Source organism: Lepidochelys kempii, chromosome 14, assembly GCF_965140265.1.
Source record: "Lepidochelys kempii isolate rLepKem1 chromosome 14, rLepKem1.hap2, whole genome shotgun sequence".
Classification (NCBI taxonomy): domain Eukaryota; kingdom Metazoa; phylum Chordata; order Testudines; family Cheloniidae; genus Lepidochelys; species Lepidochelys kempii.
The window spans coordinates 37,163,116-37,233,288 of record NC_133269.1 but is presented as its reverse complement, the minus strand read 5'-3'; the positions used below and the strand labels follow the sequence as shown (position 1 = coordinate 37,233,288).

General features: G+C 48.6%; 3 protein-coding genes across 3 annotated transcripts; 1 reads left to right on the top strand and 2 right to left on the bottom strand.

The window, feature by feature from the left end:
* Positions 1-15,088: 15,088 nt before the first annotated feature.
* On the bottom strand, positions 15,089-24,898 carry LOC140898403 (zinc finger protein RFP-like). Its single transcript, XM_073312208.1, has 7 exons — positions 24,491-24,898; positions 23,196-23,291; positions 20,182-20,412; positions 19,842-19,864; positions 19,076-19,191; positions 17,066-17,125; positions 15,089-15,603 (listed from the first exon to the last, which is right to left on the bottom strand). Exons 1-7 carry the CDS (start codon positions 24,896-24,898, stop codon positions 15,089-15,091), a joined length of 1,449 nt encoding a protein of 482 aa, XP_073168309.1.
* A 7,072-nt stretch (positions 24,899-31,970) lies between these two features.
* Positions 31,971-40,358, bottom strand: LOC140897506 (zinc finger protein RFP-like). The gene is made up of 7 exons (XM_073310227.1): positions 39,927-40,358; positions 37,984-38,079; positions 36,250-36,480; positions 35,918-35,940; positions 35,085-35,200; positions 33,404-33,463; positions 31,971-32,488 (listed from the first exon to the last, which is right to left on the bottom strand). The coding sequence occupies exons 1-7, from the start codon at positions 40,341-40,343 to the stop codon at positions 31,971-31,973; spliced, it is 1,461 nt and encodes a 486-aa protein (XP_073166328.1). The 5' UTR covers positions 40,344-40,358.
* Positions 40,359-53,078: 12,720 nt separating this feature from the next.
* LOC140898398 (zinc finger protein RFP-like) lies at positions 53,079-69,433 on the top strand. Its single transcript, XM_073312198.1, has 7 exons — positions 53,079-53,508; positions 57,996-58,091; positions 61,002-61,232; positions 63,933-63,955; positions 64,515-64,630; positions 66,882-66,932; positions 68,875-69,433. The coding sequence occupies exons 1-7, from the start codon at positions 53,092-53,094 to the stop codon at positions 69,420-69,422; spliced, it is 1,482 nt and encodes a 493-aa protein (XP_073168299.1). The 5' UTR covers positions 53,079-53,091; the 3' UTR covers positions 69,423-69,433.
* The last annotated feature ends 740 nt before the right edge of the window (positions 69,434-70,173 follow it).

Sequence of the window (70,173 nt, the reverse complement as noted above, 5' to 3'; positions counted from 1 at the left end):
GGGCGCCTGCAGATGTCCCCAGCACGGTGGACATGGGGGAGAATGAGCCCTGTACAGAGAGCAGAGTGACTGGGCAAAGTCACTTTGCAGACACTGCTGTGGGGAAGTGTCTCTTTAAAGGGCCTGGCACGAGCTGAGTGGAACCAGTTCTCAGACTGTGCAGAGCTGATCCGTAGAAGGTCATGGTCACTGAATAAAGCCAAAACAACGAGGAGTACTTGTGGCAACCTGATGAAGTGGGTTTTAGCCCACGAAAGCTTATGCTCAAATAAATGTGTTAGTCTCTAAGGTGCCATGAGGACTCCTTGTTGTTTTTGCTGATACAGACTAACACGGCGACCACTCTGAAACCTGCATAAAGCCAGTGTCCCGCAAGTGCTGGCTGAGTGTTTACTGAACACCACGGCTGCCCTCCAAATTGCTGCAGGGGGAGAAGGGGGTGTAACCTTCAGCAGGAAGGACACCTGGAACTCACTGGAGGAAGAGAGGGGAGAAGTGGGGTAAATACATCCTGCATTTTCTTCTCTCCAGACACCCTGTGTAACCCGCTGCTCAGCCCCTCCAGCTGAGCCCAGCCGCAGAGTACTGAAGAGTATTACAGGTAGTGACCCATAAGCCTGACTCTAGCTCAAGGAGCGGTGGGTCATACCTTTTAGCTCTGGAAGTACCCAGTTCAATCCCCGGCGTGTCAGCCAATCTGGGGCGGTCACACCTGTTTGCAGCGCTGGGGAATACTGTCCCCAGAGCCAGTGCAAGCAAAGGGGCCAGTAACACACCTCCTGTGTCAGTCTACACATGTACATGGGTCGCTCCTGCTGGGGAAGGACGGTTTTGTGTTCAATACACAGGACTGGCCTGTGGGAAACCTAGATTCAATCCCCAGCTCTGTCACAGATTACCTGGGTGATCGTGGGCTAGTCACTGCATCTCTTTGGGCCTCAAGTATCCATCTGTAAGGAATAATAATCCTTCCTGTTCGTTAGCTCTTCAGGGCAGGGACGGTCACTCGCTGTGTGTCTGTGCACAACTGGGGCCTCTAGGTGCTAAAGGAACACACACAAACACTAAGCCTGGTTTCCACACAAACAACCCTAATGATGTTCAGGAAGCGAGCGCCTGTATTTTGCAACACGTGACCGACAGTGGTGTGTGCACTGAATGAACCCAGCCCTGCCAGTCATCACGGTTTGCTGCACAGCTGTAAGCTACAAGGTGGCAGCCAGCCTAGGAGAAACAGGCGATTCTGACATCGCAACCGTTCCAGCGGGTCTCACCGGTGGCTCTGCTGAGCGAGGGAGCAGTGGCCATGTGGAAGCTCAGTCTCTCCACTTGACAGCCATGGACCTGAATGCTGCAGCCCTTGGGAAACCTGAGAAACCAGCCTGTGCAGCGATGGTCCTCCCAGCCCCGCATAACTAAGCAAACCCCAGACATTAACAATCACATTTTTCTGGTGAGTTTTTTCCACCTCTCCCTGCCTCCCTTATCGTTGGCTAGCCCTGGGACCAGCATAGGTGCGGATGGGGGAAGAGAGCACCCTATGCCGGACTCACCCTGGGCTCAGCGCAGGGACGGAGGAGTTGGAGGAGGGTGGGCACTGGACTTCCCTTCACTTCCCTCTGTTGGAGCAAAATCTTAATGCCCCACCCCCCTCACCACCCCACCCCTGCTATTGTGCAGAAGACCCAGGTCTTACCGGTGCAGAGGGAGACCTGGTGGGGCAGGAGGGAATTTCAGTGGCTGCTGCACTCAGAGAGAACCACCCGTGATGCCTGAGGCCCGGCAGAGCCTGCACTGAGGGCTCCTTGTCCACGACATGCTGGGACAGCTGCCCTGGAGTGAACAGGTTTAGGTTCCTCCCAATGCAGGAAAGTGAAGATTGGGGCCTTGTCACCAGCATTGATAAATGTCACCTGTCCCCAGTCACAGTCCAGACAAACCCGGATCCTGCTGGGGGCCCAGCTCAGGGGAGGTGGGAGCTCGGAACTGACCCCACCACTACCCAACAGCCCAGATCCCCCCCTCAGGGCTATGACCGATCCCTCCCCATAGACTCTCTGGCCACCCCCACAGCCTAGAATTGCCCATCCCCCACCTCCACCTCCCAGCAATGTCTCCCTGAGGTGAATCCCTCACAGCCCAGCATGCAGGTGTAAGCAGTGCCAGGATGAGCTCTACTCTGACATCTGGTGGTGAGGTGTGGCAAGTTGTGGAAAAGAATTTCAGGGGCTGATCTCATTTGCATAGGCACACCCACCCCGCCTAGAATGAGGCCATAGCTGCCCAAATGGTCACTTTGGCTGCTGTGGGATCCCCAATGTCTCTGTTATTGGGGCAGGAAGAATAAATTGTTATTACCCTGATTATGGGAACTGTGCTTGGAACTGTACGTGGCCTTTTGTTATGATGGAGGGACTCACCATCAACTAAGTGGCACTCGCTAGGCAAGGGTCATGGGTTCCAAAACTCTGTGAATTGAGAGAGGTTGGGGACAAGTGTTAATGCTTGGTGGCATGGGCCCCCTTGGTGAGGGCCTTGCATGCTAATTGCACTTCCTCTTCTCTCCACTGTGGAATATCAGAGCTAGTTTTGATTTCATTAGGAGTCTAGTTACAGGCTGCTGAGCTCACTTTTTTGGGCTAACAGTGCACCAGCACTGGGGCTCCCCTACTACAAGCTGAGTTCACCAAAGATCTGAACTGACTAAGAGCTGAAATCACTGAGCGTTGTGTTAAGTAGTGGGGGAGCCTGAAGATATATTGTGGAGCAGTTTGCGGGATGGCTGGAGTGCCTTGTGGACAGGCTGGTAGAGCAGTTCGTAGGACGGTGGGAGCTGCTGGTGGGACGCGGCGCGAAGGAGTTTGTGGGGTGGCTGGCGGAGTGGAGCGAAGGCCTATGGAGCTGTGGGGCGGTCAGCTTCAGATCACGCAAGGTGCCTCTTACCCCTGTCCCATCTCCACCCAGGTTGGGAGGTAAAGCTCCGCAGATAAACTTTCGAACTCTGGGGCTGCCCTGACCAGGGACAGAGACTTTTGGGTCATTGGACTTTTGGGACTTTGGGTGATTTGGGGTTGCTGGACTCAAGAACCAAAGGGAAAGATCTGTGCTTGCAAGAGGGGAAGTATTGCCTCTTGGAGGCGCCCAGCGGGGGTGGTATATATTTGTCCCAGGTCACTGGGTGGGGGTTCGAGCCGGTTTGCATTGTGTTATTGGAATGGATTCCCTAGATATTGAACCCGGCCCTTGTTGCTGCCACCTCTGACGGGCAGAAGGGTTACACAGGGATCAGAGCTGCCTCTGTCCTGGGCACCTGAGACTGAGCAGAGATGTCACTGCAGTTCTTCAGTCTGTGTAATAGGAGCCACTTCACTGGTTTCTCATTTTGTTGCAGAGGCTTCAGCTCCCCATGCTGGGGCTGCTCCATTCCCAGTGTCAGAGACACAGCAAGGAAGGTATTAGATGTTTTCGTGAGAAAGGAGCAGAGGAGACAGGTACCAGCTTTAAAACCCAGAGCTGAGATAAGCTTCCTCTGCTAAATGCATCCTCCACTCCTAGGCCAGGTAACAGCGAGGAAGATGCAACATTGGGGAAGAGCCAGTTAAGACCAGAGTAGGAGGTGGCATTGGGTGGGGTAGCTCCATCCTCAACCCAGAGAGAAGGAAGGAGCTGCCAGCATCAGAGGAAGAGCATCTCCCCAGTCCAGGAAGCAGTGAGCAGCTCCAATGGGAGGGCCCAGCCCTGCCCAGAGGAAAGGCAGGATGTTGGAGAAGAGCGATGGGGAGACCCCCTGCCCTGGGGTGAAGCAGAGGAATGTGTCAGCCCTCAGGGCAGAGAGCTCTTTTCTCGCCCTGCTTGGTGGGAGTGTTTCTGTTCATCAGTGTGGGCATGAACTCAGCACCAAGGTAACTGTCAGGAGTGTTTGTGTGACTTCAGCTTGGGATCTCCTCACTTTGCAATAGGTTTATTTGTTGGGCTGTGTGTCATGGCTGCTGTCGCTTCGGTTGGTAACTTTAGCTACAATCTCATGAAGCTGTTTTTACTGGAATTTTCTCATAATTTAAAGACCATCTCCACCTGCAACCTCACCCTGTCTGAATGTTCCTAGGGATTCCCTTCTTTGTGTCACCAGTGCAGACGGCAGAGTGTCTGAAGGGGAAAGAATGAAAGAGACGCAGTTTCAGGCTTTCATATTTATAACAGCTTTCCCACTCTGAACTCCTAGAATTGTGTTTCCATCATGACAGACAAACAGACAGAGAGGCCCAGAGACACACAGAGGTATTTAATATAAACTAATCTGAAACCTTCTCTTTCCTCCCTCATTCAGGCACCTCCCAGCAAAGGAACCAACATCCTTGCAGCCTCACAACAATCCCAGGACCCACAATCTGTAAGTGAGATCTACTTTTCCCTCATCAACCCCTCCTGCCCTTCAGACTCCAGTTGGTTTGTCTCATTCACTTACAGCCTTTTGTCGTAACCTAGATTCAGATCATGCAAAGACTTTGACATAAAAGTAACTTTACCCACTTTGGACCCTTTGACACTAACGGGATATTGAGAGTGTGTGAAATCCTGGCTCTAATTGTGGGCTGTTGGGTCTGTTTACTCAGCGTCTCTACAGAGAGCAGCACGATGGGGCCCTCGTCCTCCATAGACAGAAATAGGAATAATAATAAAATCATTTTATTCGTGTGAAAATTGAGGCAGGGGGAAGGTTGACTCCATGAGCCAGATTCACCCCTGTACTGGCAAAAGAAGAGAGGGGAGAGGCCATTTGTGACTCTGCTATTCAGCGGCTGCAGGGGCCGGTGCAGACCTTGGCCCAGGCTGAGGAAGTTCTGAAGCCAGCCAGAGCTACCTCCCTCTGACAATGGCCCCCGTGTGTCTTGCCCAGGTGCAGAGTGTGCGAGGCCCAGCTTTACACTGTCCATGTCCCTCTGTCCCTGCTCCACTCCCCTGCCTCTTCCACCCGCCCTCACCACCCCGACCCCATTCCCAGCCCTCTCAGGAACCCGCCTTCTGCCTGCAGCTGCTGGGGAGGAGGCACCAGAGGCTGCTGTGCTGGAGGGAATCTCTCACGTGGGGGGGGGAAGGGGCTTTCTCCCTCCCTATGGCCCCTTTGGCCCAGACTAGCTGTCGTGCGGCACCAGAGCCCAGTGATGGGCTGGGGCCAGCTCTAACAAGTGTCTTTTCATGTAGAGTCTAGATTTTGAGTGTCAGCCTTTATATCCCTGGGCCTGATTCTCAGAGGGGTTGGACACCTGCAGCTCCCACTGACTCCCCCTGCAGCTGTTGAGGCTACACAGCTCTGGAGCACCTGCCCTGCAGCTCTCTAGTGAGGAGAGAGAAACTCAGGTGTCCCAAATTAGGCCATTTTGTTAAATTGGGGCCTTAATACTGTAAACTTTGGTAGGTCACGAATTAATGTGAGCCATCCTGATGCCTGGGCTCCTGCTACATCTGCTCCGTTTGTCTGCTTTCCATCCACTAGTTATTATGCTCAGTGTCACTGGTACAAGGGTCATTTCTTATGCATAAGTTTGGAGAGACTGAGATTGTGAGTTTATACTGAGTGACTTGGCTTTGGCCTGGTGATCAGTTTGCTTGACATAAGGGACATGTCGCTTTAAGTGACCTTGTTATTAAGTGATGGGTTGTTATGTTGAACAGAGAGATGTTTTGACCACACAATGTGCTTAAGGACAACAGACACCCAAATTGTACTGCCCGGGAGCAGTTAGCGAAGTCCAAAAATCCCTATGAGGAGAAAAGAGTCAAAGTGAGCTATGCATAATTAGCAGTAACAAACCAATCAGAAAAGAGAATAACATGAAAATATCTTGGACAGCAAAAGACCTGACAATAAAAAAGTTCATGAACGTGAATTGTATGAGTTATATAAGATACAAATATTAAATAACACTCAAAGGTGATTGGAAAAGAACTAACAAATATGTAATTTGGATGTGTATAATATGTCAGACATTGTAAGGGGTAATAAGAGCTTCATAGTAGAAATCCCCCATGACCTGCCTATGCCCCAGGAGAAGGGAACTGGCCAGCATTTCTTTCTATATGCAATGGCAAGTATCAAATGTCCCCATGGTTGGTGATGGGGCACTAGATAGGGAGGCTCTGAGTTACAGAGAATTCTTTGCTGAGTGTCTGGCTGTTGGGTCTTGCCAAAATGCCCAGCATCCAACTGATCACCATATTTGGGGTCGGGAAGGAATTTTCCTCATGTCAGATTGGCAGAGAGACTGCAGTTTTCCTGCTTTCCTCTGTGGTATGGGGCACAGATCACTTGCAGATTTAAGCTAGAGTAAATTGTGGATTCTCTGTAAATTGAAATCTTTATATCATGATTTGAGGACTTCGGTAACTCCGCCAGAGTTTAGGGGTGAATTGCAGGAGTGGGTGGGTGAGGTTCTGTGGCCTGCAATATGCAGGAGGTCAGACTAGATGATCATGATGGTCCCTTCTGTCCTTAAAGTCTATGAGTCTAAATTGTTTAAATAAGGAGCGGAGTCTTTCTAAAAGATTTGCTGTAGCTCAACAAGACTGTATGGCCTCAATGCAGGAATTATGAGGGGAAATTCTCTAATCTGTTATCCAGGTCAGACTAGACGGTCCACATGGTCCCTTCTGGCTTTCGTAGCCAATTAGTTCATTTCATTATCCATCTAGTGTTGTGCTGTGTGATGTTATGATTAACTCACATGCTATGTTACATATAATTAATGTAGGCTAAACAGATTTCAGTTGTAGGATAATAGAAGTATAAGGTTGATAAGTATTTAGGTGTGATAAGTATGCATTAGGTATATAAGTAAAGCACAGCGGAAATGCTTTCATACAGTGAAGGCTACACACAGATGAACGACACAGTGAAACCTGTGTCGGGCAACTTGTGATGCCATTAATCTGGAATTAAAATCCAAAGTTATTACCCATTCGACTGGACACCAACTCGGTACCTTGTACTCCTGGGTGGCTTCCTGTATGGGAACCACCGTGTGAGCACAGTGAGCCCAGGACTCTCTGCAGATCACACAGATGGGGGTTTGATCCTCTTCACAGAACAGTTTCAGAGCCTCCTGGTGTGTCTCACACACCCCGTCCCCTCCTGCTCCCTTTGCTGCCTGGAAACTCAGCTGCTTAGCGATTTCTACGACATTTGCCAGCTGCCTGGTTTCTCTGTTGCACAGTTTCTCTGCACTGAGGGCTTGGCAAAAATTGTGCCCACACTCCAGAGTGACAGATTCTGTGAAATACTTCAGACAGATGGGATGGCACATGTAGACAGGGGCGGCCCTAGACTAGCTGCCAGCGACTGGCGCCCTAGGTGAACCATGCAATCGGCGTTCCTACCCCCAAACCCCAAGGGCAGATCTAGGCTGAGGTTTTTGGTAAACTGGGAAACATTTTGCCCCTTTTTTCCTTTTAATGTTTTTAAGCATTTTTTTTTTTAAACAGAGGCTTAATTATTTGGTTTGTCTGTTCCTCCATCCGTCCAACCAATGTTTCTGAGATCAAATAAAATAGAGACACAAAATTTTCAGAATAGATTTGTACACAACAGCTAGATGATATTTCAGTCCGATTTCAAATAAAAATGCATTAAAATGTTAATTATAATTTTTATTATTACAAATCCAAAAACATCCATTTACGCTATTCTCCTTTAACTGCCATTGCCACCACATCCAATATAGAAAGAAATAAGAAAACTCTTCAATGAACTTTAACCTGTATTTACAAAACACTCCGAATAAAAAACACTCTGTGCTCTTAAAACGTGACTTTTCTTGCTTTTAGTTTTGAAAATTCAGTCACTAGTTCTTTTAGATCCAGTTTTCCAGCTATTTCATGCTCTATTGACATTGTGGCAAGTCCAAGAAGTCTCTCTTGCACCATTGTTGAATGCAGATATGTTTTTATCAATTTTAACTTTGAGAAGCTACGTTCTCCACTAGCTATGGAAATTGGCAAAGGTAAAAGAATGCGTAGAGCTATAAAAATGTTTGGAAAACTGTTATACCAATAAAATAAAAACCAGCAGGATCTTATTAAAGGGGAAAAGGCAAAATACCACATTTATTGTGAATACAGAAAGAATCATAGTAAGCAGTTAGTTATAGCTATAACATTCCATTCAATCTCATATTTATTCACACATTCATTCATACACACACACACACAGGTTCTGCAAGGTTGTTATCATAGTTACCAGCCTTAGAGTTGCTCATGCCAAGCCACTGGCCAGGTGGCCTGGACATGAGGAGGGAGCAGGGCCTTGTCAGATGCTCATCTGATGCTCCTGGAAGTTGGTTTGCAGAATCAGGCCCCAAAGTTCTCACTTTCTAGAGTCCATTTTTATAGGAATTTCTTCCTATGCCAGTCTATGGGAATTGTTTCATCATGCTGTTGCTGAATCAATCAGCAGATGTCACATTCCTAACAGCTCCGTGCTGCCAGATGTTATCTTGTTCTTTGGTTCTCCCATTCTTGAGGCTGTTGGGTGGATTCCAGTCTGCCCTCCGGGGGTCCTCTGGTTATTTCCACTTGACGCCTTCTTCAGCCGATGGACACTGGATTCTCAGGCTGGCACCTCCCTGATCATTCAGTTATTATCCACACCAAGCATCCATCCACATACATCCTCTATCTCTATTTTAATCACAATTGTTAACAAAGCAAGATGAATACAACAAAAGGGCAGGGAGTCTCTGGGTGCTGTTTCTGTTGTTACAGAGTATTGCTTTGAGTCTCTCTCTGTGTGAGTGGTTGTTGTTACAAAGAATTGCTTTGAGAACAGACTCTGTCTTAGAATGTACTAACACAATTAGCAGCTTGCAAGTTTCACACAGAGGGGGAGAGAAACAGTAACAAAAACCAAGAGATCTCTTAATTAGTAATACCCTGGAATTTAAACTATGGGGAATCAAACTCATTTGTGATTTTAATACAGAACTTCTTTAATATGATCCAACTTAATCCCCCTTTTGACACTAAGATTTATAATCGTCAGTGTCACTTTCTGTGTAGTCTATTGAAGAGAAGGTACTGTGAGGCAATTTGAGTTTGTGATTCCAATTCATCCCACATACATGATCCTAGTGATGTATCTTTACTACAAAGTTCTGGGGCAACAGGCAAGGTGAGGCACACCCACTTTTGAGGAGTCCATTCGGTACAACCTCTAGTGTCCAATAGCTTCCCTCCCTCCCCAGCCCACTGGCTTGAGGTCCAGGGTAGCCAGAAGGATCCCATGTGTAATATGGGAAGTGGGCTAACCTTCAATACCTTTGCTTCCAGGGACTGTAGGTGTGCAATTTTGACAACAATTTCCCCTGTTAACAAGTCTGGTTTACAATACTGGAAACGTATTGCATCCATTCATATTGATAAGTGTCAAACAATGATCTCTTTCTTTGTTTTAACAAATGCATCAATCCCTTAATATTTCCCAATATGACCCATAACATTTTGTGTTCCAAAGTAGCTAGGGCAAGTATCTGCATTTCAGTGCATCCCATGGCTATGGCTATGTAGTTTCCTATTTCTAAATTTTTTTCTTATGCATAAGCCATGTGGTAGTATTAAGCCATTGCCAAAGATTCCATCGGGCTTTTAAGTTACCCAGACCAATTTGGACCAAGTCTACATCGGCATGTACTTGTTTTTGTATCAGGCTGTCCTGTAGCTGGGACAGAGAGCTTAATTTATTTTTAAGTACCTGCAGGTCTTCAGTATTTTTTTTTTAAACACACAACAGTGCTAGCAACAAGACAAGACAAAACATCGAACACAAAACACAATTTCTATTGTGACAGTAGATTCATGGTATTGGGTTGCTCTTCCACTGGCATCAGCTTTTCCTGATTTTCTGAAAGACAAAAGAACATGTTTCTACCTCTTTTGGGGTAGCAGATTATTGCTTAAAATATTTCTTTTACAAATACCCTTGCTGATTGCTGGCAAAACAGGGGAATTACCCCCATATTTTCCTGTTTTTTTCTATAGGCAGGCCAGGTTTCAATGGCTTTAATCTTTTAAGGGTTATGGGGAAATTATCCCACTGTTTAGTCATGAAATCCCTGAGGTGGGGTACCTCAGTTTCCCTTCTTATGCAGCAGACCAAGTTTATAATGTATTTCCTGCTGTGTTAAGATTTAAGTTTATTTACAGGTAATAGCTGAGAAGCATCATTACCATATGACCTTAAAGGGTTTTTCAAAAAATCATACACACTATACGTTGTTACAGGGGTTCTTATTATCATTAAATTTATTAAAATTATCTTGTTATCCCATGCCTTTTATTTAGACATTTTGTTTGCTGACCAGGTGTGTCCTTTATCTGCAGCTCCTTTGTGCTGCTAGTTCTTTCCTTCCTTTATCATTTAGGACATTTGCATTTTCACAGACGCTTCCTGCTTTTGGATTTAAAGCCCTCAGCAGCTCAGAGACTCTATCTTAAAAGAGACACAATCAACTTTCACCAGAGTTTTGATCACTTTTAACTTCTGCTTCCAAAACACACAGCAACCTGAAAAAGAAAACCCAACCTATTATGGCTCCCTTTGGAGCCCGAATAGCATTTTAATTAAGTAGCATGGTATGTTTGCATTTCTTTTGCCCCTTCTACAATATACATGTTCTGGGGCAAATGCACATTCCTTCCATAGTTTAACTTCTATAACATGATCCAGATGCATTTTTACATAAGGTGTAACTATTTCTTTTTTTTTTTTTTTGCTTACAGAGTTTTCATGTACCTTTATCAAAGTGACAGTCTGATTACTCAGAGCCATTTTAAGGCTCACTGTTTCTAACATTGCTTCTTTTTGTTTTGTGCACCTCACCCCTGCTGTTGCTTCAGAGGGGCACTGTCTTTTTTTAATTTCTTATTTATTTATTTTTTTTACTACAGCTCTCATCTGCTATTTTCTTACAAAACAAAAACCAACCAACCAAACAAAAAGAATCCAATTTTTTTTTCTATTCTCCTGATTTTGACTGCCCTGCTGCAGCCACAACTTAAAAACATTTTAAATTTTGTAAAGCATTGAGTTACCTTGTAATGGTTAAATGCCAAATCCCAAAGCCAAACAACGCTAATTACCTGTGTCCAGCAAAAAGGTCTGTCAGTTTTGCAACTTTGAATTAAGAAAAGGAGTACTTGTGGCACCTTAGAGACTAACCAATTTATTTGAGCATAAGCTTTCGTGAGCTACAGCTCACTTCATCGGATGCATACTGTGGAAAATACAGAAGATGTTTTTATACACACAGACCATGAAAAAAAAGGGTGTTTATCGCTACAAAAGGTTTTCTCTCCCCCGACCCCACTTTCCTGCTGGTAATAGCTTATCTAAAGTGATCACTCTCCTTACAATGTGTATGATAATCAAGGTGGGCCATTTCCAGCACAAATCCAGGTTCTCTCCCCACTCGCCCCAAAACCCACTCTCCTGCTGGTAATAGCTTATCTAAAGTGATCACTCTCCTTACAATGTTTATGATAATCAAGGTGAGCCATTTCCAGCACAAATCCAGGTTTTCTCCCCCCCCCCCACTCTCCCCCTCCCACAGGTAACAGGAGAGTCTGGTCTGGTTAACCTGTTTTTCCCTGCTACCTTCTCGGAGGCCAGCAGCCGTAATAGAAATGCCTAGATCAACAGAGCTGGCGGTGTGCACACCAATATTTACAATAACTGAGGTTTTTTTACAAGTATTCCCCCTTTCACAATTCTCCACGAAAATGTTATACCAATAAAATAAAAACCAGCAGGATCTTATTAAAGGGGAAAAGGCAAAATACCACATTTATTGTGAATACAGAAAGAATCATAGTAAGCAGTTAGTTATCGCTATAACATTCCATTCAATCTCATATTTATTCACACATTCATTCATACACACACACACAGGTTCTGCAAGGTTGTTATCATAGTTACCAGCCTTAGAGTTGCTCATGCCAAGCCACTGGCCAGGTGGCCTGGATATGAGAAGGGAACAGGGCCTCGTCAGATGCACATCTGATGCTCCTGGAAGTTGGTTTGCAGAATCAGACCCCGAAGTTCTCACTTTCTAGAGTCCATTTTTATAGGAGTTTCTTCCTATGCCAGTCTATGGGAATTGTTTCATCATGCTGTTGCTGAATCAATCAGCAAATGTCACGTTCCTGACAGCTCCGTGCTGCCGGATGTTATCTTGTTCTTTGGTTCTCCCATCCTTGAGGCTGTTGGGTGGATTCCAGTCTGCCGTCCGGGGGTCCTCTGGTTATTTCCACTTGACGCCTTCTTCAGCCGATGGACACTGCATTCTTAGGCTGGCACTTCCCTGATCATTCAGTTATTATCCACACCAAGCAACCATCCACATACATCCTCTATCTCTATTTTAATCACAGTTGTTAACAAAGCGAGATGAATACAACAAAAGGGCGGGGAGTCTCTGGGTGCTGTTTCTATTGTTACAGAGTATTGCTTTGAGTCTCTCTCTGTGTGAGTGGTTGTTGATACAAAGAATTGCTTTGAGAACAGACTCTGTCTTAGAATGTACTAACACAATTAGCAGCTTGCAAGTTTCACACAGAGAGGGAGAGAAACAGTACCAAAAACCAAGAGACCTCTTAATTAGTAATACCCTGAAATTTAAACTATGGGGAACCAAACTCATTTGTGATTTGAATACAGAACTTCTTTAATATTGTTGAACGCAGATATGTTTTTATCAATTTTAACTTTGAGAAGCTACGTTCTCCACTAGCTATGGAAATTGGCAAAGTTAAAAGAATGTGTAGAGCTATAAAAATGTTTGAAAACTATCTGTGAGTTTATTTTAACAGTCAAACTTCACTACTTCTTCAGGAGCGGAATGTTTCTTAAGTTGTCTTGAAAAAGCCTGAAGCTCACTACACAAATCTGTAGCATCAATGTCTTTTGAATTTTCATGAGTCAATGCCAGCTCCAGTTTTATGCAAAATTCTCTTATCTGTTTTGCTATTTTCTTTTGCAAGCTGAGGATATCATAAAGAAAGCCAAATACTGACTCTAGCTGCTGCATCTGTTGAAATCTTTCATCAACCGAGTGAACAGCAGTATCAAGGACTGTGAAGCAGAAATTCACTTTGAACCTTTGTTTTGGGTTCTGAATGGGTGTGTCTCGTCCTTCATATGAAAACTGCTGTTTCTTTTGCTGAATGTGAACTGGCTCTGGTTCAAATTCTGTTGGAAAGTCTATTTCTGCAGCAAGCTCGAGAGAATCTACCAGTGTTCTTTCAAACCCTTCATCACTTCTGAATTCCACCAGAATATTTTTAGTTTGCTGCAGTTTTTGAATAGCAAAATGTATGTTCAAGTTCTTTTCCTGAAGCTGCTTACTAGTGAGGTTAATCTTGAAAAGGATATTATACCACAAAATGAGTGAAGTCACAAATTTGAACTTGGAAAGGCCATTTGCAAGAGCTTTTGCATCTGAACGTGCCGTATTGCCAGATGATCCAGTAAAAGTAAGTATCATCAGAAATTTCAATTAGGGCATCATAAATGTTTCCGAGTTCATAGTGAAGAGGCTTCAAAGCATCAGTGCGACTCTCCCATCTTGTCTGTGCTCTCCCCTTTTACAAGATTATGATAAATGTTGTGCAAAGTCCGCCCTGTGAGATATCATTTGAAATGAAGGTCTTGTCTACACCCCAGAGTTAGGTCAACAAAAGGCAGCTCCAGGTGCCCAGCTCTCTCTGCTGAATTTATCCCCTACCCTCTCAGTGCCCAATGAGCGTTTCCCTTCTGAGAATGGTTTTGCTTTCACTCGTCTCATTTCAGCTTCCCTACTTTCCCCAGGCTTCTCTCCTTACTCTTGTATTACTTTATTTTCACTTTTTCCCATTGCATTTCTTCTCTCCCTTCTGGTTAAACCTGCCCTGTACCTGACTCTCCCCTCCACACAGCCACCTCTTCTTCATCCAGTGACATCTCCCCACCCACAACTCCTTCCCTCCGCAGCATCCCTTCCCTGGTGGCCTGTAGGTCACACTCCCCAGTCCCTGGGGCTCCCTCTCCCAGGCTCCCTGCTGCTGTGGAACCTCCAGTTTCTCCCCAAACCCCCAAATCGTAATTAATTTAGTCTGTGTCCCTGCCACCCCCACCTCTGCCTGTCCCCAGCCTGGCTGTTAATTCTTCCCCCAACCCCACATAACTTCTGCCGTCAGCCCCTCCCTCAGTTCTGACCTTGCAACCAACACATCTGCCCCTCAAGGCCCCTCTGCAGCTCCAGGGGTTCTTCCCCCTCCTCCCCCACATCCCTGGTTCTGCACAGAGGAAGGAGGAGAAGCTTCCAGGGGCCAAAGAGATGAGGTATGGCGGGGGTGGGGGGGGGAGTTGTGTAGACAGGGGTCCACCAGGGGCATAGGGATGAGCTAGAGCGCTGGGTAGATGGCCTGGGGGATTCCCATAGGGGGGCTAGGATAACTGTGGCTAGAGAAGCTCATTTTTTCATCCCATGTTTTATTCCCAGTGGGCTGTTCCCCCCATGTCTCAGTGCCACTGTCTGATCCAGGATCCCCAGAGTCCTCCTGGATCATAGAGGACAGTGGCAAAGAGGCTGCACAGACCCTGGGGCAGTGATGACATTGGCTTCTCTACCTTGCTCACTCAATGCGCTCTATGGTTTGACAGGCCAGGGGCTGCACAGAGATGTAGGGTGACCAGATGAAACGGACAAAAGATCGGGACACATGGGGGAAGCAAGCCGGGGTGGAGTTGCCAAAGCAAAAAAAAAAAAGAAAAGAAACGGCCGGGGGGGGCCAAAGCCGCAATATCAGGACAAATGGTGTCCCAACCGTGCATGGGTCGGGACGCGGGACAAAGAACTAAAAATCGGGACAGTCCCGATTTTATCGGGACATCTGGTCACCCTACAGAGATGAGACCAGAAGCAACCTCCAGGGACAGAGAGGAAGCATGTTAGACAGTCCACAGGGAGAAGTCATGGAGACTAGGGTGTGCGAGGCTAGAGAGGCTGATTTCAGGGCCCCAGTGGGATATTCACACACACACACACACCCCGCCCAACTCTCAGGGACACAGTCTGAGCTGGGATTTCCACCCCACCCGGAGCCAGGGGCGGATTCTCTCCCCAAGGACGGAGCCCAGTGGGAAAGTGAAAAGCGGGGCCTCGTCACCAGCATCGATAAATGTCACCTGCCCCCGGTCACAGTCCAGACAAACCCGGATCCTGCTGGGGGCCCAGCTCAGGGGCAGGGGGGTCACAGGGGAGGTGAGAGCAAGGAACTGACCCGGCCACCGTGCCACAGCCCAGATCCCTCTGTCAGGTCTACGGCTGATCGCTCCCTTCCTCCCCACAGCCTCTCTGGCCACCCCCACAGCCCAGCCTGTCCCACCCACCACCTCCACCTCCCAGCAATGTCTCCCCGAGGTGAATCCCTCACAGCCCAGCACACAGGGCTCAGTGTCAAATCTCTCAGGGTTGTTGGGCAGTCGCTGGCGTGTGTCTCCTCGTCTCACGCTTTTCCGATCCTCAGACAGGATGAGTTGGGACTGAGCCGTGTCTGGATCCAGAGTCACATTCACTGGGGAGAGAGAGAATCCGAGCATTAGGGGCAGAGCTTGGCCCTGGGGGAGGCTGGGACCATTTCTCACACTCCCCAGCAGCCCTGATCAGCCCTGGATCCCAGGGAGCTGCCTCTGTCCTGGGCACCTGAGACTGAGCAGAGATGTCACTGCAGTTCCTCACTGTTTGATAGGTTTCAGAGTAACAGCCGTGTTAGTCTGTATTCGCAAAAAGAAAAGGAGTACTTGTGGCACCTTAGAGACTAACCAATTTATTTGAGCATGAGCTTTCGTGAACTACAGCTCACTTCATCGTAGGAACCACTTCACTGGTTTCTCATTTGTTTGCAGAGACTTCAGCTCCCAGCTCCCCATGCTGGGGCTGCTCCATTCCCAGCATCAGAGACACAACCAGGAAGGTATCAGAAGCTTTTAGTGAGGAGGGAGCAGAAGAGGAAGGTACCAGCTTTAAACCCCAGAGGCAACCTCCCTCCCCTAATGCAGCCTCCACCCCCAGGCCAGGGAACAGAGAGGAAGTGCAGCATTGGGGAAGAGCCACTTTAGACCAGAGAGTAGGAGGTGGCATTGGCTGGGGTAGCCCCATCCCTAGCCCAGAGAGAAGGGAGAGGGGCAGCATCAGCAGGACAGCACCTCCCCAATCCATGAAAGAGTGAGATGCTCCAGTGGGAGAGCCAAGCCCTGCCCAAAGGAAAGGTAGGATGTTGGAGAAGAGCGATAGGGGAAACCAGAGACGCCTACTTTGTAATTTTCCACGGGGGTGCTTGACCCTCCGCTCCGCCCAAGTCCCTGCCCCGACTCCACCCCTTCCTCCAAGGCCTCACCCCACCCCATCTCTTCCTGCCCCCGTCTCATCCCATTCTGCGCCCTCCCCTGAACACCCCCCGCCCTAGCTCCATCCCCTCCCTGCAGCGCCTTCTGCACACTGCTGAACAGCTGATTGCAGTGGGCGGGAAGTACTGGGAGAGAGGGAGAGGAGCTGATTGGAAGGGCCACAGGCGGGAGGGAGGCGCTAGAGGAGAGTGGGAGCAATGGCCACCAGTGGGTGTTGAGCACCAACTCTTTTGCTGTGGGAGCTCCATCCCCCGAGCACCCACGGAGTAGACGCCTATGGGGGCAACCCCCTCAGCCAGGATAAAGGACAGGGATGTGTCAGTCCTCAGGGGAGAGAGCTCTCCACTCATTCCTCTCAATATAATATTAAAAGTCCTGTCAACGTCTATGAAAACCCCAGGGTCAGAGTTAAGGGTGTTTGGATGCTGTTCAGGGAGAGTGTTTTTGTTCATCAGCATGGGCATGAACTCAGCACCAAGGTAACTGTCAGGAGTATTTGTGTGACTTCAGCTTGGGATCTCCACAATGTTCAACGTGTTTATTTTTAGGGATCTGTGTGTCATGGTCTCTGTCAGTTTGGTTGGTAACTTTAGCTACAATCTCATGAAAATGTTTTCTCTGGTTTCTCACCCTGTCTGTGTGCTCGTACAGGTTCCCCTCTTCTTGTTTCCAGTGCAGACGGCAGAGTGTCTAGAGGGGGAAAGGAGAAAAGAGACGAGATTTCAGGCTGTCTTATTTATAGCAGCATTCCCACTCTGAACTCCTAGAACTGTGTTTCAGTCATGACAGAGAAACAGACAGAGAGGCCCAGAGACACTCAGATATTTAATATAAACTAATCTGAAACTTTCTCTTTCCCCTCTCATTCAGGCATCTCACAGAAATGGAAGCCTCACAACCATCCCAGGACTTACAATCTCTACGGGATGTTGAGACTTCGTGAAATCCTGGCTCTAATTGTTAGCTGTTGGGTCTGTTTACTCAGTGTCTCTACAGAAAGCAGCATGACGGGGCCCTCGTCCTCCATAGGCAGAAATAGGAATAATAATAAAATCATTTTATCCATGTGGACATTGAGGCAGGGGGAAGGTTGGCTCCATGAGCCAGATTCACCCCTGTACCGGCAAAAGGAGAGAGGGGAGGGGCCATTTTATGACTCTGTTGTTCAGTGGCTGCAGGGGCCGGTGCAGACCTTGGCCCAGGCTGAGGAAGTTCTGAAGCCAGCCAGAGCTACCTCCCTCTGACAGTGGTGCCCATGTGTCTTGGTCAATGTGCAGAGTGTCAGAGGCCCAGCTTTACACTGTCCATGTCCCTCTGTCTCTGGTCCACCCCCACCCCATTCCCAGCCCTCTCAGGAACCCACCTTGTGCCTGCAGCTGCTGGGGAGGAGGTACAAGAGGCTCCTGTGCTGGAGGGATCCCTCACCGTGGGGGAGGAGCTTTCTCCTTCCCTGTGGCCCATTTGGCCCAGACTAGTTGCCATATGGGACCAGAGCCCAATGATGGGCTGGGTCCAGCTTTAACAATTTGCCTTTAATTTACAGGCCTGTCTTTTAGGCCCCTGGGGCCTGGTTCTCAGAGGGGTTGGGCACCTGCAGCTCCCACTGACTCCCCCTGCAGCTGTGGAGGCTGCACGGCTCTGGAGCACCTGCCCTGCAGCTCTCTAGTGGGGAGAGAGAAACTCAGGTGCCCCAAATTAGGCCATTTTTACTAAATACGGGCCTTAATATTGTGACCTTTGTTCCATCATGAATTAATGGGAAACATCCTGACACCTGGGCCCTGCTACATCTGCTCCATTTGTCTGCGTTCCACTAGTTATTATGTTCAGTATTGAGAATTGGTACAAGGGTCATGCATAAGTTTGGAGAGACTGAGATTGTGCGTTTGTGCTGACTGACTGGGCTTTGGCCTGGTGAGCTGTTTGCTTGACATAAGGGAAACGTTGCCTTAAGTGACCTTGTTATTAAGTGACGTGTTCATAAGTTGCTCTGTAGGACAAAGAGATGTTTTGATCACACAAAGTGCTTAAAGACGACAGACACCTAAAATGTAGTGCCAAGGAGCAGTTAGCAAAGTCCAAAAACCCCCATGTGGAGACAAGGGTCAAAGTGACCTATGCATGATCGGTGGTAATAAACCAATCAGAAAAGAGAATAATAACATGGAAATTGCTTGGGCAGCAAAAGCACTGAAAATTTAAAAAGTTTGTGCATGTGTATTGTATGAGCTATATAAGATACTTAATAGTCATAACACTCAAAGAGGATTGGAAAAAAAACTAATAAATATTTTAGTTGGCTGTGTATAATATGTCAGACATTGTAAGTGTAATGAGAGCCTCGTAGGAGAAATCTACCATGACACACCTATGTCCCAGCAGAAGGCAACTGGCCAGTACGTCTTTCAGTATGTCTGTCATTTCTTACTTTCATAGTAATTGCAATTGTAAGACATGCCTTTGGTACAAACAAAGGTTTCAGTTAATGAACCTGAGTGACTTGGGACTCCGTGTGTGGCATTCTCACCCAACAATTAAATAGAGGCATTATCTAATTATGAACCAATTGGCCAGAGTCATTCTCCTCCAACAGTCCCAGAGGCTTATCCCAATTTCCCATTCTAGATCCCTTCTAGGTACCTTTGAACTTTCTCAGAGTCTCCATTAGAGCAAGAGTCTTCTGGGAGAAATCACTGAGTCTCTTATCCTGTTTAGGAGAAATCTCCACTGGCTGCTGGAACTTCCCTTTCTCACACCTGGACAGAAACAATGTCACATGATTATATTTCATTTAGTGACACATTATAAGTTCTTGGCATGGCAGTTAAACCTTCCCCTCAAAAATCCCATTAACATTCTTCAACTCTGGCCTGGAGAGACAAGCTCTGGGGATAAAAGGGGAATTGAGTCTCTATGGCCAATTCATTCCTTGGCCTCCATGCTCTGAGGGACAGGAGGTTTCCATGTGAAGTGCTGTAGAAATCGTCCACTAAGAACTAGACTGAGACACCAACTCCCCACTCCCCAACTTATTCCACACAGTCTCAAAACAGTCGTCAGGCAGGAAAGACTCTTGAGTACTGCTGCCCTGGGCTGAATGGTGACCAGGGCCCCAGCAGTGACAGGCCCATATTCCATCCCCACAATGCTGAGGCAGACAGACCCCCAGGGAGGTGACATCTCTAGGAAATATTTGAGGTTAGTCCTTCCCATTGAATGGATAATTCCAGAGTCTTCTATAAAATGGTGAGAACCTCAGAATAAAGTTTATCAAAGAGATTTGTATCCAAAATGTGACCTTCCCCACACATTTTGCTGTAGAGCTTTGGGGGGATGCGGTGCTAACATCATCTCCAAGGTCTTTCCTAGCATTGTGAAGTGTAAGGGGAGTGAGAGAGCCATGTACCTGCTCAGGGTGCTTCTGACATCCTAGAGGAGAGAGAGAGAGAGAGAGTATTTCAGTCCCACCTGACACACACTTAACATTCCAAAGAAGGGATATTGCAAGTATGGGGAAAAGAGGCTCTGCCCTGGCTCCAGGGCCATGTGTTTGCTGAGCTAATGGGGCTTTTCCATCTCTAATATCAAATTGTCTGTCACTCTGCAATCAACAATAGTAATTCACATTTCAGGAATGCACACGCTGAGTTACACTGAGATCTCTGACTGCTGGACCCCTGTGCGTATAATTTAGGAGCAGTCCTGTCCCTGTGTGGGGACCTGGGATGTTTCTCACTCAGTCTCACCTGCAGGAATTCACTCACTGGCTTCTGACACATGCCCTCCATCTCACTGATCAGCTCACTGAGACGCGAAATCTCTTCAGAGAGTTTAGTGACACTTTCCCTCCGTATCCTCATAACCTCCTTTTCCAGCTTCTCAAGCTGGGCCCACAGGAGTCGCTCTTGTTCTTCCAGGAACTGCCGCAGTTGCTGAAATTCAGACACAATCTTCCGCCTCTCGGTTCCTGTCTTTCTCTGTAAACAAAAATAGGGCAAGGGCTGGTCATGGACATGGCTGGAGCCTGGGGTCCTTTCACGGAGCGCTGAATGTGCAGGAGGGAGAAAGTCTTTACAAATTCTAAATCATCTTACAGTGAACAATATCCTGTAGTTACTAGAGAGAGGATTTTCTCACACCTTTCCACATTGCCATGTCTGACCTGGTTTGGATCATGCGTTATTGATGGCCTCGGACACACAGATCCAAAGCAGCAGGAGGCAGGACTCAGCACTAGAGCTGGGTAACATTTTCTGCACTAAAAATTTTTTCCAGGGAAAATGCAGATTTGTCAACTTTGAAACGTTTTATTAATTCCTGTCACTGTCACCCAGTTGTTTTGTTACAAAAAGAAATCAATGAAAAATCAAAACATTTTCTTGTTTTAATTTTTTCCCAGGGTTTTATATTTCAAATTACTTCATGTTTGAAAATGTCCTTGTTTTTATATAATTATATAGATATATTTTAAAATGGTCTAAACTGAAACAAAATATTTTGATTTTGTCAAAATGAAACATTTCATTTGACCAAGAAAAAGACAAATTTGTGATTTGCTGAAATTTTTATAAAAAAATAAGCTTTGATTCAACCCAATTCTTTTTAATAGTCAGCCAGTGAAACAGATCTGGTATTTGCTGAGCTCTACTCAGAACCATGTTGACAGAGACAGGTGGGGAGAAAAAAAACAAATGAAACCATGACACAAAAAACTGCAGACTCAGGCAGAGAGCTCTGCATTGGATACACTCATTTCACATTGGGAAAATGTTTATTACAGCCACTGTCCAGGCTAATTCCCCCTCTGGCACTTGGAGTGCAGAAGGTGGGAGCCCGCAAGGATTCTAAAAATTAATACTGGCCACTCCAGGCTTGTATTATTTCCAAGGTTACAGCTTTTCTCTGACCTTGGATGGGTAGATGCTGCCACCACCCAAGTGCAGAACCCCTTTGAGAGCCCAGGAAGGTGCACTTGGGAATTCTTCCTGTGGGGCACCCTCAAGCCCTTTCACCCCCCTCCGGGGAAGAGCTGAGAAAGAAAGGGGAAATCAGCTGTTGCCACCAGCTAATTAAACACCACATGCACAAACCTCTTAACACACAAAAATCCAATCCTGTTCTGAAAAAAGCCACTACAAGGATTAAGCGCCAAGAACAGCTTTCTTCAGGTTCGGCTTAAAGGTGACAAGGAAAACAAAAGCACCCGGGGTTAGCAGAGTGGAGTCGAAAAACCATAAAGGAATAAAAGGTATAAACCTAATTGCATCTTCTTAGACATTTCCTGATCTACTTACATATCTGGGGTTTTAAATGAGTAGTTTCTAGGTATGAGACTGATGATTTTTTCATACCTGGCCCAAGCTTCTTACAGCAAAGCTGCTGCCCTGTCCGCCTCTCCCCGGGAGAACAACAACAGACAGACAAAAGGGGAGTCTTGTCTCCATTTTAAAAAGTTCTAGCCTTCCCATTGGCTCTTTTGTCCAGGTGCCCACTCACTTCCTGTTACCTGGGCATAGCAGTGAGACTTTTTAACCCTTTACAGTTAGAGCAATTAGAGAACAGCTACTAAGAGGGATTTTACAGCTACTGGCTGGCTGGGTGTCCATAAAACGGAGACCCCCCCTTCATTTATCACAGCCACAAAAGCTGGAAATTAATTCATTAATAGAAATGAAAGCTTAGAATCCAAAGAGGATCATGTTGCCCTTTTCTAGGGAGAGGATTTTTCGGGCCCTCTATGGATGTGTGCACACGTACACACACACACACGCACACCACACAGTAATTCAGGATCATGAAGCAGCAGACAAAAGTCTGCATTCCCAAAGGCCACAAAGCAATCATTCACAAGAGTGAAATGTGAAGGAAATAGCCGGGAATAAAAGAAAAACTGTATTTAAAGAGAAACTGACTTAAGAAATAAGGAGGATGTAAGCTGTTGTGAAAGTAAGAAAATCAACAACGCTGGACAGCACCCTCAGGCATACAAGGTGAATGACAGAAATGGAGAAATTGTCAGAGCACAAAGAGACTGTAAGCCAGAAGAGAACGGAGGGATAGAACCCAAGACATCACAGCCAGGAATACGTGGCTTTATTTAAGCTGGAACTCAGAACAGTAAACAAAGATTGCCCAAGAGGATTCATCAAGATATAACTAAACGTCCTCCAAACTCTGGGCTGACAGAGGCAGAGAACTGTGAAATAAGAAGTGAACGTGTAACAGTGGTGGTTTGTTCTGGGTTGGATTTTCTAATTCAAAATTCTGTTATTTCATTCGTGTTAATTGTTACCTATGAAGTGAGTTTAATTAAGGTAACAGTCGTTAATATACAGTAGATAAGAATAATAGTTTACAGTTGTTTATGGCAGTATTTTCAACTTGTGGTCCGCAGACCCAGACGATGTCTAAGAGGGCCGCAAAAGAAAACTGATTGCACAGAATTCAACTATACATACAGACAATCGATTTCCAAAGGAGTCCGTCCACACCTCCACACCTTCGAAATTTGCAAATGCAAAAAGGTTGATAACCACTCATTTATGGTGTAAGTCTAAGTACTAATTCGTGCAAAAAAACCCTCAGTTTTGATTTATTTGTGATTATTCCCCACTGAATGAATTTCTGCTTTACCCCCAACTCATTGAGATAAAATATAATTTGGCCTCTAGATTGCCCCTGCGTCTCCTTATTGCTCTGATGCAGAACGCCCCTCCATCCACCTCATTACACATACAGGTTAATAATGACAGGCACCTACCAGATATTCCTGGCTTCTCTTTTCTCCACTCATTTTACATCCCAGGAGCTTTTCTCTCTCTTCCCTCAGAGTATTCAAATGGGCCTGAATCTTTTCCTGAAGAAACAGAAAATGATTTGAGTGGTGTTATTTTTAGTTTTAGGAGTGGGGGTGGCGGGCGGGCAGGTGCGGGGGGGGGGCGGGGGAGGCTTTTCCAACACAAACAAACACTCTGCAGATGTGTGGAGAACTCAGTAGGTTTATGATATTAAGGAAGTGGAGACATATTAATGAACTCTGGGAGTGTTTCATTTTCAGACTCTTTGAAGTTGTTTGACCTTGTCACTCCATTGATTTACGCCAACAGGAAACTGGCATCACATACTTGGACACAGTGAGTGGTGTGTGGGGGGGAGAAGTTTGAGGGGGAGGAAGTCGGGGAGAGGAGGGACGCAGCGAGCGGTGGGGACCTATAGAGCGGGGGTGGAGTGGAGGAAAGGAGCGACTCACCAGGCAGTGGTGGGTGGAGGGGGTCTCGGAGAAGGGGAAGAGCATGGACAGGAAGAGGTGGAGCACAGGCAAGGCCACCACGGCCCAAGCATCCAGCAGCAGGTTGGCAGTGGCTGCACCAGGGGAGACTAAAGCCTCCCCCGGCCTATTATACCCGCCGACTATGGGAGACTGGGCCATAGACTCCTCCTCCGCCTGCTGCCACTCAAGCACCTAAAACTTTCCCCATAGAAAAGTACGGGCACCTAAGTCTGCACCAGAGAAAATGGACAGCTTTGAAATCTGGAATGGTGGCCACCCACAATGACCTAAGTATCGCGATTCCCAGTGTATGCAAACACAGCGCTCTTTACTTGTCCCCCACTCCAACCCCCGGTTGTTTCTTTAGCCACCTGCTGCATATCCTCTTCATTAGACTGTGACTGTGAGCTCTCTTTGCCTGACTTCTCTGTACGGTGCCTGGGACAATGGGGCCCTAATCCCTCACTGGGGACCAGAGATGCTACTGCAATAGAAATCAGTACATTCTATTGATTATGAATTATTATTATTATTGTTATTTATGTCAACATGGAAACTTTATGGGCACTGAAATCTACGGCCAAAATTTCCAAACAGAAATCTTCAGGACTGGGACTCTCTCCCTGTGCCCTGTGCTGGGAAACCTACCTAGGCCTGAAGTCCCTCGTTCCTCTCCAGTGGAGGCTTATTGAGTGGCTATCTGGGGCTCAAGAAAACCCTAATGCTGGGCGAAGGTGAGTTTCCCAAGGCTCTGGCTATAAAAATAACAGTTGGTCATTTCCTACCTTGAATTCTTCGGCAGCTTCTTCAGCAGGAATCACGGTGTGCTCCTTGGATCTGTCACACACCAGGCAGATGCGGATTTCGTCCTCTTTGCAGAAGAGTTTGAGAGGCTCCTTGTGTTTCTCACACAGTCTCTCTGGTCCTGATTCCCTCCCTGTCTGCAACCTGAGTTCTCTGGCTGCTTCCACAATATTCCTGAGCTGCCTGTTCGGCCGGAGGTTCCTCTCGGGAAAGATCTCTCTGCACTGAGGGCAGGCGATGTCCGTAGCGAATCCCCACCAACACTGGGTGATGCAGGCTTTGCAGAAACTGTGATCACAGTCTAGAGACACCGGATCTTTAAAATACTCCAGACAGATGGGACAGGTCATTTCGTCCTGGAGAGTTTTTGCTGGATTTGTAGCAGCCATGGCTTCTAGTGCAAGAAAGAGACCAGAGAGGTATTTAGTTTCGTTTCTTTCTTGTCAGGAATGGGCTGATTGAATTTGGCACAGTCATTAGGCATTTCTTTTCTGGGTGCGGTCTCATGCTGTTTGTTTTTTGTAGATTGAAAAGAATCTTTGATTGAAGTGTGATGAGCAGGGCCCTACCAAATTCACCACTGTAAAAAACGGGTCAAGGAATGTGAAATCTGCTCTCCCCTGTTGGGGACACTGGGGCATGGCCACTAGGTAACTCGAGGGGATGGAAGACCACGAGTGTCGATGAAGCCCCCTCGCACTAGGCCCATGTGTCCTTGGCCCCCCCTCCCGCCTGGAGGCACTCGCAGAAGCTCTGCGTCCTAGGCCCAAGTTTCAGAGTAACAGCCGTGTTAGTCTGTATTCGCAAAAAGAAAAGGAGTACTTGTGGCACCTTAGAGACTAACCAATTTATTTGAGCATGAAATACATGAAATGAAATAAAATGAAATGAAATGAAATACATGAGCACGAAAGCTCATGCTCAAATAAATTGGTTAGTCTCTAAGGTGCCACAAGTACTCCTTTTCTTTTTGCGTCCTAGGCCCAAGTGTCCTTGGCCACCCCGCCTGGAGGCGCACACAGCAGTTATGCTGAGAATCTGCAAAAATATGCTGCAGAGTCAGATTGCCTGAAACTAAGCAAGGCCAAACAGGGCAGATATGGAAGAACAATGCTGAATAAAGCAGCTTTATGTATAGTTTAACAAATGATACAGAGAACCAGGGAACTAGCTGGGAACTGGATTGGCTGGCTATATGGATACTTGGGGCAGCTTGCTATTGGATAAGTATGCTGGGAAAAAGGATGTATAAAAGCCTGTGTAACTTCCTGCTCTGTGTGCAGGATTTGAGATTCAAATCTCCCTGTAGCTATTTGAAGCTTCAAATAAACTTTTCTGCTTCTCCACCCCGTTGTGATTATTGGGTATAGCACACCGGGTAACGAACCACTCAAGCTGTTGTTCAGCCTCTCGGCACTGGGTGCCGGCAACAAAATGAAACATTTCAATTCACCCCAAATTATTAATTTTTGTTTACCATTGCAGGATGGGTTTTTTTCATTCTGATTTGGTACAAAAAATAAAAATGGAATTTCTCACAAAAAGGACATTCTTGTTCCTGACCCACTCCAGTGCAAAGCACCAATTCCTTCTCCATGTTACTAGACATATCCAGCACACGAGCCACATAGACAGCAACATCTAAAGACCTGTGACTGAAGTTCCGAGCCCACATCTCTAGCTACTCCTGTGTACCTCCTTCAGTGAGACAGCCATGGAATCCTTTCCAGTAACTACATTGCGTGCAGATCTGGTCACCCCTTAGCAAAAAATATTTATTTGAATTGGAAAACGTACAGAAAAAAGCAACAAAAATTGGGCAAAAAAAGTGATTGGGGTATGGAATGGCTTCCATATGCGGAGCGATTAATAAGACTGGGACTTTTCAGCTTGGAAAAGAGACAGCTAAGGGAGGATATGATAAAGGTCTGTAAAATCATGACTGGCATAGAGAAAGTAAATAAGGAACTGTTATTTATTCCTTCTGGTAACACAAGAACTCGGAGTCACCCAATGAAAGCAGGTTTAAAACAATCAAAAGGAAGTATTTCTTCACACACACAGTCAACCTGTGGAATTCTCTGCCAGAGGATGCTGTAAAGGTCAAGGCTATAATAGGGTTCAGAAAAGAACTAGATAAGTATGGGGAGAATAGGTCCATCAATGGCTATTAGCCAGGATGGGCTCGGATGGTGTCCCTAGCCTCTGTTTGCCAGAAGCTAAGCATAGTTCTTAATGAATTGATTTGGTTCCCCTGTGAAATAAATGGAAACATTCCTAGTCACTTCAAAAGGTTTGGGATCAATCCCTAAGTGACTTGGTCAGTCACCCAGAGTGAAATTTACTTCACTCCAGCAACTGGGCTCTCTGTAGATAGAGCACGGAGATTAGGAAGGTGAAACACACTCCCATAGGACTGCAGCATTAGAAGGCTGAATGCAGCCCATTTGCACTTGTTGGCAGTGCTGGGTTCCCTCATCCATGGTGCACTGAGGCTGCTTCCCCCCAGGTTTGGGGTTAAGTCAGGATGGGGGTTGCACTGGCTCTCCAGGCTGTGGGTGGGTTTCACCCAGGGGGGCAGAGCAGGAACCAGCACCCAGGGGATCCTTCGTCCTGTGCTCAGGTCGATACAGCAGAATTCCTCCTGAACAGAGCACAGACTCAGCTTACAAGCCCAAGGGACGGGGAGATGGAGAACTCGTTAGGTACTGTACTGCCTGAAAGTGCTAGAAACTCCACAGAAGTTACAGGCTCCCTAGGAGATCAAGTCGGTCCAGAAGTTACCATGTTAGTGAAGGTGTCAGAGTAGCAGGTGTGTTAGTCTGTATCTGCAAAAAGAAAAGGAGTACGTGTGGCACCTTAGAGACGAACAAATTTATTTGAGCATAAGCTTTCGTGATCTACAGCTCAGCTGTAGCTCACGATGAGCTGTAGCTCACAAAAGCTTATGCTCAAATAAATTTGTTCATCTCTAAGGTGCCACACGTACTCCTTTTCTTGTTAGTGCAGTCTTTCACTTTTATCCTGAGCTGTAAATTGTCTCAACTGAGTGTCCGGGTCCATCTGTGCTCAGGATTTTACCTCTAATGACTTTAATCAGCGGGTGAATGCCCCCTTTGTACTGCAGCTGGTGTGGTGAGTGTGAAAGAGCAAAGATTGAAATCAGAGTTAGCCCGCGTTATCCTCTGACAATCCTGGTAGGAAATACCAGCCTTTGTTATAGAAACACTAATGTTTGGATGTTTTTACCATATGTTCTGGTTGCGAATGAACAGCTGCACTAGGGGACAGACGGATGTTGGGTGGCAGGAACACAGAATACTACAATTATTTCGATGTAGTTTGGGGAGAAGGTGGAGTCCCCCACACCTGCCCCTCAGGTCCCCTCCGCTCCTCCCGGATTGAATTGGCCTCGTTAGCACTCACCCCCCCACACTTGGTAAGGCAACTCCCATCCTTTCATGTGCTGTCTATTTATACCTGCCTACTGTATTTTTGACTCCATGCATCTGATGAAGTGGGTCATAACCCAACGGAAGCTTATGCCCAAATAAATGTGTTAGTCTCTAAGGTGCCACAAGGACTCCTCGGTTTTTTTGCTGATACAGACTAACACGGCTACCACTCTGAAATCTGCTCCTCCTGCAGCTCCAGGGGTTCTTCACACCTCCCCCTCCCATCTCTGGGGCTGCAAGAAGGGAGGGAGAGGGGCTTGCAGAGGTCATAGAGCTCAAAGGTTGGGTAGACCTGAGTCTTCCCGGGTCATAGAGATAAGCCAGAAGGCTGGGTAGATGGGAGTGCTCCAGGTCATAGGGGTTAGGAGGACTGTGGCTAGAGAACCCTATTTTTCCACTCCCAGTGGGCTGTTCCCCCCATGTCTGAGTGACACAGTCTGACCCAGGATCCCCAGAGTCCTCCTGGATCATAGAGGACAGTGGCGAACAGGCTGCACAATGCGTGGGGGGGACAATGAGATCAGCTTCTCTACCTCGCTCAATGAATGCTCTCTGTGGATTGACAGTGCACAGGCTGAGACCCAAAGCCATCTCCAGGGTCACAGAGACGGCGCTGTCTGAGAGTAGAGAGGCTGATCTCAGGGTTTGCAGTGGTATTTTCACCCCCTCCCCCAGTACCAGGTTTACCATGGCCCACGCTCCAAAGGGGCCCCGGCCCAACCTGCTCTTCTCCGCCTCCCCCCACCCCTGGGGCTTTTGCTGCAGGCCACGTGCCGCTGGCAGCCAAGCTCCTCCCTTGGGGGAGGAGCCGGAGATGAGGTGTGGGCGGGGCCATGGCAAAGGGGGTGCAATCAGGGAATACCCCTTCCAGCCCCCTGCTGTGAGCCGCTCAGGGCAGGGGGCTGGGAGCACCCCCATGACCCCAGTCCACATCCCCAGCCCCCTGCCCTGACTCCTGCACCTCCCTCACTCACCCCCATCCCTGACTCCTGCACCCCCCCCACATCCCCACCCCCACCCTGAGCACCAAACAGGAGCTCCTGCACCCTGCCCTGACATTCCCATCTGCACACCTCGCACCAAACAAGAGCTGCCCCAGGTAAGCACTCCACACCCCAACCTCCTGCCCCAACCTGAGCCCCCTCCCTCACCCTAACTCCTGGCCAGACCCTGCACCCCAACCCCAGCCCGCTCCTGCACCCTAACCCCCTCCCAGACCCTGCACCCCAGCCCTGACTCCTGCACCCCCCCACATACCCAGCCCTCCCACACCCCATGCCCTGACTCCTGCACACACATCCCCATCCCCACACCTCGCACCAAATAGGAGCTCCTGCACTCCCCCGCCCCCCGACATTCCCACCTGCACCCCTCACACCCAATGGGAGCTGCCCCAGGTAAGTGCTCCACACCCCAAGCCTGAGCCCCCTCCCTCATTCTAGTTCCTGGCCGGACCCTGCACCCCAACCCCCAGCCTGCTCTTGCACCCTAACTCCCTCCCAGATCCTGCACCCTGCGCTCTGATCCCCCTTCTGCACCCTAAGTCCTGGCCAGACCCCACACCCCAATGTTTTTTTACATTTTTTTTAATAAAGGGCTCGTATCCAAAGCGCTTTACACTAGTTAGCTAACGGTACAAACAATATTTGGAAAGATCATAAGTGATCCGCCGAGGCCCGCAGCGATTTTCAAGTGGTCTGTGGAAAAATAAGTTAGCCTACAAAAACAATCAAGGTACCGCACTTTATTTTCATTGACTTGCTATTACTTTTAGGAGGAGGATGAAGAAAGAAAGAATGTAAAACGGGGGCAGGAGGGAGATAAGAGAGAATGTTCTTTTTCTTGGCGGGGTCCCAAGGAGGAGCCCCCAAAATGAAGCTGAGCACAAGGCCGGGGGGCCCCACTAACTCTAAATCCACCACTGGCTGTCACGCCACCTGGGCTGGGGATACTGTGTCAGCTGATCCCCACAGTCTTCAACCTACCTGGGCACTACAGCAGACATGGCCCTGCCCACTAGCGCTTCTCCACTCCCTAGCCCACCCACCACTTGCTTCCCCACCCCCACCCCCGGTTGACTGAGTGTCCGGTTAGCAGGGCTGACTGGAAAGTAGGAGTCCGGTTATAGGAGTAACCACATTAGCCACCTGATCTCTTAGTTCTCTAACACCTTCAGTTGGCACCTTGCAGGGGTGGGGCCCAGGCCATCAGTTGCCAGGAGACAGGGTGTCAGCCATTCTCTGTGCAGACAGCATCACACCTGCCTAGGGCTCTGCAAAAATCACACACCCTTATCCCACCACCTAGATACTTAAGAAATGCATAGGGGAAACTGAGGCACCCACACATTATTCAGAGAAAACATTAAGAACTTTCCCACTTTGTCACACTGGAGGAGGGGCAGCTCAGTGCAGAGAGAGACAAAGAGAATGGGCTAGAAGGTAGGTACCTGCTCTATGTGGGCAGGGGCGGTGGGGTGGGATCCTGTTTACCTCCTCCCCAGCCCTGCTGTGCTTGCAGTTTACTCCCAGCCCCTCCCTTGCTCCAGGGACCAACCCTAGCTCCCACCCTGCTGAGCTTTTGCCTCCGGCCCCTGCCTTGCTCCAGTCAGCAGGGACTAATCCTCCCCCCATGACCCACTGTGCTCATCTTGCCCCTGGCCCCTGCCTCGCTCCAGCTGGGGACCAATCCTTCCCCCCCTCCCATGCCCCTCTGTGCTCTTGCCCCTGGCCCCTGCCTCACTCCAGCTGGGGACCAATCCTCCCCCCCTCCCCCATGCCCCGCTCTCAGGGTGGATAAAAATCAATGATTGATTTTTTTATTTAAATCGGATTTTATTGATAAAATGCTTTTTGAGGAAAAAAAAAACCCATCTAAAGATAGTTTTAATTAAGATATCTTTGAGCCATAATGTATCTCATCATAGAATAGGGATTATAAATTCTAATTCTATCGTATGAGTACATTATTCATGTAATGTTTAAGAAAAGTTGTGTAAATGAGTTCCAATACTTCATGGATTAGGGACCCAAACGTATGGGGTTCCACAGGCTTCTGTATAGATTATGTAGGTTAATCTTTCTATCTACCCAATGGGATTCAGTGCTCAGTCTAGAAGACACCATCAGAGATGCTTAGTTTTGCAGTTCTCAAACTGTGGCTTTGTGTCTCCAGAGGTAACATGCTTGTTAACAGCAAAAAATGTTTTAAAATAAATAAATAATATATAGAGGTGAGAAATAACAGACCTCAACTCTATTGTCCCTCTGCAAATTTGTGTACACACAGTCAATCCCTTACCACTCTCTAAAAGTGAAAAGTTTAAAAAAGTTCAGTGAATAGACCATTGTTGGGGGCGGAATAGATCTGGACCAGGACAAGAAGGCTGGAGATAAATGTGAGAAGTGAGGGATATATGCTTTTTTGTTAAAATATTATATGTTTTCTGTTGAAGAAAAAAAATTCAGAATACTTAAAGTTGTTCTTTTAGTTAAATAAAATAATGTAAATGTCTGTCTGGTGATGTCCTCCTCCTAATACAGCCTTGCAAGAAAATCCTCCAAATATTAATGATTAACCTGTTGAATGGGAGGTAGTTCACCTCCCAGTGACTTCACAAATATCTGCTTCAATTACCTTTGGAAAATGAAAATAACCAAACAATCATTCATTGTCTGATATAGCTGTAAAACTCACCTGAAAAGTTTTCAAAATAAATCACGGTTTACAAATGTATAGTGCATGCCTTCTAAAAATGAAACCTGCATCTATCTCTGAGTTGTGAAGAATATGTATTAAGGTTGTAACAACCAACAAGAATGTACTTTTATGTGGAAACCATGATTAAATTGAGTCTTCCTGAGAGGTGATTTAAATCATGATTTAAATCAAATCCACCCTGCCCGCTGTGCTCTTGCCCCTGTCCCTTTCATTCCCCAGGGGGCCCCACAAATAGGTTTGGTGCCGGCACAAAAAGTCAAGCCAGCCCTGCCCACCCCACCCCATCTCAGGAACACAATCTGAGCTGGGTGTCTGGGTCCCAGACCTGTAGCCAGGGTCGGATTCTCTCCCGATTGAATGAGGCTGGGGGGAAAGTGAAGATTGGGGCCCCATCACCAGCATCGATAAATATCACCTGCCTCCGGTCACAGTCCAGACAAACCCGGATCCTGCTGGGGACCCGGCTCAGGGGCAGGGGGGTCACAGGGGAGGTGAGAGCCCGGAACTGACCCCACCACCGCCGCACAGCCCAGATCCCCTCCTCAGGGCTACAGCTGATCCCTCCCTTCCTCCTCACAGATTCCCTGGCCACCCCCACGGCCCAGAATCGCCCATCCCCCACCTCCACCTCCCAGCAATGTCTCCCTGAGGTGAATCCCTCACAGCCCAGCACACAGGGATCAGAGTCAAATCTTCCAGGGTTTTTGGGCAGATGCTGGCGTGTGTCTCCCCATCTCACACTTTTCCGATCCTCAGACAGGATGAGGATGGGATGAGCCGTGTCAGGATCCAGAGTCACATTCACTGGGGAGAGAGAATCCGAGTGTTAGGGGCAGAGCTCAGCCCTGGGGGAGGCTGGGACCATTTCTCACTCTCCCCAGCAGCCCCGTTCTGGTTGGGACAGGCCTGGATCCCAGGGAGCTGCCTCTGTCCTGGGCACCTGAGATTGAGCAGAGATGTCACTGCAGTTCTTCAGCCTGTTTAATAGGAGCCACTTTACTGGTTTCTCATTTCCTTGCAGGGGTCCCCTGCTGGGGCTGCTCCACTCCCAGCATCAGAGACACAGCCAGGAAGGTGTCAAGAAGGTTTTAGCGAGAAAGGAGCAGAGGAGGCAGGTACCAGGCCAGCTATAAACCCCACAGCAGAGGGAAACTATAAACCCCTAATGCAGCCTCCACTCCCAGGCCAGGGAACAGAGAGGAAGGTGCAGCACTGGGGAAGAGCCGCTTAACACCAGTGAGTAGGAGGTGGCATTGGGTGGGGGAGCCCCATCCCCAGCCCAGAGAGAAGGGAGGAGCTGACAGCCTTGGAGGGAGAGCGTCTCCCCAATGCAGGAAGCAGTGAGCAGCTCCAATGGGAGAGCCCTGCCCTGCCCAGAGGAAAGGCAGGATGTTGGAGAAGAGCGATGGGGAGACCTCTTGCACCAGGGTAGAGCAGAGGGATGTGTCAGCCCTCAGGGCAAAGAGCTCTGTTCAGGTGCTGCTCCGTGCCACTGTTTCTATTCATCTGTTTGGGCATGAACGCAGCATCAAAGTCAGTGTCACGAGTGTTTGTGTGACTTCAGCATGGGATCTCCTCCCTGTTTAATGTGCTTATTTATGGGGCTGTGTGTGTCGTGGGCGGTGTCGGTTTGATTGGTAACTTTAGCTACAATCCCATGAAGATGTTTTCACTGGAATTTTCTCATAATTTAAAGACAATCTCCACCTGCAAACTCACCCTGTCTGTGTGCTCCGAGGGGTTCCCCTCTTGGTGTCTCCAGTGCAGACAGCAGAGTGTCTGGTGGTGGAAAGGAGAAAAGAGACGAGAGTTCAGGCTTTCATATTTATGACAGCATCCCCACGCTGAACTCCTAGACAGTTTTCATCATGACAGAGAAACAGACAGAGAGGCCCAGAGACACACTCACATATTTAATATAAACTAATCTGAAACCTTCTCTTTCCTCTCTCATTCAGGTATCTCTCAGCAATGGAACCAACATCCTTGCAGCCTCACAACCATCCCAAGACACATAATCCATAAAACAGATTTACTTTCTCCTCATCAACCCCTCCCACCCTTCAGATTCCAGCTGGTTTGCTTGCTGCCTTTTGTTGTAACCTAGACCCAGATCATGCAAAGACTTTGGCATAAAAGTAACTTTATCCACTTTGGTCCCTTTGACACTAACAGGATGTTGAGAGTTTGCAAAATCCTGGTTCTAATTGTGAGCTGTTGGGTCTGTTTACTCAGCATTTATACTGACTGACTTGGCTTTGGCCTGATTAGCAGTTTGCTTGACATAAGAAGGTCACTTAAGGCAACAATTCCCTTATCAAGTGATGTGTTCCTAAGTTACTGTGTGGTTCAAATTCCTCTTTGTCCCACATAATATGCTTAAGGAGAACAGACACCCAAAATGTACTACCCAGAGCGATAAGCAAAGTCCAAAAATTCCTATGTGGAGGAAAGGGTCAAAGTGAGCTATGCATAATTAGCGGTAATAAACCAATGAGAAAAGAGAATAACATGAATATATCTTGGAGCGCAAAGCCCTGCCAATAAAAAAGTTCATGCATGAGAATTGTGTGAGTTATATAAGATATGAATATTAAATAACACTCAAAGGTGATTGGAAAAGAACTAATAAATATGTAATTTGGATGTGTATAATTGTAAGGGATAGTCAGAGCTTCATAGGAGAAATCCCCTGTGACCCGCCTATGCCCCAGGAGAAGGGAACTGGACAACACTTCTTTCTATATGCGATGGCAAGTAGCAAATATCCCAAGGGCTGGTGATGGGGCAGTAGATTGGGAGGGCTCTGAGTTATAGAGAATTCTTTGCCTGGTGTGTCTGGCTGTTGGGTCTTGCTAAAATGCTCAGTGTCCAACTGACCACCATATTTGGGGTCGGGAAGGAATTTTTCCTGATGTCAGATTGGCAGAGAGCATGGGGGTTTTTCGCCTTCCTCTGCGGTGTGGGGCATGGATCGTTAGCAGATATTAAACTAGAATAAATGGTGCATTCTCTGTATCTTGAAGTTGTTAAACCATGATTTGAGGACTTCAGTAACTCAGCCAAAGGTTAGGGGTCAAGTGTAGGAGTGGGTGGGCGAAGTTCTGAGGCCTGCAATGAGCAGGAGGTCAGACTAGATGATCATCATGGTCCCTTCTGGCCTTAAAGTCTATGAGTAATTTCTTACTTTAACAGTAATTATCATTGCAAGGCAGGCTTTTCGTAGAAATAAAGGTATGAATTAATCAACCTGAGTGTCTTGCACCCAAAGTGTGTGGCATTCTCACCCAACAACTAAATAGATCCATCATCTAATTCTGAACCAATTGGCCAGAGCCATTCTCCTCCCCCAGTCTCAGAGGCTCATCCTAATTTCCCCTCCTAGATCCCTTCTCGGTACCTTTGAACTTCCTCAAAGTCTCCATTACAGCAATAGTTTTCTGGGGGAAACCACTGAGTCTCACTTCCAGTTCAGTAGAAATTTCCATTGCCTGCTGGAACTTCCCCTTCTCACACCTAGACAGAAACAATGTCACGTGGTTTTATTTCCTGTAGTGACTCATGAGTTCTGGCGAGCGAGTCGCTGCTCTAAGGGGCCTGGAGTTACAATTCCTCGACTTCTCCCAGCCTTGGAGCAAGTGCAACACAGCCCATGGCCGTGAAACATTCCCACTTAAGGTCCCATTAATCTTCTTCAGCTCTCGCCTAGAGAGACCAGCTCTGGAGATAAGAAGGGAATTGAGCCTCCGTGGCCAATTCACTCCTTGGCCTCCATGCTCTGAGGGACAGGAGGTTCCCATGCAAAGTGCTGTAGAAATCTGTCCACTAGGAACTACACTGAGACACCAACTCCCCCTTCCCCAGCTCATTCCACACAGATATCAGGAGGGAAAATCTCGTGACCATGGCTGCCCTGGGCTGAATGGTGACCAGGGCCCCAGCAGTGACAGGCCCATATTCCATCCCCACAATCCTGAGGCAGCCAGTCCCCCAGGGATGTGACATCGCTAGGAAATACTTGAGGTCAGACTTTCCCACTGAATGGAGAACTCCCGAGTCTTCTATAAAAGGGTGAGAACCTGAGGATGAAGTTGGTCAGAGAGATTTGTATTCAAAATGTGACCTTTCCTCACACATTTGGCTGCAGAGCCCTGTGGAGATGTGGCTCAGAGCTTGGAGCTGGTTATTCTCAGTATTGTGAAGTGTGAGGGGGAGTGAGGGAGAGCCACGTACCTGCTCAAGATGCTTCTGACATCCTAGAGGAGAGAGAGAAAAGAATCTCAGTCCCATCTGACACACACAGGGGATCCTAGGGAAGGGATTTAGCAAGTACGGGGAAAAGAGCCCCTGCCCTGACCCAGAGCCATGAATTAGCTGAGCTAATCGGGCTTTTCCATCTCTAATATCTCTGTCTGTAACTCTGTAAAGAACAATAGTCATTCACACGTCAGGAATGCACACGCCAAGTTACACCGAGATCTCTGACTGCTGGACCCCATTGCTTATGATTCAGGAGCCCTCCCTTCCCTGTGTGGGGATCTGGGATGTTTCTCACTCAGTCTCACCTGCAGGAATTCACTCGCTGGCTTCTGACCCTTCCCCTCCATCTCACTGATCAAATCACTGAGATGGGAAATCTGCTTCGAAAGCTTACTGACATTTTCATTCTGTATCTTCACAATCTCCTCATCCAGCTTGTCCAGCTGGGCCAGCAGGAGTCGTTCTTGTTCCTCCAGGAACCACCGTAGTTTCTGAAATTCAGACACAATCTTCTGCCTCTTTGTTTCTGTCTGTTTCTAGAATAAATAAGGAAAGGGCTGGTCAGGAACATGGATGAAGCCTGAGGGCCTTTCATACAGTCTTACAAGAGAGAGTTTCTTTACAATCACTAAGACATCGGTGTAGGGACCAGGACATGAGCCATCAGGCCTATTGCTCAGAGCTGCAGTTGGAAGTCAGGAACTACAGCCAAAGTCAGACCTGAGTCAAAGTCAGGATCTCACCAAGGGCTGAGGATGGAGTCAAGACCAGGAGTCATGCCAAAGCCTGAGCCAGAATCAGTGTCTGGAGTCACACGGGGGATCAGGACTGGAGTCGGAGTCAGGCACCCTCGCGAAGGGTCAAGCTGGAGTCAGATAGCAGTACTGCAGGCCAGACCTGAGTCAGGAACAATGCCAGGGCAAAGCTAGAGTTCAGGGCCAGTCCAGCAGCAGATTGGGAGTTCACTCAGTTGTTTGGACAACTTTCCATGACTCCTGCTGGCGTAATTCATGCAGCCGAACGTCTGCTCCAATCAGGAGCTTCGTAGGCAGATCCGCTGGTGGGCCAGAGTTCCACTAGCCCCTCCCCTGCTGGCTCTGGAGAGCGGTCGGGTTGTGGTGATCATCTGGGACCTGTGGACTGGGGTTCAAAATCAGGGGTTCAAAATCTTTCACATCGTGGCACTGGACACTACATTCTCATCACACGGGAGAGGATTTTCTTACAGCTTCCCATTTGGCCCCAATGTCTCTTAAAGGGATGTCTCCATATCTGATGTGGTTTGGACACTGTGTCCGATGGCCTCAGGGGGTACATCTACACAGCAGCTGGCCTCCAAGCCCAGGGCCACACTCAGGCTCTTGCAGCTCATGCTACCGCACCAACAACAGCTGTGTAGACATTGGGCCTCCGGCTGGAGTGCAGTGTGGGAGAAGTTTTGTAAACGTCACAAGGAACAGTAATTACCTCATTAATTAAAACACATCTTAGATGCTGTTGTCTTTCTCCGTGGAGAGAACATTTGTGATACACACACTTGTGTACACACACACACACACACACACACTTAGAGTATCCCATGATCATGGAGAAACACACACAAGACCACATTCACCAAGGCCACAGAGAAATTGACCAACAAACAACCCTCCCATCTCCCTGTCCTGGCAGGTGAAGAACTGAAGGGTTCATGCAGGGTTCATGCACTAGGAAACATTCAGGGCACACCCTGCTCCTTCCAAGGACATGAACCATGGGAAGTCGCCCAGAGGACATGAACCGTGGGAAGCCTCCCCGGACTGGGCTCAAGGCCCGAGAGCAAGGAATGTAGTAGATAGAAGCTGGTAAATAAGAATATTAATCAAAGTCATATTATTCCTTTTGCTGTTTTCCTTTTGCTGTTGGAGTATGTAATGTGCATGAGTAGAAGGAGAATAAAAGAGAGGGTGGAAAGCCAACACGGCAGACCAGCCTGCTTGCTTGCTAAAAGCTTTGTTTGTCTTGCATTTGAACCACAACAAAGAATAACTGGCACCTACCAGATACTCCTGGCCTCTCTTCTCTCCAGCCTCTTTAAATCCCAGCAGCTTTTCTCTCTCTTCCCTCAGAGTCTGCAAATGGGCCTGGATTTTGTCCTGACAAACAGAAATGATTTGGTGGGTTCATTTTGAGGCTGACTGTCCGTTTGTAGGGGGCGTTTTTCCACCTAAAATGCAAGATATGTCCGTCTTCCTAGCTAGACTAGGTGCGGGAGGTAACATCTTCTATTGGCCGAACTCCTGTTGTGAGAGAGGCAAGCCTTCGAGCTTACACAGAGCTCAGCTCTGGGGAACATACTCTTTCCTAGACCTGAGCTCTGCCAAGCTCGAAGGCTTGTCATTCACCCACAGAAGCTGGCCATGAGTGGATATTACTTCACCTACCTTGTCTTTCTAATATCCCGGGACCAACATGGTTACAACAACACTGTGTACAACAGTGGGTTCTTCTAGATGTAGAACATCAGCGACACCAAGGAAATGAAACTTTATTTGTGGAATCTGGGAGTGTTTTATATTCAGAGTTGAGTTATTACGTCCACTTTTGCCATCAATTTAAACCGGCAGGAAACTGGTGTCACATGGTGGTAAATCTATAAAGCTGTTTTTGAGCAGATTTAAGAAACAGTGATATCAATCCCAGAAGCCTCTGGGGCAGCCATATAAGCTGGGATGCTCAAAGGAACCCAACTCCATTGGCTTTCAGCCCTGAAGCCTGGGGATGGGACGGGTTGGACAGCACTGATCTAAGGCCTAGGGCAAACCCCATTAGATGTGTTGATTTGTGTTAGGAACAGCTGGGGTTTGCCCTCGTGCTGTCCTAGCCCCTTTCCCTGGCAATGGCCTCTGAGTAGCGACCCCACCGTCCGCAGCAAAGGTCCCGGAAGCGGTGGATTCTGAGAGATTTGCATAAGCTGCAGCATGGGACTAACAGAACCACTCTGGCTAGTCCTTGCCCACGTACACAACAGAACAGGTCAGACTGACACCGGTCAGCTCCAGCCTGGGGTTAGTTTTGCTGCAACCCAGTGCAATCCCAGTGGTACTTGGCATGGACCTGAGCTGTTTGGAGCCCTTTTGTGTGTGGACTGAAAGTGCTCGGGGTCCACATGGTGTTTAGCCCAGTGATCTGCTTTAGTGCAGGCTGGCAGCATCTGAGTTTAACCCCTCATGGAGCAACACGGGAGTTCAGAATCCCAGTGAGAAACCTCCTCTCGCTGCTGGGCCCGAGGCCTTTCTCAAGGAGTCTTTCCCTGCTAATGGCCGCACTTCATCACTGCTCAGTGCTGCTGAGGGGGGCACTGTAGCCTAGTGGTTAGGACGCTGGACTGGGTCTTGGAAAAGCGGGATTTATACCCAGCTCTGCCACTGACCCACTGAGTGATCTTGGACAAGGCACTTCCCCTCACTCTGCCTCGGTTTCCCCTCCCACCCTTTGTCTCTCTTGTCCAGTTAGACTGTAAATGGCCCACAATTGAGGTCAGCGCTCATCTGGGGTCTGTAGGGGCTGATGGGATGCAAATAACAATAATAAACTCTGTGATAAATCAGTAATAACAGCCCCAGCTTGTAACTCCCGCTTCTCCAGCTTGAATGCAGCACTGTCACATAGACCGACCGGCAGCTCTTGTGAGTCAAACCTCACTGATCATTTAACAGCTTCCAGGCTACAGAAAGTTCCCTTAGTTCACGGGTGGGAGCCGGGTTTGAAAAGATTCAGCTGCTTAAAGAAAACTTTCCCACATCAGACAAATTTAAAATCCTCCTTTGTTGCCTTTCTCGTCAGGCTGGAGTCTCATTAATTTGTACAGCCTCTTTCATGCAGTGAAGGCTACACACAGCTGAATAACATAGTTACACCTGTTTCGGGCAACTTGTGATGCCAGTAATCTGTAATTAAAAGCCTAAGTTATTACCCATTAGACTGGATAGCAACTCGGTACCTTGTACTCCTGGGCAGCTTCCTGTAAGGGAACCACCATGTGAGCGCGGTGAGCCCGGGACTCTCTGCAGATCACACAGATGGGGGTTTGATCCTCTTCACAGAACAGTTTCAAAGCCTCCTGGTGTTCCCCACACACCCCGTCCCCTCTTGCTCCTTTCGCTGCCTGTAAACTCAGCCGTTTGGCGATTTCTACAACATTTGCCAGCTGCCTGTTGGGCCTGAGGTTTCTCTGTTGCACAGTTTCTCTGCACTGAGGGCAGGAGGCGGCTGTATCGGATCCCACCCAGCACTGGGCGATGCAGGCTCGGCAGAAATTGTGCCCACACTCCAGAGTGACAGGTTCTCTGAAATACTCCAGACAGACGGGACATGTCGCTTCCTCCTGGAGACTTTTCACGGGGTTCTCTGCAGCCATGGCTCCCTCTGGGCAGTGTAACAGGGTAACTTATGTTTCAATTTCCTGAGTTCACACTATGCCTCACCTGCAGCAACAACTGGGTGTTTCCCTTCCTGGAACTGACTCGTGCTGTTGGCTAAGCAGGAATGAGCCCATTGTGAATTTCAGCCCTGGAGGCTTTAGTGAAAAATGTGCCACTAGGGCTTTGATCCTGCAATCAGTCCTTTAGCTTGTGTGGGACTTGACAGGGGCATCCGTGATGCTGAGCCTGCAGAAGCAGGGGAAAAGATCTTACTCTTCATCAAAAAAGATAAAGGAGAATGTTTGTTTTTATATTTAGGTTCTTAGACCTTAGCTGGAGAACTCAGGCCAGAAAACATAAACTGTTCCTTTTGTTTCTGAGTGACAAGGTTTCACTCTGGTCACGTTCTCAACCTTTTCTACTCTGCCATGTGACCAAGAAGCTTCCCAATTTATTCAAACGGGAGCTGAGATTCTCATGGTATCACAGGATTCTAGGAGCTGGGGATTTTTAGGAAACACACCAGGTACTGAAAGACTCGAGATGAAATCATGAGAATTTGTGGCAACCCCAGAGTGATTTGATGTGGAAAAGAAATGGCTCTATTTCTGACTATTGAAGGTCCTTCTCTGCCTCCCATCCCTGTACCATATGTTTAGCCTCACAAGACTGCTGTGAGGTGGGGAAGTGCTATGACCCCATTTCAAAGAGAGGAACACCCGGCGCAGAGCAGAGAAGCGACTGCCTGAAGCCGCGCAGGAAGACTGTTACAGAGCAGGGAATTGAACCTGGGTCTTCCAAGTGAAGAGTTAAACCACCGGACCAGACTTTCTGTCTGCGTTAGGAGCCTGGGAAAGGAGGTGTCACGGTGTATGGAAACCCCATCCCCTTTTGGGGCAGGGTGTGGTTGTGATGCTACCCAACTATCCCAACTATCTGTTACAATCTACCCAACTATCCCTAGGCTGAGAGCTGCATGACCAGTGGCCGGGGGAGGTGACTGCCGGGATAGGGGGCCCTGAGCCCTCCCTGCTCCCCCGGGTCCTGGCCCAGGGCCCAGTCAGCGGTGAGTGCGGTCACTCCCCAGTCAGCAGGGGTCCCACCGCAACATGCTGACCTTCCTTGGGTGGGAGATACCACTCGCGCCACCTCCCTGGGCCACTTCCTACCGTGTCCCCTGAAGCCGGCGTCCGTATGTCATCGGGGTCTCTGAGCTCTTCAGTGAGGCTCCCTAGGTTTCCGAGTCCACTCCTGGGCAGGATCCTCGGTGGTCAGCCTGGGCACATGCCCAGCATGGTCTGAGGGGTGAGACTTCCACCATCCATAGTGTTGGGTTAACTCTTTCTTGCCTAGTGGGGGGTATGCACACCCCATCACAGGAGGATAAAGACAAAGATACACGCAGGGAAAATACATCAACAAAGTTTGTCTAATAAACCTCTCACTGACCCTCCCACAATCACTGGGCCAGCCCTGTGCAGAGTCAGGGGATTACAGTCGACAGGAATCGAGTACATGGTGAGATTGAAAATAGATGATTTTCTCAGGCCTGCTCTAGAATACTCAGGCTGCCTCTGAATGCAGTCACAGTCTGTGTTCAGGGCCCAGCTGACCACAGCCCTTCCCCTCTCCTGGTCTGTTTGTGTTCCCAAGAGAAACTTCTCCACCTGTGACCGCTGCTTCTAATCAGATCCCTTGGGAGGACCAGATGAGAAACAAACATCTCTCCCTCACCCACAATCTCTGCAAGTCCCTGCTCCTCATCCGGTGGGGAAATACAGTAAAAAAGAGTCTGTTTGGATTCTAAGCTGGTGACATTGCTTCCTCCCCAGCAGCTCCCCCAGCTGGTTGGCTCAAGTTTAATAACCGAAACCCCACCTATGTGGGCAGTGGCTGAAGGTCCCTGTGTGGCTGTTCAGGGCCCTATGGGGAATGTGCTGGGATCTTGGCCTGGTCCCTAGCAGGGCAGGTCTCCCTGTCACACATAAACCTAACCAGCAACTTCTGCGCTGATTGGCCCCTTTGTCAGCAGTCGCAGGGGAGAAACCAAGGGCTCAATGAAGTGAGGAGCTCCTCTTGCCCCCAGGCAGGGGTGGCAGGGTTGTATAATTTTTGGTGAGGCCCAGAACGGGTCGAGTTTCCTTCCCCGCCCCCACCCGCCTAAGGCTCTGGGAGGGAGTTTGGGTACTTGGTGTGGGCACGGGGCTGGGACAAAGAGTTGGGGTGTGGGGCTGGGCCATGGATGAGGAGTTTGGGGTGCAGCAGACAGGCTGCCCCAGGGCTGGAGGCCAGAGAGGACTCCCCACAGCCCTCTTCCCACCAACAGCAGTGAGCTCTGGGGAACGGTCCCCCTCCTCTCCCGTCCTGGCACGACACTCACCCAAGCCCCCCCAGACTGCTGCTCAGGAGGTCCAGCCAGGATAAGCCCCCCACCCAGAGTCAACTTGGAATCACCTGCCGGGCGGATGGAGCTGCCATGCACCTTCTCCCTCCGCCTGGCCCTGGCGCTGCTCCCTCGTAGCCAGCAGCAGCAGTGGCCGGCCAGGGAGCGCAGCCTGGAGCTGCAGGGGGCAAGCACCCGCTGCCCGGGGCAGGCAGTGACGCTCGGGGGAAGCGCGCAGGGATGGCAGGCAGGGCCGGTGGAGAGACCCGGCCCCGAATGAGGGTGAAGCCGCCCTGCCCCGGCCCTGAATTTGCTGGAGCCCGGGCACCACGGGCCCCAATAACTCGGCACCCCTGCCCCCAGGCCAGGCTGGGGCCTTTTGGCTGAGGGCAGCGTATGTGAGGGCAGCTGGCATTGGGTCTCCTGCGTTGCCCAGGTAAACAGAGAACTGCAGACCCCAAGGGGCTCAGGCAGCAGCCGCAGGGGAGGACGGGGTGCATCTGGGAGCCTGGAAGAAGCCACCTGAGAAGAGGAAATTCAAGTGTGGTGGAGAAGCCGTGATAGCTCCTGAAGCTTCTGGGGATGTAGCCAGTTCCCTGGAAACGACGTGGCAGGAACTGAACAACGTGGCTCACGGAGATCGTGTAGTAACTGAGGTGAGTAAAGCGGAGCCACACCTGTGACTACTCCAGCCTAGCTGTTCTCTGGCTGAAGGATTTTCTTTAAGGGGAAGGAAATCGCTGCTGCTCTGTTGCTGCTGAATGTATTTCTTCAGATGTGTAGCGAGCCATCAAACACGTTCACCCTGATGCTGGGTCAGGTACCTGGATCTTTCTCTCCGTATTTCAAAGCAGAGCAGAGTTATAATAGTAATAAAAAAAATCACAAGTGGCAGGATACAATATATAACTCCTCTGACTGTAGGGTGCAGAGTGCCCAGCTGATTAGAGAAGTACCACAGCAGCGTGGCGTAATTTTGTAAATTTGTAGTGTAGAGCTGCCCTGAGATAGGCAGTTGGGGACGGCCCCTTTGCACCTTTCTGAGTAAATGGTGGCTCTGTTCATGGGTGTCAGATCTTATGTCACTCCACAAATGTAGGCTAAAGATTAATACAAAGTCTAGGTGTTATACCAATAAATTAAAAACCAGCAGGATCTTATTAAAGGGAAAAAGGCAAAATACCACATTTATTGTGAATACAGAAAGAATCATAGTAAGCAGTTAGTTATCGCTATAGCATTCCATTCAATCTCATATTTATTCACACATTCATTCATACAAACACACACACACAGAGGTTCTGCAAGGTTGTTATCATAGTTACCAGCCTTAGAGTTGCTCATGCCAAGCCACTGGCCAAGTGGCCTGGACATGAGGAGGTGAGGAGGAAGCAGGGCCTTGTCAGATGCTCATCTGATGCTCCTGGAAGTTGGTTTGCAGAATCAGACCCCAAAGTTCTCACTTTTTAGAGTCTATTTTTATAGGAATTTCTTCCTATGCCAGTCTATGGGAATTGCTTCATCGTGCTGTTGCTGAATCAATCAGCAGATAGCACATTCCTGATGGCTCCGTGCTGCTAGATGTTATCTTGTTCTTTGGTTCTCCCATTCTTGAGGCTGTTGGGTGGATTCCAGTCTGCCCTCTGGGGGTCCTCTGGTTATTTCCACTTGACGCCTTCTTCAGCCGATGGACACTGGATTCTCAGGCTGGCACCTCCCTGATCATTCAGTTATTATCCACACCAAGCATCCATCCACATACATCCTCTATTTCTATTTTAATCACAATTGTTAATACAACAAAAGGGCGGGGAGTCTCTGGGTGCTGTTTCTGTTGTTACAGAGTATTGCTTTGAGTCTCTCTCTCTGTGAATTGTTTTGAGAACAGACTGTCTTAGAATGTACTAACACAATTAGCAGCTTGCAAGTTTCACACATAGAGGGAGAGAAACAGCACCAAAAACCAAGAGACCTCTTAATTAGTAATACCCTGGAATTTAAACTATGGGGAATCAAACTCATTTGTGATTTTAATACAGAACTTCTTTAATATGATCCAACATAGGTGAAATGTTACTCTTTATTTAGCTTCTTTAATCAGGTGGATTTTTACACGTCCACAAAACTGGAGCCCAGCTGTGGGACTTGTCACTAAAATTTTACCGCAACATTAATCAATATATTGAAATAGCTACATAGAACCACAACTCTGCATGGAGCTTTTCAGGATTGATGCTGCAGTGATCTATCCACCGGGGGACCCACCAAATCAACCCCCGGTCATTCTACCAGAATGAGATGAGTCAGGGGAGTCGACCGGAGAGTTTCTCCTGTTGACCCAATGCGGTATGGACCCCACTGTAAGTAGATCAAAGCTACTTCAACTTAACAACTTGCGTAGCTTAGGTTGACTTTTCCTTGTGATGTAAACCTGCCCTCAGAGACAAGATCTTGTCTCCATCCCCCGTTGATACACAGATTGCTAGATTCTGCTGCTCGCCCACAACGTGTGGGCATTCTGACACCTCCTTCAGATCCTTGCTTGAAACACTCCTCTGCCAGGATGCCTACAAAAAACCTTTGCAGTGGTGAGGCAGCTGGTGTGCTGAGAGCACGGCTGATCATGCTGCCCAGGGCTGTCTCATTGTGTTCCTTGGTTCCCGCCATGTCTGTGTGATGGGCTGTACCTCTGTGTTCTCCCCTTTTGCAGGATTATGATAAAGGTTGTACAAAGTCTGCCTTGTGAGAGATCATTTGAAATGAAGGTCTGGTCTACACCACAGAGTTAGGTCAACACAAGGCAGCTTACAGTGCTGCATTGACTCAACCAATTTGGGGCGGGATGTGGGGGGGGGGAATCCCATGTCTGCCCTCAAAAGTCACAGGTGGGAAATTAAAGGGATATAGACAAGAAGCATGTTTTATATGTTTCATTGACCTTAAGTAAATGCAGGCTTACAAGGAGCAGAGAGGGAACTTTCATAACCAGACCACAAGGCAAAAACATCCACAAATTTGAAGTGTTGTTCTGAAACGGACTAAAGTGGAGACACTGTCCATGAATTAACGGGTGGAATTACAGTCTCACTTTCAGAAACATTTTATACATCTCTATCTCCATCTCCCTCTCACTTTCCCTTTCCTGTTCACTTTTCTTTCATTTCATCCAGTTTTCCACAGCGTTTTCTCTAGCACTCGTTCTCCATCGGTTTAGTTCTCTGAGGGTATGTCTACACTACCTGCCGGATCGGTGGGCAGCGATTGATCCAGCAAGGGTCGATTTATCGCATTTAGTGTAGACGCGATAAATCGACCCCCAGCGTTCTCCCATCGACTCCTGTACTCCAATCCCGCGAGAGTCACGGGCGAAGTCGACGGGGGAGCGGCAGCAATCGACTCACCACCGTGAAGATGCCGCAGTAAGTGGATCTAAGTATGTCGACTTCAGCTACGTTATTCTCGTAGCTGAACTTGTGTATCTTAGATCGATCCCCCCTCAAGTGTAGACCAGGCCTGAGTCTCCCTAACTCTTGTCTAATCCGTGTCACAGATCATTCCAACGCAGGTGCCCAGTTCTCTCTGCTGAATGTATCCCTTTCCCTCTCGGTGCCTCATGAGATTTTCCCTTCTCAGGATTGTTTCACCTTCACTCTTCTCATTTCAGTCTCCCCACTCTTTCCCTGGGCTTCTCTCCTTACTTCCATTTTACTTTATCTTCACCTTTTCCCACTTCATTTCTTCTCTCCCTTCTGGTGAAACCTGCCCAGTGCCTGACTATCCCCTCCACACAGCCACCTCTTCTTCATCCAGCTGACATCTCCACACCCCCAACTCCCCAGTCCCTGGGTCTCCGTCCCCCAGCCTCCCTGCTGGTGCAGAGCCTCCAGCTTCTCCCCAAACACTAATTAATTAATTAATTCTGTGTCCCTGCCACCCCACATCTGCCTGTCCCCAGCCCAGCTGTCAATTCTGCCCCCCAATCCCCATAGCACTTCTGTCCCCAGCTCAATGCTCCTATTTTGCTCTGTGTAGTTATTTGGATGCTGTAGAGTCAGATGAGTAAATTCACAGAATAAAGTTTATTTCTATCTTCTGGTCTTGGACTTTGTCACAAGGGTACTAGATCTGTACGGCTCTGCCCTGAAAGGCTAGACAGACCCACCAGCAAATGCCTTGAGGGGGCTTGAAGAAAAGCAGTTGGGTAACTCTAAGAGAAAGCTCTAAAGGCAAAGCTTGAGGAATGAGTAAATAAAATCAAAGCATCAAGCGATGCTTTCCTCTGGCCACACTATCCTCCTTCCGAAAGAAATCTGTTAGCAACCTCCAGCTGCCAGGGAAGAGAGAGAAATGTGCCCGAAGGTAGCCAGCTCACATCATCAACTACAGCAATTTTATGTGCTGCCACCTGGCCGCACCATGGTGCTTCAGCAGCGTTTCTTTCCCAAACCAAATTATCCCTTTTTCTTTAAGTTCACACTCACAGTCTGAGTGCCTAGAAACCAGTTACACCTGCAGAGGGTAGGGTCAGGGGCACAAATCTGGAGTCATTTGGTCAAGGGGTGTGTGACATTCAGCCCCTCTCAAGAGGAGCTGTTTCTAAAACGCTGTGAACTAAGTGTGGAATACCAGCAAAATCCTGTCCATGGCCGGTTGAGGGTTTGAGGACTTTGATAGCTCAGTCACAGGTGAGAGGTTTATCGCAGGAGTGGGTGGGTGAGATTCTGTGGCCTGCGTTGTGCAGGAGGTCAGACTAGATGATCATAATGGTCCCTTCTGACCCTAAAGTCTATGAGTCTATGAGACTCGCCCAACACACCCTGGAGACCGCCCTGGGCTGGGAGGCAGAAAAACACAAATTAATCTAACAAATTTATTTGAGCATAAGCTTTCATGAGCTACAGCTCACTACTGTAGCTCATGAAAGCTTATGCGCAAATAAATTTGTTAGTCTCTAAGGTGCCACAAGTCCTCCTTTTCTTTTTGTGAATACAGACTAACGCGGCTGCTACTCTGAAACCACAAATTAATCTGTTCTGTTGCGGCTGACCCCTGTTAATATGTCTGTGTATTTCTCAATCACTGAACCCCACGGCCTTTTGAAACAAACCTACCCGATCAGTTAGCTACACCTGCTAGAATTTTAGGCTTGGTGCGTGGCCGAGCCGCACAACACTGACATAAGGGTGAGTTGATTCAAGCTTGGAGCATGGCATAGACACCCAGCCCTGAGACTGGCTTGACCGCTGAGAGCAGGTGAGTTCAGTGCATGGAACAAGCACAGCCCTGAGACTGGGGGCAGGGGAGGTAGCTGAGAATAGGTCGGCTCTGTGTGTGTCACAGGCACACAGCACTGCGAGCAGGCAGGGAAAGCTGACAGCCGGCCAGCTGAGCGTGCACACAGCTGGGGCATGACACGGAGGTAGCACTGACTGGGGCTGAGGAGATGCAAACATGTCTAGTACACAGCAGTGTGGGGACTGGGGTGGGAGCTGGTACACTGCGCATGGCACAGACACGCAGCGCTGACAAAAGGAGAATCAGGTGAGATTGGGGCGTCTGATGAGAATGGGCAGGCTCGGTGCATGACACAGATTGTGCCTTGGTTTCCCCATCTAAACTATGTGGGCTCTTCTAGGGTAGAGCCAACCTACCTTTAGCTTGCTTGGAGGTCAATAAATAAGTTTGTCCTGTACAGGGCTCTGGCAGGGGTTCCACAATTGCCCCCCATGAGGGGCAGACGCTGTGAGGTGCATCAGAAAGGAGGACACTGAAGGGTTGTGCTTGGCGAGATGAATTTTGGCTGATCTTCATGGGGCCTTGATTCCATGGTGGCGAGGAAGGGAAATGAAGTCGTGTTGGAACATTGTATCCTGCTGCAAAGCCGGCCTCGTAACCAGCCACATCCCCAGCAGAGTTCCAGTCTCTATGCTTTTCCCACCACGGTTAAGTTCCCTGTTCTGGACCCAGGTGGCCGCTTCTCCCTCAGTCTGTGCCCAGATCACCCTCCTGCAGCCAGGATAGACAAGGGCCTTGGAGACTCTGTGTAACCCTTTACTACGGTGACCAGATGTCCTGATTTTATAAGGACAGTCCCGATATTTGGGGCTTTTTCTTATATAGGCACCTATTACCCTCCACTCCCTGTTCTGATTTTTCACTTGCTATCTGGTCACCCTACCCTTTACCCTGAACAGGGCAGGGGACCCCAGTGCCAGCTCCCCTCACACGCTGTCCTGGGCCACTGGCCCTCTGCCCTGACCTGGGATGAATCTCTCTAAAGGGGAGAGAGAAGCTCCATCTGCACGCTCCATTGAACTCCTGGCCTCTCTGCTGAGCCTCACGTGGAGGGGGACGACCAGTGCAGACTTTGCTGGTTACCTCGGTGTGTGATGGAGATGCCTACGCCCCGGGAACCAGGGTGAGATCCCAGCACATTCCACACAGGCCCCAGAACAGTCGCCCAATGGAACTTCAGCCACTGGCCCCATGGACAGGATGTGGGTTACTAAACTGAAACAGACCAGCCGGAGAGAAGCATCTTTACTTGACCCCAACCCCCAGGGCTATGATGCTCACTTTGTTTGCGAATGCCCCGGAGCTGCGACAGGCGTACCAGGAGGCCAGGGAGGCAAGCAGTCGCTCTGACGCTGTGCCACGGACGTGCCGCTTTTATGAGGAGCTGCACGCTATCCTCTGCAGCACGCCTCCCCCCCACCCCATGGAGACATCAGGGGAGTCTGAGTCGTGGGCCGAGGAAGAGGCAGATGAGAATGGGAGACAGGCGAGCAGGGATCCATTGTTGGATTCAGGGTTTAAATTCAGCTGGAGCTGTCTGGAGCGGAGCTCTAGTCAAAATTTTCAACTGCCCTGGAGGTTTTATAGCATGTTGGAGGGGGCCATGGGAGGCTCCAGGAAATAATCGACAGGAATTTAAACCCTGATCAGATTAAACTCTGTGGCCTAATCTACAATGGAACGAGACGAAGAAAGAAATAACGCTGCCTTCATTCTGGGGTTTACATACCCTACCCCTGAGGTTTAAAGACGCTTTCCCCGATCACAAAGGTACGTTCTTTATTTGTGTCCAAATTTAAAAGAGAAATGTTACACTCCTAGCAAATAGCGACAGGAATGCCCCCGTCTGTCATAATGTGCTGCCCCTGGACCAGAGCATGAGGAAAGGTAGAGAGGCAGGACAACAACTGGGCTAGGTGAACCCGTCATCACAATCTGCTACTCCTGGGCCAGGAGAAGGGGAAAGGTGGAGGATGGGGAAAAGGGGACAGGTAGCACATTGTGCAAGCAGCAGTTTGTAATGTTACATTGGCCAGGAGTGGGGCAGCAGGCAGCCCTCATGACAAGGGGGATGGTGGATATGAGGGGAAGTTGCCTAGGTAGGTTAATTCAGCCCTACAAATAACCAGAGGAACCTAGGATTACCCAGGAAGTGTGCGGCAGATCCAGGTCTCCTGGGCTAGCACGCTACCCACCGGACCCACCCTTTCACTCTACAGGGATACTTGGGACAAGTAGCTATACACAGGGATTCAAAGATATAACAGATTTAAATCCCCTAGCATCAGGGCACGAGCCAGTGACTAACTGAGGGGGTCGGAGGCGTGAGGAGTACAGATTTATTAAGGGGGGACTAGTCAGCTTTGGCTTGACCACCCCAGGCCCCCCAACGCTGATGGAAATAAATGATCAACGCATAGGTCATCTTTCCCTCGAAATCCAGCAGGTTCCAGATCTGGTGCCCGTCCCTGGAGGACTCTGGGGCAGTTCTAGAGACCAGCCTTCGGTGGGGCTTGGAGTCTCCTCCAGCCCCCTGACGTCTGGGGGAACAAACAGCCGAACTGCCCACAGTACATATTTAACCAGCTCAATAACCGAAACACGGAAAAATGAAAGAACGTTAATAACCTGGCTGAGTACAGTAACTGGTGATTTAAACCACTCCAAATAAATTAACAGCACCTTCTAAGTGCTACATAACACTCCAGGAAGGTGGCGGAACTGTGTAGCCAGCAATACCGCCGTAATAGGGCATCCTTAACCTTAAATACTAAGTGATGTGTTTTGGTTCCAGCCCAAGAGCGGATAGAGGGAGGCTCAGATCGCACCCTGATTGAAGTGAATATCGCCATTAGAGCCGTCGGTTCCATGGAGGCAGCCTGCCCAAATGATGGCTGATTAGGTAATCTCCCACGTCACACAGTAAGCTCCAATAAGGCTGGTGGTCGTAGGACTGTTCAGTGCAAACATAGGTGAAAACAACAGGATTTCTCAAGGTCCAATGTACAGACCCTAACCTCTGAAATCCCGGCACGCGTGATAGCGAGGTTGTTTGACATAGGTACTTGAGCAACGACTTGATAGGCGCTACGCTCGTGAGCTCACATGCACAGGCGCCGATGCTGTCATTTCCAGCAGGGGGCTCGCCCTTGCCCCATGCTGCCTCCTCCCCTGAGCACTCGCCACCCTCGCTCTGCCCTCTCCCTCCCTGCGCACTGTGGAACAGCTGATCGTGGCAGGCGCTGGGAGGGAGGGGGAGGAGCTGATCCAGCCCCAGAGGGAGCACCCACAAAGTTAGCACCTAGCTCACATGTAGAGCAGTGGTTATCAAACCGTGGGTCGCGACCCAGAACTGAGTCATGGAATGGAAAGGACTGGGTCACGGTGGCTCTGGTCAGCACCGCCAACTGGGCTGTTAAAAGTCCCATCAGCGGGGCTGCCCGGCTAAGGCAGGCTCGTCCCTCCCTGTTCCGAGACCGCCCTGCGCCCTGGAAGCGACCAGCAGCAGGTCCGGCTCCTCCGTTGGGGGGGGCGCCAGGGGGCTCCATGCACCGCCCTGCCCTGAGCACCAGCTCCGCACTCCCATTGGCTGGTTCCCGGCCAATGGGAGCTGGGGAGGGCGATGCCTGCGGGCAAGAACCACGTGGAGCCGCTTGCGTACCTCTGCCTTGGAGCTGAACCTGCTGCGGGCCACTTCTGGGGCGCAGTGTGGTCCGAGGTGCCAGGACAGGCGGGAAGCCTGCCTCTGCACTCCGGCTGTGCAGCTGACCGGGAGCCGCCAGATGTAAACCTGAGGCACACCCCAACCCCGTGCCCCAATCCTCTGCCCCAGCCCTAAGCCCCCCCAAACCCAGAGCCTCCTCCTGCACCCCAAACCCTTCATCCCTTGCCCCAGCCCAGAGCCTGAACCCCCAGCCCAGAGCCCTGACCCCCCCTGCACCCCAACCCGCTGCCCCAGCCCAGAGCCCCCTCCCACATCCTGAACCCCACATTCCCGGCCCCAGCCCACATCCCTTACCCCCGCACCTCAACCCTCCCCCAGCCCTGAGCCCCTCCTACATCCCAAACCACTCATCCCCAGCTCTGTCGAGTCATGGGCATCAACAATTTTCTTCAACTAGGTAGCCAGAAAAAAAGTTTGAAAACCACCGACCTAGAGTAGCGTGTGCAGTCCTGGTCACACCATTTGAAAAAGGCTATTGCAATATTAGAGAGGGTTCAGAGAAGGGCAACGAGAATGATGAAGGGCCTGGAAAGACTCTTTTGGTAAGAAAGATTCAAAAGAATGGGACTGTTTACCTTAGAAAGGAGATGAATAAGAGGGGATAGGATAAAAGGGTATAAAATAATGAATGGGACAGAGAAGACTGGAAACGTCTTTTCTGCCTGTCTCATAACGCAAGAACAAGAGGACAGTCAATGAAATGGAAAGGGATCAAATTCAAAACCCATAAGAAATACTTTTACACAAAACATGTAATTAAACTGTGGAACTCATTGCCACATGGAGTTTTTGTGGCCACTAACTTAGCAAGATTCAAAAAAGGGATGGGATATTGATGATATGAATAACTAGAAACCCCAGAGTTATAATAGTTAATGCAAATAAAATTTTTTGGAAGGAATAAATTGGTCAAGGCTTAAAATGATCTCTAACTATTAGGGATCAGTAACACTCTTATATAGTGTTTTCCCTCAAAGCGCTTTACAAAGGAGGTACAGGAAGGGTCTTGACCTTAAACCTGAATCTGAGCCTGGGTTTATTCTGTGGTGTAGAAAGAAAGCTGCCAAGCCCGCTCCTAGCAAGCCTCTATTGGCTTCTTTGTGTATGTAATTGCCTATTCATTTCTTTAAGTCGCCTGTTGCTTGTTTGGGGGCTCTGCTGGGGGGTGGGGATGCGTGGCTTCTGGTGTGTTGTGTGTGTGTTGATGGTTTTTTGTTTGTTTGTTTTTAAATTCCCGCCAGAGAGCGAGATTGGCTCCCGGTTGGGCAATCTGCTTTACAAGGCTGCTTGCTGGGTCTAGCAGGAAATGAAACTTACCCTGTTACGCTGTCTTCTGGGAGCCATGGCTGCAGCCCTGAATCCTTTGAAGAGCCTCCGAGAGGAAGCTACTTGCTCCATCTGTCTGAGTTTTTTTAAGGATCCAGTGTCCTTAGATTGCGGGCACAATTTCTGCCAAGCCTGCATCGCCCAGTGCTGGGAGGGACCAAATACAGACATCTCCTGCCCTCAGTGCAGAGAAACCTTTCCCCAGAAGACCCTCAGGCCGAACAGACAGCTGGGGAACTTTGTAGCAATCGCCAAGCAGCTGAGTTTCCAAACAGCGGCAGCAGCAGGAGGAGATTTGTGCAAGGCGCACCAGGAGCCTTTCAAACTCTTCTGTAACCAGGACCAAATGCTCATCTGTGTGATCTGCAGAGAGTCCCAGGCTCACCGTACTCACAGGGTGGTCCCCACAGAGGAGGCTGCCCGGGAGCACAAGGTAGGCCACAGGTGGGGCCGGGGCCGGGAGCGGAGCCGTGCCCCCCCAGGGCTGGGAGCGGAGCCACCCTCCCCTCCCTCCAGTGCACCCCTATTTCCTATGTGTGGGTGGAACTCCCCTTCCCTCTGTGGGGGCCTGGCCCGGGCCCCACCATGGCCCCCCAAACTTTCCTCTGCACTCCCCTAGGGGGGCAAGCTCCACAGTTTGGGGACCACTGGTCTAAACAGTCACGGTGGACAAAGTGCAGGTGAGGGAGCGGAGGTACAGGGAGGCAAAGGCTGGGGATTCAGAGAGAAGTGCATAAATCTGGGGTTTATGCACCTAAAATACCAGTTTTAGGTTCCACTGCAATCCCCAGAGCTACTGCCAAGCCCTGTAGGAGCCCAAATTCACTCAGTGCCTGTGTGTTCAGGGTACAAGTTTTCTCAGTGCTTTGGTTTCTGCCTCTGGGCATGTGCACAGCTGCCCCTCTACCCTCTAGAGGCTTCTGGCTGCCTATTTCCTGCCAACCCATGAGCTGGGTGAGGACAGGTGTTCGCCTGCCTCTCTCCCCTGCAGGGCCTGATCTGCTGGGCACCCTCAGAGACAAAGGAATGGGAGGGACAGAGAGGCACGGAAGGGGCAATGACTTGACCAAACTCACAAAACAGCTCAGTAGCAGAACCAGGGATTAAACCCTGGCCTCCCAATGCCCATCCTAGTTCTCTAGCCACTAGGCCACACCACCTCTCATCACTCCTGCAACGCACTGCTTTACAATTGCATTATAAACCTCTGAGCACAGCTGAGTTTCGACAGAGCCTGTGCTTGGTGTAGTGCCCAGCTTGAGCATTTCCTATCTAATGACCGCTGGCAGCTTCCTGGAAGCAGCGGTCAGGTAACCTTGTCAGCAGTGTTCTCAGTGGGTTCGTTTCCTGCTACTTTCTGAAGCATAAGATGCACTGAAAGATTTCTGCTTTAAAAAAAACAAGGTTAATCTGCTTAATTTTTTTCTCAAGGTAAAACCAGGATGACCAATTCCTGTTTTCCCTGGTTTGCTGAAGGCTGGTCACTTTGTTGCTCCTGAAGCAGAGCAGGGAGTCAGGGGAGGCACAGCCCTGCATGGCCCTGCCCACCCACAGGTGCCCTCTTTCTTCCCGCCAGTATGCTGCATCTCTTCCCCCCTGGCTGGGCTGGAGTTAGCTGGGGCCTGCCCTGCGGCACAGGACTGCAGGCCGCTGGGGCCGGTGCTCATGCCACCCGGCGCTCCTGGGGCTGGGGACGCTGAGGGCTGCACTGCCTGGTGCTCTGGGGCGGAGGGGCTGGCTGTCACAGTGGGGGGCTCTGGTGGGGGTGGGAGGGGCGGGGCCTCAGGCTGAAGGGGCTGGACTGGCAGACAGCTTCCCCGAGCCAGTGATTCTCGTCCCGCCCATGCATACTTTGGAGTTTTGCTTTGGGTTTATGCGTCCATTTGAACCACAAACTCGATGCAGCATTCTAGGGCCCATGAAGCCCAAGTGGATTGGAACCTTAAAAAGTCTGTTGGACAGAGCAATCCCCTCGGGGCAGAATCAGCTGTGCTGTACGCCACGCTAGCTGTAAGGACGAAGTGGGCTGTATTAGTGCCACAATAAGATTAAAGGAAGAAAATGGCTGATTCCCAGGACCACGTTGAGTCTCAGTACTGGAGCACCTCGGAAGTGCTTCTTTTCCTCCATGCCAATATTTATGAACCTTGGGAGTGTGTTGTATTTTTAACCAGGAGTCCCTTTCTCCCACGTGTTCATTAGGCTCCAGAGTTTAATATACACTTTTTTAAAAAGTGTTTTAAACAACTCTTACCAAAACTTCCTTCCCTGTAAGTTGCTCGGCTTTAACTCTCTGACATCCAGATCTCTTCATATACTGTTCCCTGTCATTGTATGGGAGCAGGGCACTCTAGTCTACACTGCTGGAAAATGGATACAACTTCAACCCATTGCCCTGCAGCACTTGGAGGATTTGCTGGAGGCAAAGGGCTGTCTGGACCAGGGGCTCTCAAACTGAGGGTTGGGACCCCTCAGGGGGTCGTGAGGTTATTACCTGGGGGGTCACGAGCTGTTAGCCTCCACCCCAGACCCTTCTTTGCCTCCAGCATTAATAATTGTGTTAAATATATCAAAAAATGTTTTTTTAATTTATAAGGGGGGTTCGCACTCAGAGGCTTGCTCTGTGAAAGGGGTCACCAGTACAAAAGTTTGAGAACCACTGGTCTAGACAAAGTCCCTAATCCTCTACATCAAGACTGGTGCCCCCAAGGCCTCTCTGTTCCCTGGCAGCATGACACATACAGCATAGAAGGAAAGCAAGCAGGGCTGAGACTGGAGACTGAGATGCCCAGCTGCCATGAAATGAATGGAGCTGTGTTTTTAAATCCTTTGTGTGGCTCTGCAACACCTCACCTTGGGTGAATTACAGAATAAGATCCTCAGATCACATTTTCAAAAGCACCAACTGACTTTAAAGCCAAAGTCCCATTTTCAAAGGAGATTTAGGTCTGAATCCCCAAAGGGACTTGGGTGTTGTGATGCTGATTAGCATTGCAATACCTAACTTTTAGGCACCTAGAAAGTCACTAAGGACATAAGAACCGCTGCACTGGGTCAGAGCAAAGGTCTATCTAGCCTAGTATCCTGTCTTCTGATGGTGGCCAATGCCAGGTGCTTCTGAGGGAATGAACAGAACAGGGCAATTATCAAATGATCCATCCATTGTCATCTGGTCCCAGCATCTGGCAGTCAGAGGCTTAGGGATCTCTGGACCCTGGGGTTGCATCCCTGACCATCTTGGCTAATAGCTATTGATGGACCTATCCTCCATGACCTCATCTAATTCTTTTTTGAACCCACTTATACTTTTGGCCTTCACAACATGCCTGGCAATGTGTTCCATGGATTGATTGTGTGTTGTGTGAAGAAGTACTTCCTTTTGTTTGTTTTTTAAACCTGCTGCCTATTAATTTCCTCTGGTTCCTGGTGTGTGAAGGGGTAAATAAACTTCCCTATTTGCTTTCTATAAAATCTTGGATGGTGTAGAGACCTTTCACATCTCCACCCCAACCCCAGTTGTCTCTTTTCCAAGCTGAACACTCGGTCTTTTTAATCTCTCCTCATATGGAGGCTGTTCCATATCCCTAATAATTTTTGTTCCTTTCGCTGTACGTTTTCCTATTCAAATATATCTTGTTTGAAATGGGGCCAATAGAACTGCATGATGTATTCAAGATGTACCATGGATTTATATAGTGTCTGTCTTCTTATCTGTCACTTTCCTAGTGGTTATTAAAATTCTGTTAGCTGAACAGATGTTTTCAGAGATGACTCCAAAATCTTTCATGAGTGGTAAGAGCTCCTTAGACCCCGTCATTTTATATGTATAGTTGGGATTATGATTTCCAATGTGCATTACTTTGCATTTATCAACAGTGAAATTCAGCTGCCACTTTGTTGCCCAGTCACCCATTCTTGTGAGATCCCTTTGTAACTGTCCGCAGTCTGCTTTGACTCCACTACCTTGAGTAATTTTGTATCGTCTGCAGACTTTGCCACCTCACTGTTTACCCCCTATTCCTGATCATTGATGACTATGTTAAACAGCACTGGTCCCAGTATAGATCCTTGGTGGACCCTGGTATTTACCTCTCCATTGTGAAAACTGACCATTTATTCCAATCCTTTGTGTCCTATATTTTGACCGGTTATTGATCCATGAGATAAACAGTCATGGGATAAGAGAGAAGGTTAATTTCCTTAAGAGACTTCAGTGTGGGACCTTGTCAAAGGCTTTCTGAAAGTCTAAGTACACAATATCCAGTGGATCATCCTTGTTGAGACCCTCAGAATTCTAATAGATTGGTGAGGCAGGATTTCCTTTCACAAGAGCCGTGTTGATTCTTCCCCCAACAAATCATGTTCATCTGTGTCTGACAATTTTGTTCTTTACTATCGTTTCAACCAATTTGCCTGGTGCTGAAGTTAGGCTTTGTCTGCAATACAGCCTATGTCGCCCAAACTTACGTCGCTCAGGGCTGTGAATATTTCACCTCCCTGAGTGACCTATGCATTCATGTGCACAGTGCTAGGTCAGCAGGAAAGCTTCTCCCGCCACCATAGCTTCTGCCGCTCGTGGAGGTGGGTTTATTATGCTCCCGTCCGCATAGAACGTCTCCACCACATGCCCTGCAGCGGCACAGATGTATGGGTACAGCTACAGCGCTGTACTTATCAACAAGCCCTTAGGCTTACTGGCCTGTAATTGGCAGGATTACAACGGGAGACGCTGCTGAGAGGGGCTGATGAGGGGAAGAGATTTGAACTGGAATCTCCCACCTCTCAAGAGGCAATTGTGACATTGCCATGAGCACCGTCTGTGGGACAGCCTGAGAGGGACGTGCAATGTATGTACATTGCATCTGTGAGGACAGACTCCTCAGCTCCTGAGCCTCCCAAACATTGTTTTTCTTGCCTCAGGAACAAATTCAAACCCGACTGAACACCCTGAAGCAAGAGAGAGAAGAACTTCTGGAGTGGAAACAGGATGGAAAGAAGCAAAGCCAGGAATATCTGGTAGGTTCCCATTGTTATGGTCCAGCAGTTGCATCAATCAGAGTTGGTATCTCTCTGTGGGGAGAGTGTCAAGCTTGCTCTATACTCAGCAGTGCCTGACTTAGCTATGGCTACATCTACACGGCACACCGCTGGGGGCAACCTGTAAGGTACGTGCACCGCACAGTGAAAAGCGGGCTGTGTCCATGCTGTGGTGTGTAGCTACAGGGGTGAATGAAAGGCTCCAGCAGGGGGAGGCAGCAGAGCGGCCGGAGCCTTCCCCCACTCCCTGGAGCCTTTTCCTGTGGTGGGGAAAGGCTCTGGCACTGGGGAAGCAGCGGGACACTGCAGTGTAGATGGGGGAGGCCCTGCTTGGGGGTGTATAGAGCCCTGTGTGTAGGGTTTATACACAGAGGGTTCAGGCATATTGCGACTCTACTTGCTTAAGCCATGCCTCGCCATCTACACTGCTATTTATGCCCATGTTAGCGGTGCATATAGTGTACGTCCTCTACACACCGCCATAACATCTGTGTAGTACAGCTGTACCTCAAATCACTTTTTAATGTAACGTCTTTATACTGGTGTAAGCCCCTGACCTGCAAACATTTTAAACCTAATTTAATTTGACTCTAGTGTGGTGTGTAGGGTTCACCTTGTCCAGTTAAACTGAGATAAAATGTGCTAACTAGGAGCAAGGTCGAGCTTAGATCAGGGTTAGCTGTGATGTATTAGGTAACCTCAAGCACTTTGCCTCTTGTAGACTCACCCTTTCAGGGTGTGATCCTGTTGGTCTTTGTTGTTCATCCCTCTGGGCTGATTCCTCCACTGGCTTCCAGTTTCAACTCTAAGCACTGATCTTATTCTCCACACATCAGTGGGTCCAAATCGAGCTACAAACAGTGATTTGAGGGGAGATTTTTTCAAAGGCACGTATGGTGATTAGGTGCCTAATTCACATTAACAGTCAATAGCACTTACAAAACAGCCACTGGGTACCTATCTCTGAAATCCTTCCCCTGAATCTCCATCTATAACCACCAGACACAACTGGTTTCCTCTGGGACAATGTAATTAACAAAATGCCAGATGAAACATGTAAGAGCTGGAGAAAATGCATTTTGCACAGTATATGTTGTAACTGGTGTTTTGTGTGGGTAACCAGCAGAACTTTCCTTCCATCTTCTCTACAACTCTCTGCCAATGTATTTCTGATTCTGAGTCAGACCCCCCCTCTTCCAACCTTTCTGCTATTGGAACAATCTAGATGATCAGCAGAATACTAAGCCACTCAGACCTGAAGACTCATCATTCTTGAGATATTGGGTGACATTTTCAAAAGTGCTTAAGTGATTTTGGAGCCTAAGGTTTACAATTTTGCAAGTGGTTAAGGGCCAGATTCTCACAGGTATTTAGGGGCTTAAAATGCAGAGAGAGGCCTAGTGAGATTTTTCAAAAGCAACTAAGTAGCACCTGACGTCCTCTGTAGTCAAGGCGTCTTAGGCACCTATGTGATATTGAAAATCCCTCTAGGGGCTTATATGCCTCTTTAGATACCTACATATCTTTTAAAAGCAGCTCCTTATACCTTTTTTTAAATGGGTTTCAGCTCCTAAATGATTTTGCTGTTTTTGAAAATTTACCCTCAGTTCTATTTTCAAAAGTCACTTTCAAGGAAACTTCGGCTCCTCAGTCACTTTGCACCAAAAGTCACTTTGAAAATGGGAACTGGAGGCGTAAGTCCCCAAGACACTTGGGAACATGTTAGTCTCCGCTGGCCTGAATGAACATCAGGCATGTTCTCCTGAAATCTCAACCGTGTGTTTGTAGCAGGGTGAAATGAAAAGAGGGCTCTAAGAACTGTTCCCAGACTCTCCCCATGGCCCTGATAGGCTGTCCAACTTTCTCATTTGTGAGAACCGGACGCTGAACACTGGAACCTGCCCCGTCCCATGCTCCACCTCTTTCTCTTGTGGCCGCGCCCCCCACTCCCAGGGCCGGTGGCAGGATGTTTTGCATCCTAGGCGAAACTTCCATCTTGCACCCCCTCCTCCGCCCTGAGGCGCCCCCCCCGGCGGCAGCTCCCCGCCACCCCGTCTCCCCTCAGGGAGTCGTGCGGCAACTCCCCCCCTCCCCTCGGCCCGGGGAGCCGTGTGGCAACTCCCCGCCCCAGCTCACCTCTGCTCTGCCTTCTCCCTGAGTGCACTGCCGCCTTTTCCACTTATCCTGCCTCCCAGGCTTGCGGCGCCAATCAGCTGTTTGGAGCCGCTAGCCTGGGAGGGAGAGCGGCAGCGTGGGGCGGTGCTCAGGGGAGGAGGCGGAGCAGAGGTGAGCTGTGGCGGGGAGTGGTTCCGCTGCGCGGCGCTCCCTCCCCTCCTCCCCCCGTTACTTGCTGCAGGCGGCCCTCCCCGCGCCCCCCTGCCCCAGCTCACCTCCGCTCCACCGCCTCCCCGGAGCGCGCTTTTGGCCGCCCCCAACCACTTGGTGCCCTAGGCGACCGCCTAGTTTGCCTAGTGGTTGCCCCGGCCCTGCCCACTCCTCTTTCCCCCCTCACTGTCGCTTGCTGCTCTCTCCACCTCCCTCCGCCTGCCAGCTGAGCAGTGCTCTAGCAGTGTGGTGGAGGTGACTGGGTCAGGGCGGGGGAGGGATAGAGGGGTGATTGAGGCAGGACGGGGGAGCTGCCCGTACTTCTCTCCCCCCAAGAGCCATCCCTGAGTGCTCCTCCAGGCTCCCAGCAGCAGCTGCTGCTCTTCCCACCCCCTGGTGGTGGAAGCCAGTTACTGTGGGTAACCCGACTTCTAACGTCCAGTCAGCAGTGCTGACCGGACACTGCCAGGTTCCCTTTTTTGACTGGACTTTCTGGTTGTAAACTGGACATCTGGCAACCCAAGTCCCTGACCTGTCCTTTCCCTGTTTGTCTCTTCATTACAGGGAAAAATAGAAGCTGAGAGGCAGAAGATTGTGTCTGAATTTGAGCAACTGCGGCAGTTGTTGGAGGAACAAGAGCGACTCCTGCTGGCCCAGCTGGAAGAGTTGAACAAGGAAATTGTGAAGATACAGGATGAAAATGTCACCAAACTATCTGAGGAGATTTCCCATCTCAGTGACGTGATCAGTGAGATAGAAGAGAAGTGTCAGCAGCCAACAAGTGAATTCCTGCAGGTGAGACAGTTAGAGACACCCAGATCCCTGCCCAGGGAAGGGAGAGATTCTGATTGATTAGCTTTGGAGTTTATTAAGTTCTTGGAGAGCTCCCACTCCACAATGGAGACTGTCAGTGTGTCCTTTAGCGAAGCGAGGGAAAACAAAATGTGACATTTCTAATATTTCCAGTGTGGAAACAGCTTTGCTGTTTTAAAGCAGACATCTCAGGCCTTTTTGATTCATCCTATATAAGCCCCTTCGTTTTCAGTTTAAACCAATTTTTACCAAAAAATTTCTGGATTTTACAAAAAAGTATTATTCAGGTTTTTCTGATTTTTCATCCTACTTTTGTATCATTCAAATATATACAAAAAACTTGTTTTATTAAGAAAATACAATACATTGCATGAGATCTCTGTATTCCGATAATACATTAGTCTCTGTGTATATGCAAAGCTGCCTGCTGAAGTAAGAACATATTGTTCTAGAAGATACACACAATAAACCAACAGGCACGCATGCAAGCTCTGAAGTGCGTGTGCATCTGAACCTACTGATAAATCTCATGCCCACCACGTACACGTTTCAAACTGTTAGTGGACAATGGGTTAAAACAATGGGTTAAAGATTTGACTCACTAAAGTGGAAAAAAATGAAAATCTATATCAGAATACATTTCAGAACACAAGGAAGTATTCAAAAGGGTTAAAGAAACAAAAACAGGAGAGAAGGATGAAGTTGAGTGTATACGCTGCAACTGGTGTGGCCCAATTATCGAAGGTGAATATTTTATAGGCTAATCGTTCTAAGCAAAGCTTTTGATACGGTCTTCTACAGCATTCTTGCCGGCAAATTAAAGAAGTATGGGCTGGATGAATGGACTAGAAGGTGGATAGAAAGCTGACTAGATTGTCGGGCTCAACAGGTAGTGATCGATGGCTCCATGTCTAGTTGGTAGCCAGTATCAAGCGGAGTGCCCCAAGGGTCGGTCGTGGGGCCGGTTTTGTTCAATATCTTCATTAATGATCTGGAGGATGGTGTGGATTGCACCCTCAGCAACTGCACCTGCAGATGACACTAAACTGGGAGGAGGAGTAGATACACTGGAGGGTAGGGATAGGATACAGAGGGACCTAGACAAATTAGAGGATTGGGCCAAAAGAAATCTGATGAGGTTCAACAAGGACAAGTGCAGAGTCCTGCACTTAGGACGGAAGAATCCCATGCACTGCTACAGACTAGGGACCGAATGGCTTGACAGCAGTTCTGCAGAAAAGGACCTAGGGGTTACAGTGGACGAGAAGCTGGATACGAGTCAACAGTGTGCCCTTGTTGCCAAAAAGTCAAACGGCATTTTGGGCTGTATAAGTAGGGGCATTGGCAGCAGATTGAGGGACGTGATCATTCCCATCTATTCTGCATTAGTGAGACCTCATCTGGAGTACTGTGTCCAATTTTGGGCCCCACACTACAAGAAGGATGTGGAAAAATTGGAGAGAGTCCAGCGGAGGGCAACAAAAATGATTAGGGGGCTGGAGCACATGACTTATGAGGAGAGGCTGAGGGAACTGGGATTGCTTAGTCTGCAGAAGAGAAGAAAGGGGGAGGATTTTTGATAGCTGCTTTCAACTACCTGAAAGGGGGTTCCAAAGAGGTTGGATTTAGACAGTTCTCAGTGGTACCAGATGCCAGAACAAGGAGTAATGGTCTCAAGTTGCAGTGGGGGAAGTTTAGGTTGGAGATTAGGAAAAAAAAAATCACTAGGAGGGTGGTGAAGCACTGGAATGGGTTACCTAGGGAGGTGGTGGAATCTCCTTCCTTAGAGGCTTTTAGGGTCAGGCTTGACAAAGCCCTGGCTGGGATGATTTAGTTGGGGATTGGTCCTGCTTTGAGCAGGGAGTTGGACTAGATGACCTCCTGAGGTCCCTTCGAACCCTGATATTCTATGATTCTACACCAGTAACCTGTTTGTTCAAATGAAATGTTTTATTTGGGGATTACAGATATATTGTTTTCTTAAACTCGGGGAGGGCATTGTGCTTTGAGTTCTGTTTTAGTTCTGCAGCAAACCACAGGGATGAACAGAATTCAAAGCATTCATCTACTGAATACTTTTTCTCCCTGTCTTTCCATCCACCAAAACAAATCCCGATATTTACCCAGAAAACTTAATAGTTTTCTGCACTGATTTTTTACCTGTTTTTATTGTGGTAATAAACACTGATAAAATCCCAGGAAAAATTAACTAAAATAAAAACTGAAAATGAAGGGCCCTAACGATATGAAAGCAATAAAAGGCACAACTCCACTTTCTAGGAAGTGTGAGATTAGGAAAGCGAAGTTCTTTGCAGGGCCTATTAAGAAATGGGAATAAATCCAACTTCCAGAATTGCTGAGCAGAATTGCATACATGGAGAAAGGCAAACGCTCTGGACACAGCAGTTGCATGTGGCAGTCAGGGATTCATGTGTCTTATCAGTCTGTTTGAGCAAATGCCATTGGCACAGGCAAAATAGAATTTAGAAGGAGAAAACCCACAATCATGGTGTGTGCTTAGGGGTCCCATTCCATTGATATCTGTGAATGGACTTTTGAAGTTGCTAACTGCAGAGAACTGGATCTCGAGCTCAACTAGGGATGGCAAAGCAAGTCCCCTGCAGGGCAGGAGCGATCCCCATCTTGTGGCACGTGGGACTGAACTCTCTTTCTCTTTTCTAGGACATCAAAAGCACCTGGAGCAGGTACGTGACTCCTTCCCACTCCCCCTCACGCGTCATGATGCTAGAAAGGGATTGTCCCCCCAGGGTCAGATTTTGCAGGGCATTTAAACACCTGAGATGTAGCTAGGCACTTGATGGGGTTTTCCAAAGCAGCTAAGCGAGTTAGACACCTCCCATTGTGATCAGTGGCAGTTGGGAGCCTGACTTGGTTAGGTGCTTTTGAAAATCCCAGGAGGCATCTTTAAAAATCAAGCCTTAAGTGACTTGCCCAAGGTCATGCAGGGAGGCTGTGGCAGAGCAGGGTGTGAAACATAGGTTTCCAGAGTCCTACAGCAACCCCTTAACCACTGGAGCATCCTTTCCCATGAGATTAGGCCCTTCTCTCTGAGGGGCAGCCTGTGGACCCCTTACTCTCTTTAACTCCCATTGGAGGAGCTAGGCATTTAAAAACTCCAGTGAGGAGATGAATTGTCTCACCAGTGGGAGTTAGAGGCTCTCATTGAGCCCACAAGAGAGCAGCCTCTGGTAGCTCATTCTCAAGAAAGAAAAGATTTAGGGTGTTTCCCCCTTCCCCCCCCAGGTGTGAGAAGGTGAAGTTCGAGAAACCAATGGCTGTGCCACAGGATGTGAGTGAGAGAGTTGGCGTCTCTTCCCAAAGAAATGTTTGTCTACAGGAGGCTCTGAAGAAATTCAGAGGTAACTTAACAGTTATTTGGGCTCATGATATGGTGATGGCACATCGAGATGTGCCTCTGACCGTGGAAGGAGTTGGACTCTGGCCTATTAGTTCTCAGCTCGTCACAGCTAGATGTCTGTGGGTGGGATGGGGAGGGCTCAGGGCTGATGCCAGTTCGCCAGGCCTCCACTTGGATTGTCTCAGACCCAACCATGGGTGTCAAAATTGGCCACTCAGAATTTCAGAGAGACACAATTGCCAGATGTTTTAGAAAATGTTGAATTTAACCTGCATGGCTGGGATTTTCCAAGGGACCTAAGGGATTTAGGCCCCATCTCTCTGACTGTCAATGGGAATTGGCCACCATGTGGCCTCAGCCCTTTTGAAAATCCCAGACTCTGTACCTCAAGTTCCTCCATCTTGAAAAAGGAGGAAATAATGGCCAACCTACCTTGTGCTAATTAGTGAATGCCGCCGAGTGCTTTGAGATCGTTGGAGTAAGGCAGGAGATGGAGAGGTGCAAGATATATTTTGGACGATGATTTCACTTTAGTTTGGTCTCACTGGAAAGGTCTCCCCATTCCGACCTGCCTCTCATTCTATGGTCTTTTCCTTTGGGCTGTGTCTCAGAATTATAGCACGGTTCCATGCCGTGCTGTGACAGCCGTGTCAGCCCCAGGATATTAGACAGGATGGGCGAGGTCATAGCTTTTATTGGACCAACTCCTGTTGGGGAGAGACAAACTTTTGAGTTACACAGACCTGAAGAAAGCTCTGAGTAAGCTCCAAAGCTGGTCTCTCTCAATCATGGTTATATTAATTAGTGGTAGGAATGTCACCAGAGTCAAGACAACATGAAATCACCTCTCTTCCAATCCTTCCTTTCTCTTGAGACCCAGCCCTATGAATTGAGCTCAAATGCAGAAAGAAAGAGTATGGGCTAGATTCACAAAAGGACTTGGGGTGGGTGTGGGTCTACTTGCCATTTTAGGCACCTAAATCCCAGAATCAGACCACACTGGGATTCACAAAGACCCCCCACTCAGCTGCAACCAAACCTTGTAGGTGCCTAAAATCACTCATCACTTCTATTTTTGCAGTAAAAGTCCCCTAGGCACCTATGTTTCTGCCTCTGTGCATTCGCACTGCAGTTCCAGTCCAGCTACCAAGACACCTAAGCCCCAGAGAGATACACGAACTGGGGAAAGAAAGGGGTTCCTCCTCCTAACTCACCTACAGGGCCCAATCGGAGATGCCTGCTCTGAGCACACTTACTGACTCAGGCCTTATATGTGAACTTACCCAAAAGAACCAGGCTCTAGGGAAAGAGGAGCTCCCTTATAATGTATAGCTCTGTGATTAGGGTACTGACCTGGGATGTGGGAGATCCCCAGTTCAAATCCTCTGTCCCCCCGAGGGGAAGAAGGGATTCCAACAGGGGTCTGATATAGGCCTCTCTGTTGCCCCTTTTGAATCTGATCCACTGTGGATAAATAATTGAGCAGAGGGACAGGCTTCTGGGTCTCCCATGTCCCAAGAGCGTGCTCTAACCACCTGGGAGGTTCTCATGATTTCTCTCTGTTTCTGGCCCAATGAATTATTGATTATCCCCAGTGGAACCTCTCCCACAGGAGAGCATGTGGGCACCCCACGTCAGACAATCCTGCAGCCCAGAGATTAGGGCACTCCTTGAGAGGTGGTAGATCCCATTTCAAATCTCTGCTCCCTCTGCGGCACAGGGTTGACATGAACCAGGGATCTTCCAAAGGCCAGCTGAGTGCTCTAACCACAGGGCTAAAAGTTATGAGCGAGGTGGGTTTCCTCCCCCCCCCCCCAGGCTTCTTACAAAAAAATGGCACAGGTGCTGGTCATCAAGAGAGGGCTCGCAGCTGAGAATCCCACACCAAGGGAGGCACCTACGGTGCTGCCTAGATTCGGTCGCCGAACTCCCTGAGGGGGCCGGGACTTAGCACACACCCACACCTTGGCATTTCCCACTGGCTGGCATAAACAGGGAGTCGCCTAGCATGCTGGCTTTTATGAAGCTCATTCCAAGGCGCATCTCTCTTCCCATTCATAGTGCAGATTGCCTGGGTGTCTGACTCTGGTTTTGTAAATCACAGTGACTTTCTAGGTGTCTAAGTGTTGGGTGTTGTGATGCTAAGCGTCAGCTTGCCTAAGTTTGTTTGTGAATCCAGCCCCGTTTTCATGAGGCTATTTTCCTACAAGAAAGGGGGAAATCACCTCTCCTCTGATCTTTTCTTCCTCTAGAGACCCTGCCCTATCAACTGAACTTTCTGATCTCCAAGGCAGAGAAAGAGGGTAAGTTTTCATAAGGATATTTTCCTACAACAATTATTAATTAAAATCTCCGGATTAATTTTTTAGAAGACACTTCTGAATTCAAACAAGAGAGGTTTCCACCAATACAGAGCTATGGATTCCAAGGTTAGAAGGAACCATTATATCATAATGGCCAGACTGGGTCAGACCAAAGGTCCATCTAGCCCAGTATCCTGTCTTCCGACAGTGGCCAATGCCAGGTGCCCCAGAGGGAATGAACAGAACAGGGAATCATCCAGCCCATCACCCCTTCCCATTTTGTGATGTATGAACGTGCACATACTATTTACAATTGGAAAGTAGGGTACATTTTTTAGCTCCAATAATCAGCCTTTAGGGCACACTCTGGTCACATTTTTCTGCCTCTCTCTGCAATTATAAGGACTAGAAATTTGCTCTATTTTTATTTTTTATATGAAAGACAAGCTTCACTACTGGAAAACATCATTAACACAGAGTGCAGGTTGACCATCAGTGCCTTGTACTCTCCCAGAACGTGAAAGGAACCCATGTTTCAACCTCTGAAAACTGGGAAATAAAGAGTTAAGGAAGTGTCTCCCACCAGTTCCTGTGCTATACTTCCCTCTCACCCTAGCGTCAGGAGCATGGACTCATGTGCTGGGCTCTATCCATCTCCAGCTGGTGGAAGGCCCCTTGCGGGGAGACCATGCTAAGGCCAGTACTGAACCAGGCAGAGAATCAGGACTGCAGCGGCAGTCAAAAAAGCAAACAGAATGTTGGGAATCATTAGGAAATGGATGGATAATGAGACAGAAAATATCATATTGCCTATATATAAATCCCTGGTACGCCCACATCTCGAATACTGCGTGCAGATGTGGTTGCCCCATCTCAAAAAAGATATATTGGAAAAGGTTCAGAAAAGGGCAACAAAAACTACTAGGGGCATGGAACAGCTGCCATATGAGGAGAGATTAATAAGATTGGGACTTTTCAGCTTGGAAAAGGGACGACTAAGGGGGGATGTGATAGAGGTCTATAAAATCATGACGAGTGTGGAGAAAGTAAATAAAGAAGTGTTGTTTACTTCTTCTCATAACATAAAAACGAGGGGTCACCAAATGAAATTTCAGAATAGCAGCCATGTTAGTCTGTATCCGCAAAAAGAAAAGGAGTACTTTTAGCACCTTAGAGACTAACAAATTTATTTGAGCGTGAGCTACAGCTCACTTTGAGCTGTAGCTCACGAAAGCTTATGCTCAAATAAATTGGTTAGTCTCTAAGGTGCCACAAGTACTCCTTTTCTTTTTTCAAATTAAATTAATAGGCGACAGGTTTAAAACAAACAAAAGGAAGGATTTCTTCACACAACGCACAGTCAACCTGTGGAACTCCTTGCCAGAGGATGTTGTGAAGGCCAAGACTATAACAGGGTTCAAAAAAGAACTAGATAAATTCATGAAGGATCAGTCCATGAATGGCTATTAGCCAGGATAGGCAGGGATGGTGTCCCTAGCCTCTGTTTGCCAGAAGCTGGGAATGGGCAACAGGGGCTGGATCACTGGATGATGACCTGTTCGGTTCATTCCCTCTGAAGCACCTGGCACTGGCCACTGTCGGAAGACAGGACATGAATAGCCAGTGATGGATAAATTCATGGAAGATAGGTCCATTCGTTCAAGGAGTATTGTCTCTCCCTGGGGGTTGGTGCTCCCTGTGGTACTGGGAACTGTCCCTTTAAGTGGTTTGGCTTCCCAGACAGGAAGGAGGAGCATAACAGAAGCTCTGTGATACAGAACCCTAGATAAAGAGGGTTTCATTCAAACATCATGCTCCCAGCACGATTATGCATCTGGACAGGAAGAGCATTAGAGTTAGCAGCCGAGTAAGCGGCTGGGTTAACTCTGCAATGAGGATAGACCTTAACACTCTCCTCCTGTCTCTCTCTCCCCTCGTGCAGTGCAGGCCACTCCGGATCCAGACCTGGGGATTCCCTGTTCCGTCGTGTCCACAGATGAGAGTGTGATACAGAAATACCAGAACTTGGGATATGTAGGGACACAGAACAGGTTTCACCCTGCTGCCTGTGTGCTGGGCTATAAGGGCTTCACCTCAGGGAGATGTTACTGGCAAGTGGAGGTGGGGAACAAACGTAATTGGGTTTTGGGCATTGCCAAAGAGTCTGTGATACATGAGGGAGCGAAAAGCCATACACCAGAGGAGGGGATCTGGGCTTTGCAGAGCACAGGGAATGGGTACTCAGCCCTCACCTCCCCTGAGACTGCTCTGGCCCTACCTCGTAGCCCCAGTAACATTGGGGTTTATCTGGATTATGAAGGGGAGAAAGTTACATTTTATGACATTACATCTTCTGGCAGAGAGCCAATCTTTACTTTCACATCTTCTTTCACTGGGAAGATCATCCCCTTCTTTGGGAGCCGACGTGTAGTATTTCTGAGTTCACTGGAAAACAAACTGCTTCGTGGTCGCTGTCCGACATATCGTTAATCCCTGTGACAGAGGAGTAGGGATCACTCAATATGAAATATCTGAAGTGGAGCAAAGACATAGGTAATATATAAATTACAGCTATCACACTTTGCCATTCTAATCACAGTCTTGTCAGCCTCAAGCATTCAAAAACTGTCAGGACCCCCAAAATCATGAGATTGGCTGAAACATCTTTTTAAATATTGTGTTATTTTCTTTGCCTTCTGGTTTCCCAGCTTTTGGGGTGTTCTTGTTTCCGATTTTCAATCTTTGCTACACAAACGTGAAGGCAGGAAATGTATCTGCAGTATAATCTGAGGTTGCCTTGCAATCTACCTACTCCAGCTGCCGGGACTTTAAGAAAAACACCAAGTGCTGCGAGACTCACAATAAAATGATGAGAGAGGACAAGACTGACTTGCTTAGCATTATACTGGTGACAGGAGTTTCTCGACCCTTTTACATGCCTGTCTCTGTAACTCTGTGATCCTCCAGGCACACAAAAACTGGCCAACCAGCAGACACCAGGAGCCACTCTCAGGGTCACAGCAGAGCCTGCCTCTGGTAGAGCAGGTCTACACTTAAAATACTGCAGCAAAACAAATGCACCGGTGCTGCTCCGCCGCTGTAATGCTTAAGTGAAGATGCTCCTATGCCGACAGGAGAGCTTCTCCCATCAGTGTAGTTAATCCACCTCTGAGAGGCGGTAGCTATGTCCAGGGGAGAAGCTCTCCCGTCAACGTACCGCTGTCTACCCCAGGAGTTCAGT

What these genes read in the sequence shown, in the direction of transcription:
- LOC140898403 (XM_073312208.1), bottom strand. Translation starts at nt 24,898, where the DNA reads ATGGCTGCTACAAATCCAGCAAAAACTCTCCAGGACGAAATGACCTGT. An exon ending in CAGTGAGTGAATTCCTGCAG is followed by an intron (nt 19,865 to 20,181) that starts GTGAGACTGAGT and finishes TCTCTCCTCTAG; the next exon opens with GATGTCAGAAGCACCCTGAG. An exon ending in TGTACGAGCACACAGACAGG is followed by an intron (nt 15,604 to 17,065) that starts GTGAGAAACCAG and finishes CTCTCTCCCCAG; the next exon opens with TGAATGTGACTCTGGATCCA.
- LOC140898398 (XM_073312198.1), top strand. Translation starts at nt 53,092, where the DNA reads ATGGCTGCAGCCCTGAATCCTTTGAAGAGCCTCCGAGAGGAAGCTACT. An exon ending in AGCAAAGCCAGGAATATCTG is followed by an intron (nt 58,092 to 61,001) that starts GTAGGTTCCCAT and finishes TCTTCATTACAG; the next exon opens with GGAAAAATAGAAGCTGAGAG. An exon ending in GGCTCTGAAGAAATTCAGAG is followed by an intron (nt 64,631 to 66,881) that starts GTAACTTAACAG and finishes TTCTTCCTCTAG; the next exon opens with AGACCCTGCCCTATCAACTG.
- LOC140897506 (XM_073310227.1), bottom strand. Translation starts at nt 40,343, where the DNA reads ATGGCTGCAGAGAACCCCGTGAAAAGTCTCCAGGAGGAAGCGACATGT. An exon ending in GTCAGAAGCATCTTGAGCAG is followed by an intron (nt 35,201 to 35,917) that starts GTACGTGGCTCT and finishes GTTTCTGTCTAG; the next exon opens with GTGTGAGAAGGGGAAGTTCC. An exon ending in GACTTTGAGGAAGTTCAAAG is followed by an intron (nt 33,464 to 35,084) that starts GTACCGAGAAGG and finishes TTCCACCACCAG; the next exon opens with ACACTCTGCTGTCTGCACTG.